At 42.3% G+C, this 72089-nt stretch overlaps 1 pseudogene across 1 annotated transcript; it reads left to right on the forward strand.

Annotated features, from left to right (window-relative positions):
• The first annotated feature begins 18195 nt into the window (after window positions 1–18195).
• On the forward strand, window positions 18196–27541 carry LOC144768717 (serine protease 27-like; annotated as a pseudogene). The gene is made up of 5 exons (XR_013598616.1): window positions 18196–18488; window positions 20166–20353; window positions 21863–22118; window positions 24389–24561; window positions 26933–27541. The product of XR_013598616.1 is annotated as a serine protease 27-like (transcript).
• The last annotated feature ends 44548 nt before the right edge of the window (window positions 27542–72089 follow it).

Genomic DNA, 72089 nt, shown 5'->3' on the forward strand with positions numbered 1-72089 from the left:
CATTTTAATCCTCTGTGGCCAAACCACTTAATTTCCACATCTTGTAAATTGAGGTTAGGTAAATTCCTGCTTTCAACGTACCTTTGAGCCCAGTGAATATAACTATGACCAACAATCCAGACAGAAAACATGGTGAGAGAAGGTTCTCCTGCAGTCAGATGAAGTGTGGCAATGAAATGGCAGTTGAAAAAATGTGAGTTTGAAATGAAAAAAACTGTGGAGTTTCTGTGTTCATGAAGTAGTAACAGTGATTGGTGGATTTTGATTGATGAAAACAGAAAGTTAGGGTGTAGAGATGTGTTCTTTGAAAGATGTATTTTGAGTGGTCAATAAAAAATCATATATATATATATATATATATATATATATATATGAGATCCAACTTGCCTCTTGAGTGCCTCGTGCAGACAGCAACAATAACAAAATCGCCAGAGTCAGACTTCTTCTTTATAGATGCTTTTATTTATGCATTAAGTGGTGCATATCGTCAGACGCGTTTCGGGCACGTCCGTGCCCTTGCTTACTGATGTCAAACGGTAGTTAGCCACTGTGATTTAAAATGATCCCCTGTTCGTTTCGCGCCAAAACGTAATCATGGATAGACACAGAAATAGGACTATATAACAAGCAAACCGGCTTATTATTGCTAAAGCGGGTGCCATTTGTAAAGTACATAGGACAGAAGGTTATGGCATATGTTGTGGACAATAGGTAATCATACTATGCATGCTATGGCTAACAATTGTATATATTGCTACATATTCGTTAAAGTGCTCATGTGCAATAAAAAAATACATGACCAGAAATGCATTAGAGTGTCAATCATTATTAATAAACCCCATTCGGGAAGCATACATCAGTGAACTGAGATGCAAGGTTCATTGTTAAAGGCCATTGTCCGTACAAATACATAAATGTTTAAAACAACCCATATGTGAGCCAAACGTGTAGTCATTTTGCCTCATCTTTGAGCTTTTATCGGCACCCACTGATGCTTTACAATGATTCATGTGCTCTTACTCGTGACACTATTTACATAAGTAATGCAAAATTAATGCCCATGGTAAAATATACATTTAAAAGTTTTGTAATTACTTTGTCATACATGCTATTTAATGCCATATATAATGCAAACATATCCATAGTGCCTTTCTTCATACCTAGTAAATAGATGATTTAAATAGTATGTGTCCACAACTTAGCCGGTCATCTATACCCAATTATCATATCATTTTTGGCCCCAATGCCCAATAATTCTATCCTACTCTCTCTATGTGTCGTACATCCACACCTATGTGGTGATCCTTATTGGGTGAACTCGGCATGATTATTCAGCTTGTGCATGGCGATAAGAGGGTGCTGATCCTATAATATTAATAAAGTGCTAAAACAGTGTGAGATTAGATGGAAGGGTGGCCTCGCGTCCACAGATAATGAAAAATTAGTGATAAAGTGCTCTGTGCAAGTGTAACAAAGTTTCTTAATTCTCATGTTCGCTGGGAAGGGATCTAGGGATACCCAATCAAGTACAATTACAGACTAGTTGCTGAGACCCCTCAGTCTTTCCTGTCATATCAAGCGGCCAATGGATTATCACTCCCTACCATAGCTAGCCTTGTAAGTCAATGCTATGTTACTGAATGGGGTGATGATGCTCATAAGAAGTTTCGTAGGTCCTCCCCCATATTAAGGCCCCCTGCTGGAGCCTTGCTGTTTAGTTGGACAATGTACCTGGACTCCAGTTGTCTTAGAATCTTCTCGTTGTCACTACCTTTCTTACTGTGGGTCACTGCATCAATCATGAAATACTTGAGGTGCGATACATCCTTACCATGCGTAGTTTGAAAATGTCGTGCTACTGGGTAGCTTTGGTCGGCATTTACTTTCGCTCGTAAGTGTTGCAAGATGCGTACATGGACTGCCAACTTAGTGCTGCCCACGTACACTAAGTTGCAACTGCACCGTAGTACATATACCGCCAGTTCAGTGCGGCATGTGAAATGTCCCTTTATGGCTAATGGGATTGCGTCAAACGGGGTGACATAGGTGGAAGTGTTCACCCCAAATTTGCATGCCCGACAGAAACTACAAGGGAAAAATCCTTACCGTGGGGACAGCCATTCATTTTTAGATGCAGTTTCTGGATTACTTGTAACCAGATCATTACGCATTGCGTGCAAATACCTCGAACCAGCACCTCCAGTAGTTCTCCCTCGAGAAGAATTCCACCTGAGACAAGAAACAAGAGCCGACCCAAGCTTAAGGTGAATAATGTATTTGTTCTTAGATTTTGCCACCAGCATAACGTTTCGGCCTACCCAGAGGCCTTGGTCACATGACGCTAATGAAGCAGCTGTTTCTTTGTAAAGTGCAAGTGTGCAAAAACCTGTTACATGATTGGTTGTAAACATAGCCAGAATTGTTAAACACAGAGAGAATACTGGGCAATTCATATTCAACGCTGTACTTTGGCGTTAAAAAATACCAAGGTTCAAAACTTCATAATGAAGTTGAAATATAATTCACAATATCTAACAGAAAATAAAACAGTTAGACACAATCAGTAACACCATTGGTAACAATAACCAACAATACTAAACATTGAAGTCTCATGGCATGGTAGACAGAAAGTCATTCGAGTTCCTTAATTTAGAAACAAAGTCAAATCCACAGGAGATTTTCACCAAATACAACCCAAGTGGGTGAAATCGACAGCCCATGCAAAGGATGTAGCCCCAGAATTTCTCAAGTCTGGCTAATAATTCATATATAATGCAGTTGTTTTGCTGAATAATCAATTCACAGCTTTAGGTTTTTCAAACATGATATAACCCCAGTGGGTACAATCCATCTTCCCCAAGAACAATTGGAAGTGTCCCTGGATAAACTGCCAACATTAATTATAAAACCAACTCATGTAACAAAAGTGAATTTCAGAAGTGCAAAGACCTGTGCAATAAAATCTCTTTTTTTCTATGTTTCCCTTTATGATAAAAAACATTCAATGTTTAAGAATACATTGGAATGTGCATGATGTTAAAAAAGTCACTGAATCACGTACAGAAAGGAGACCATGAACTAATAACACTCCCTAAATTACTCTCTCCGGGGCAGCTGTAAAAGCATAATTTTACCCTAGGGGAGAGCGGCTGTAGTGGAACTTTAAACTACAACTAACGGGGAGGCACAAAAGGAGGCCTGAGATAAGCAATTACAAACAAGTGTCGAAATCAACACTAGTATTGAGGCCCGATGGAGACTTACAGTCCAGGTCCAGTATATACCTGGTCTCAAGTGCTCTCAAAATTGCCTCCTGATTCCCTCCCCTGGGAAGGGGTGGGACCGTATCGATAACAAAGTATTTAAGTAGATGCCTTTGGTTATCGTTCAGATCCTTAAAATTATGTACAACAGGGTATATATATATATATATATATATATATATTACCTACTGGCGGTCGCCAGTAGGTATATATAGTTAGGATTTTTTCTCTATGGGTTTTTTGAAAATTCTATGTCTAATAACTTTGGCGTTTGTGGACGGAATCGGCTGAAATTTTCAGGAAAATGGCACATTTTGTTTCTGAGCAGCCCTTGAAAATTTGGGGGGGGTTCGTCCAGTGGGGGCCGAGAAAAAAGGGGGGTCCCTAAAACGTGTTTTTAACATTGAGTTTTCCATAGGGCGGTTGGCCTCACTTTTAGCCCGAACGGCTGAATGGATTTGCACGAAACTTGGCAAAATTGTAGGGACTGGTAGCCCGATGTGCCTTTTGTAGGTCTCAATATATGTGCTCCAGTGGATTTTGAGAAATTAACGTTTAAAAAAAGATATATATCTGTAACAGCGGACCGGTTAGCGCTCTGGTTCGCGGACTTTTCGCGCAACGGAGCTTTGTGAAGCGAAGCTGATTGGTTCTCCGGCGTCTGTCAACATTCCAAACAGTCCGTAGCGGCCGCCATCTTGTCTCTCGGTAGGATCGAGAGACAAGAGGAGGTCAAAACAAAGGGGGAAATAACTATAAGGGGGCATAGTAGATCCTCGCTGACCCCCTAGGTTTGATGTGGAGGTTTTAAAAGGGCCCCGCGGGGCAAAAAAAAACATAATAAAAATAATAATCGAACGGCTGAATGGATTTGCACGAAACTTGGCAAAATATTAGGGACTGGTAGCCCGATGTGCCTTTGCTAGGTCTCAATATATGTGCTCCAGTGGATTTTGAGAAATTAACGTTGAAAAAAAGATATATATCTGTAACAGCGCTCCGCTTCGCGTACTTTTCGCGTTACGGAGCTTTGCGAAGCTGATTGGTTCTCCGGCGTCTGTCAACATTCCAAACAGTCCGTAGCGGCCGGCATCTTGTCCCTCGGTAGGATTGAGAGACAAGAGGAGGCCAAAGCGAAGGGGGAAATGACCATAAGGGGGCATAGTAGATCCTTCCTGACCTCTTAGGTTTGATGTACCATTTTGCCAAGTTTGGTGTAATTCCGTTCAGCCATTCAGGCTGTAGACGTATGTAAATGTCCTATGGAAAATTGCATGGGGAAAACACATTTGAAAGTGTTGAAATTTAGAACCAATTAAAATGTTACTTTGGTTTTGTATTTGTGTGTGATGAAAGTTAATTGGTTATGTATATATGTCAAATGAGAGGAAACCACAGCCATTTTGTGATACTACTGTCTGAGGTACATTTGTGAGGAATTTTTGGTGGTGAATTTCTGGTGTTTGATTTACACAGTACTAACACTTCTGCTACTTTTAAAAAGGTGAGTTGTTAATTTGTATGGGGAACTATGTTGTACACTTGAAGATAATTTGAAAAATGTTTTCTGTTATTTATTTGCAGTCCTTCTGTTATACTAAATACTTGATAAAGTTAGTTTTATATTATGTATTACTAAAGACGATAAATGAAAGTGATTATTTTTTTCTGCAATTTACAGCAAGCAATTTCAAAATAAAATGGCTCACAATGAAGAGACCGTGGCAATTTCTTTTGAATTGTCCAACACATTGATTGAAATTGAGAGCACCAATAATGAAATATTGTCACAAGGAGGACATGACTTGTATGATTCCATTAGATTGATTGAAATGGACAGCACCAAGAATGAAATATTGTCACAAGGAGATGACTTGAATGATTCCACTACATTGATTGAAATTGAGAGCACCAATAATGAAATATTGTCACAAGGAGGAGATGGCTTGTATGATTCCATTAGATTGATTGAAATGGACAGCACCAATAATGAAATATTGTCACAAGGAGGAGATGACTTGAATGATTCCACTACATTGATTGAAATTGAGAGCACCAATAATGAAATATTGTCACGAGGAGATGACTTGAATGATTCCACTACATTGATTGAAATTGACAGCACCAATAATGAAATATTGTCAGAAGGAGGAGATGACTTGAATGATTTTTTTGATCAATCTCTTGATGGCGAATTTATCGAGTGTTTGGAGACCATAGAGTTACAAGAATCATCATTGCAGACTTTTAATGAGGAGATTCCAGATGAGATGATTGAAGAGGAAATTACTGATGAGGACATGTTACTAGTTCTTTCAAATTTAGAAAATTCTGAAGAATAAATTTATATTTAGAAATCAAAAATTGTTTGAGACATTATTCATTTTTATTTTTAATTTATGAGGTTGTAGCGAAGTGATTGTAGTATAAAATGAGACTTATAGTATAGAGTGCAACATTTTTATGTTACATGGTAAGTTTACTCATATTTACTTCCCTTCTGCCACTATATTATCTCCAATGTGTATTTGACATGTCTTCTTCATCTCCGGCCTCCTTTCTCTCACTGTGTGTCTCCGATGCATCTTATCGCTGGTATTTTGTGTAATTACAGAAGAGAGTAAAATAAAATAGTTTGGAACGTGAAAAGGGGGCAAAGTAGAGTACTCCTCACCCCCTAGGCCTTTTTAGGCGGTCCCAAAAGGATCAGTTTCTGCTTTCCTGAGAGATTATGGTATGAGTTCCATATACCACAATAACTTGCATTACAACATGCAAGATATCTATCTCCTATTACCAACTTTTGGAGATATTCGCGGTAAGCGCGAATATCTCCAAAAAGTAACACCTGCCCTGAGCAGTTCTTAGCCATGTTATCCAATGGGAGGTGGATAACATGGCTAAGAGTATTAGCTCGGTAATGCATGAATATCGCTGAGTTTTTAGCGATATTCATGCATTGCGGCCGTTTATTATCGCATTTGCGATAAACCTTGATAATAGTAAGGTTTATCTTCGATAATTTCTGACGATGCTTAGTGGTAAAAAATTGGTTGGTAAGCATCGTTAGCGATAAATATCGCTTAACTTTGGTAATATGCCCCAACGTCTGTTAACGTTCGATTCGAAGGAAATGAGGAAGTGTTGAAAAACATTGTCTGCGCCATCTTGCCTTTTTTGAAATGCCACACTTTTGTCGTGCACGGCAGCCATTTTAGATGTCTTGACCAGACCCACTCTCTGCACGCTGTCGATTCGTAGCATGGCTCCTCACCCTCGTAAGCATCTCCCCCAGGCACTGGTCACCACCGCTCTCTGTCTTATGCATGGGCAATAAACCTTCCCCCATCTGCGCTGCTCTTCCCTGAGAATCACACTCTGTGCCCGCCCGACACCTCCCTTTCGCCCTATTCACTACCGCACCCTCTGACACTCCTCTTCCTCTGTGTCCGAATGTCCAGGCCGGTCCTAGGCTATCAGCTAGCCCTGCAGATGTAGTTTATGGCCCCAGCTGTAAAGAATCACCCCTCTTCAAAGGAGTTATAGTAGATCAAGGCCCACACCCGATGTGATCCGTCACAGCACACGCGTTCCTACTATCTGAAAACCATCCTGTATTGTGATTGGGGAGGGGACCGAGCCTGAAGCGGAAGATTCCAGGAATGACTCTTTGTACATCAAAGTTTTTACAATTATGTGTCACATTAAAAATATATAGCACTCCAACAAAGTAGTAGGAATATAAAACTTTAATAACATATAAATATATACAAGAAAACAAAAACAGTAAAAACATTTAAACAACGAAGAGACCGTGGCAATTTCTATTTAATTATCCAATAGATTTATTGAAATTGACAGCACCAATAATGAAATATTCTTGTCAGTAGCGGTCTGTTGTGCGAATAGTTCCAAGGCAGCAGAACGCGCTGAAATCTAGATGGCACGAAAGTGATGTCTAGTAAGTTGCCGCCCAGCAAAAAACGGCGTGGGGCGCCGCGGGGGTGAGTGAGTCCAGTAGGCACCACAGCTATTCTTACCGGCATTGCAGAATTACTGCTGGGGACAATGCCTGTGCTGTAGCAGGGTCACAGCAGAAACAAAAAGGATTCTGTTGAAGATGTTGTTGGTTTTCAATTTGAAAACAGTTCTGGTGTCAACTGCTATGCTAATGTAGTGGTTAATGTTTTGTTTTCTCTAGAAAATGTAAAAGAGGGGGAGGCAGTCCAAAGTTCCGTTAAAAGGGCAAAGGAAAGGATCGGTGGTTTGAACTATCAGTCAAAAAGGGGAGGGGGTGCAATAATTTTTCCTACCGGGTCACACTGTGCTTTCACCGGAAGTAAGGTCTGCAGGATTGTAGTAATTCAAAGTGAGGCTGGCGCCAGCATGGGAGCGCCGACGTCCCGCGGATACAGTTTCGTCACTCCACGGGCGATCATGGCAGTCATTCCCCATCGGGGGTCGGAGACTCCCGCGGCTCCTCTAGAATCTTCAAGGTCGTGGAGGACTACGGTGGTGGAGTCAACCAGTGACCGGGCCATTTCTTTATGTTGGGCCCGCTCTTGCCAGGTCGACCGCCATTTTGAGAGTTCGGCAGCTACCGGCGATCGCGGGGTCACATGAGCGGACGGGCTCCACCCTGCCGGGCGAGACGTTGCAGCATGGCCACAGTGGAAGAACCGTTATCTAGGTCGTTCCGAAACTGTGCAGCACTGTAGTTGTTAGGATGCCACCGCCTGGAGCGCTGAGGGTGCAGCTGGGAAGCCTCCACCTGGGGAGGCGGGAGAGGCCTGTTCGCACCGTCTCTCCCTCCCAGTGCACCCCACGGCGTCTCGCTTGAGATTTGTTATGGCCGGACCAGGCGATGAGGACGAGGGGGGGGTCGGAGGCATGTGCAAGACATCCCCCTCCAGTGTTGTCGCAGCCATTATAAAAGAAAGAAGTGTCCCGTCCGTCTTCGGGCCGGGCTTCCGGTGGATGTCGGCCGGACGCCCCTGGCTCTGGCCCCATGAACGGGTTTCTTGGTTTATCGGCTGCAGCCGGATCCCGTCGGCCTCGGCCCCCCGACCGTTGGTGGTCGGACCGGAAGAGCATGTGGCGGGACTACCTGCAACTCTCAAGGGCCACCGCGGCCGGACTGGGAGAGAGAGGGGAGGGTCGAGGAGACATTCCCCCCCCCTGCAACTGTTCAGCGTTGTAAAGGCAATCCCCTGGCCGGGTCCCGCTGGTCTCGGCCTCTCCTCCGGCTACACCCTACGTTAGGATCTCCTGGCCGAGGCGTGGCAGCAGGACCTGCCTTATATGGGCTGCTCCCGGCTGGGCGTAGCCGGAACCCTGCCCCACCTTGGAAGTTTCCAGAGTGGGGGTGGATGTTCTACTGACTTGCATTTTCCCTAGTCTATCGATTTTTTTGGCGTGGCAGGCGGTGGGACAGCGAGGGGTGATTTGGTTTCTCTTACTGTTTTTCTGGTCTCTCACCACTGGCATATTTTAACGTTTTCTTGTTTCTAGGACATTAATAGGTTTTATCATTACGTTATGTTATCGTTTCTTTGTTCGTTGTTTAATAAAAGTTCATGTTCATCAGTGGCCTACTGATTTTCGTTTTCCTATTTTTTTCTTTCCAGGTTGTTTCATGGTAAAGTTTCTGTTAACAGGATACAGTGATCACTTCGTTATTATTGCATATGTCCTTTTCACTAGGGGTGCTCTCTGGTCGGGCCAGATGACGTATCTCTAGTAAATGGTCCGGGTGAAAAAGGTGCATCAATCAGTGGGGAGTAGATAGGCATGACAGATTACAACGGGGGAGAACGGTCCGCATTACGTACCCTTTCACTACTTGCAAAGATTTTCCTACGTTTATTTGCAAACAGGGAATACCTCCAAAAAGAACTAATTCCCAAACAGTCAATGTTCGGACAATCAATCAATCAATGAGGAATGAAATAGGTACGACGTGTTAAAGGCTTGCGTTACCTACCCTTCACTATCTGCAAAGGGAGATAGAATATTCCTATTCTTCCTCGTTTGCAGGTAGAGAAGATCGTTAAGAGAATTAACTTCGAACAATTCAATGCTCGATTGAAACAATCAACAAGGGGTACTGTGAACACAAATGAACGCCGCTTATATACATACGCATTGCTATTTTCAACAGGTTGTTCCTAATGTTTCTATTTTAGCGAGGTCAAAAGAGATCCCATTAGTGGCCTACTGATTTTGCTCGATTCCTTTTGTTTTTTTACACGATTTTTCGCTATCTGCAAAGACTAAACAGAGTATTGCGACTCTGTGCTTGTTTGTAAATAGAGAATGAACCAAAGAGAACAATCAATCAAATGGAGAGAGAAGCAGGCACGACGGATTACAAAGGGGGAAAGGGCTGCGTTAACTACCCTTCACTATCTGCAAAGAGAGAGTACTCCTAATAGAAATGAGGGGTGGGGGGCAGCAATCAAAGCAGATCAGTGTGCATAAACACGAAAAAAAAAAATTCTTACCACGTACTTGACATTCGACAGCTTATGATATTTGCTATTAAAAAACCATTGAAATTCACTGAAAAAACCATAGGTTATAGACCATATATAGTTAGGAATTAGCATTTACAAAACCTTGAAAATTCACTGAAAAAACCATAGGTTATAGACCATATATAGTTAGGAATTAGCATTTAAAAAACCTTATTTTACTCACACAAAACCATTGAAATTCCATATATAGTTAGTTGCACTAACTATATATTGCGCACCCGCAATCCACTGCTGATGTCACATATTACATCATTCATGACATGGTCAGTGACATCACTGATGACATCACTGATGACATCTCAAATGACATCACTGATGACATCTCACTTGACATCAATGATCACATCACTGATGATATCATTCATGTGACAATACAATGCATCTCCTCACATTTTAATATAACCTCTGTTTCACCCAGTGTTAAAAACAGAGTATAATTTTTGAAACCATTGACACACCAATACTAGTTACTACATACGTACTCACTGATTCCTACGTCTACACACACATTCACTCATTCACCCATACAATCATTCATACATACAATCACTCATCTTTACAACACAATCATATGCACTCATACACCTATACAGACACTCACACTCTGCCACTCATCCATGGAGTTACTCACACACCTAGTCAGTCCTGTAAAGAATCAATCACACTTCCATTTTCTACTCTATACAGTTAAACATAGAGCACCTTACGTTTTCAACCATATACTAACACATACTTACTCTCTTATACAATCATTGATACAAGTACACATTGATCTGTACAGAGTCACACACCTCCCATCCAGCCACACACACACTCAGTCTCCCATGCAAATACTTGGGCAATCAATCAATAACCCATATAGTTACTCATATAGCTACTGATCAACACATGCAGCAGTTTACAGAACAACAGACATAATGATGCACAAATTAAGACAGTTTAGTCACTAACCCATGCACTCAGTGAGACACATTTAATCACTCACTCATACATTCAGTCATGCACCTACTAAATCCTTCGTCCAGACACTTATACATCCACTCATTCTTCAATATGTAAGACATATTTTAACTTTACAGAAACATAGTCACTGGATGTTGTCATCAGTGATGTCATCAGTGATGTCATCAGTGATGTCACTGACCATGTCATGAATGATGTAATATGTGACATCATCAGCAGTGGATTGCGGGTGCGCAATATATAGTTAGTGCAACTAACTATATATGGAATTTCAATGGTTTTGTGTGAGTAAAATAAGGTTTTTTAAATGCTAATTCCTAACTATATATGGTCTATAACCTATGGTTTTTTCAGTGAATATATATATATATATATATATATATATATATATATAACTTCCATGTACTTATGTATTGATATTATGTATTACTTTTCTTCTAATTTAGCATATCCAGTGCACTAGCCTATTTCTCACCCTACACCGCTCTCAATATATCATTTAGTTAATCTCTCTGACTCATCTCGAAACTCACTCTACTACTCTCAGATGCACTACCCTATTTCTCACCCTAAACCTCTATCAATATACCCTCTACCTCCACTCTCTCATTCATCCTAAACCCCATACCACTACTATGATCCCCAAAATAACCCTTTCTAAACTATTCCCTACTCTACCACTTTACTATTCAGATCTCCCAAACAAGCCTTTCTAAACTCTTCCTTCAGACTGTTCCCGCTCCACCTCCCTTTTCCTCATCCCAAGCTTCCTCCTATTGCTGTGAGCTCCCAAAAAAATAATCAAAATTCTTCCCCCTTCACTCTACCAGACTAATGTGTCTATTACTCAATACTAATTTACCACTAATCCTTTATGGGTTCTAGAGTAGCGTGCTACTCGCCAAAAAAGCGCTTCAACACCTCATCAGGGGTAGCAAGCACTATATAAATGCAAACCTTTTCCCTTTTCGATCCTTCTCAATCCAAATAACTGACTAACATATCCACCTCTCATATTATCTTCATATTTCACTATACTAATTCACCATTAATCCTTTATGAGTTCCGGAGTACCGTGCTACTTGCCGAAAAGTGCTTCAATACCCCGTCAGGGGGTAGCAAGCGCTATATAAATGCAAACCTTTTCTCCCTCTTCTATCCCTCCTCTATCCTTCTGAAATCAAAAAACTGACTAACTTATCCACCACTCAAATTACTTTCATATTTCACTATACTAATTCAACACTAATCCTTTATGGGTCCCAGAGCAGTGTGCTAAATGCCAAAAAAGCGCTTTGACTCTTCATCAGGGGTAGTACTCGTTATGTAAATGCAATTACAATACAATAGGGATAGGGACTTGGGGACTTGAAGACTGGAAAAATACACAGCCTATCTTATTAACTGTTTTCAGTTTTAAACGTATGTGAAAAATGGTGTGACTCACCGGAGAGTTGGAGTTCCCGGAGTGGGGTACAACAAGCAGAAAACAAGATGTTCCGGTCTCACTAATTACATTGTTAGTCATTTGTTATCTGGTGTGCTGATTCTAGCTCTGGCGGGCACTTCTCCAAAAAGTATAGGTACATATTAGGGAGAGCGATAAAACCAAGTGAGCTGAATTTCTACTTCATCAGTAGCCTAGCAGCAGAAACAAGGAGCTGAGACACAAAAAACCTTATCCGAGGTCCAGTGTTGAATGTGTCTGTTGGGAACGTCAAGGTGTAGGACCTCTAATTACAACGGAGGTGATTGACACTATTTCAAACCAATGGTTGAGGTGGGCTCGCTCAGGGAAGCCAACGGTTTGCTGGGGGGATATTTCAAGCCCATTCACTGAATATTGAACATTAGAGGTTGGCTTCACCAGGCCTAAATAGTGCCCGAGATAAAGACAGGGAAATAGTTGGTTCTTCTACCATAGAAATATGGACAAAATAGGGACTATGTTCGTGAAATCAGCAGTGCAGCGGGTAGATTATATGATCCATGTAGCCGTATTGGCCAACTTTATATCTTACATCACATTTTCTGTGATTGTTTTATTTGGGGTTTTCATAATGCTCATACTCATATGACTGGCTTGTGAGGTTAGAATTCATATGTGCATTATGGCATAAGTGGGTCACAGTGGTGATGAACAGCTGAGTCCTCAGCTCTCTGCCAAAACCTCTGGAAGTCTTCTTTGCCCACGTGATGGGCTGGTTTGAATTCTAGTGTGGGGAGCCTTGAGTGTAATGAGGTCTCCCAATCTAGCCAGTTGTATGAGTGGTTACTTGGGCAGTTCTCTCTTAGACGTCTGATTGGCTCCCAGAGGCAAAGATCTGTGTGAGGTTGTCTGGTGCTTTGCAGTGCCTTATGAACTAGGCAAATAGTCTCGAAGTGGGATCCTTCTATGACTGGTAATCTACTTAAGCACATCTGGCTCTAGTTCTTTACTGGAAGATAGGCAATCTAAAGATGATGTGGGAGTACGAGGAAATTATTGAGCCTACAGAGTGTACAAGTGGTATTGATCTGGCGTTCAATGCAGATTAATGTGTTTTAATTGAATTTGGTGCCATTGTACCAGCGATGTTAGCAAGTTGCATTTTGGTACATGAGAACATAGGGGATGTTATGTAGGAATAAGATAATGATCTATGATTTAGAGGAGTTACAGTGGTCAAATGGTACTATACATTTGGAGCACACTTACAGGCTATACATTGGTGCGCATCCAGTTCGAGGAGCATGTTTGATACAAAGCTGGCCAGAGTCTATAGGGCAAAATGACTGGGTTGACCAAGTGATTATGTTTTCAAGATGTCTCTGGAGGGTTTTGAGGACAAGTGTGAACTCTGGAAGGGTGTGGGACGCTCAGAGTTAGAAGAAAGACCATTTGACACGAAGAGGTTGGGCAATTTGAAGATATAAAACTTTGATAAGGTTCTGTCCAGGCTAGTCAATAAATCCTCAAGGGTCAGTGTAATTGTATGACTTGTGTTAGTCACTGATGAATCCCATGTTTTTTCTGCAAAGGGTTGATGTAGCTTCTGGAGACAATTATGTCTTGTGAGATAATGTTAACTTCAGAATCCAACAGTGTGCTGGAGTTTTAGGCTTTTTCGGTGTGGTGTGGTTGAGAACATCCCATAGGTGGGAACCCAATGAACTGAAGGGTAGCGGGGTCAGAAAACACAATTTCCACTCTGGCAGCACAGTTTGGTCACATCATTCAGTATCTCTGTATCTTTGTAAACGCGACACCCTGGCGTACAACTTGAATTATCAAAAGTTGTGAGTCACATGCTGACTGCTTGATGTCACTGTTGAGTCAACGGAAGCTCAACCATGGGTTCTAGTACCTGTAGAAACTCTACCAGCTTTGAGTCCCGAGGCTACAGTATTCTCTGGCAGCACCACATGTACAACAACACAACGTGGCACGGTTAGTACAGGACGCGGGATCCAGCAAAAACTGAAACCGGTTTAACCACATTTTTCAAGAGTCTCCTTTGAGAAGGAAGTATAGCGTTGAATAGTTTGGGATTGCAACATCTGTGGTATTTTCCCTGCCTTCTTCAATGGACAGACAATATAAGATGCACTCTGCACGCAGTTCCAAACAAGAACATCGACAGCACAGATAAACATACAGTCACTGGGTGCAGAGACGAACAGGCAAGGCCAGACACAAGGAGGCAGAAGCCAACACTGATCCAGAAAATGGGACCAACCTCATTGTTTGCAGCTCTGTTCGTCCTCTTCCTAGGTAAGATTTTTTTTGTAACAAATGTAGCCCTATTTATTGTCTTCGCAATTTTGAAAATCCAAGGCCTGCTGGAGCCAAGCATGGAGACAGAAATTTCGGGAAACGTGATCCAATTATTTAACAGTAGGTATATTTTGAAAATATTTGGAATGAGTGTTCACTTTGATTTCCTACAAAGGCCAAAATCTCTACATTATTATTATGCCACCTAAATAGCCCAGAACTTTGGCCTGGGAGATTATAAGCTGTAGAGTCAGCCCAGAATCAGAAGATACATTTACGAGCTGCCTGGAAGGCCTGTTTGGTGCCTGTTGAAATCCTTTCAAAAGGAAAAGCAGGCGATCAGCCTGACTGCTAGGGTAATACCTTTCTTATTATCCTGCAAGCACCCAGGCACGTGTTCTGCATGTTGTGATCCTATGAGGTGGCTCCTGCAGCTAGCTCTCCATGACTTTCGCCTTGAAGCTTCCAAGGCAAGGAGCCTGTGTTGCATTTCATAACGAGATTTTGGAAGGATTTCTGAGTCCCTGTCCAGGGGAAGGTTGCATTTGACTAGGAATATGGCAAAGGTGGCCAAAAAGGCTGTGTATATGGTTGTGACCAACATAAATGATCTTTTGTACCGGCCAGACCAGATACCTTGAGGGACAGCAGACTTTCCTATGCTCATTCAATTTGGACTGATTACAGCAAACATATATCTTAGGGCGACTCGGGCCTTTATTTAGAGTTTGGCACATGGGATACTCAGACAAAACGTGACAGATACCCCATCCACCGTATTGCAAGTGTCATAGGATAAACTGCTCTTGTAATATGGCCATATAACACCAGGACCAGTGCTTGTCAATCGAACTTTGACGATGCCCCCTCGGCAGATACCATAACTGTTTGTACTTACCTCGGAGCCCGAGCAACCTTGGCCGATGCTCGGTGGAGCTGTCCTATGCAGCTATAGAGGAGTTTTGGCTCTGGTTAACCTCCTCGGCCGACACCTACCTAGCCGGACATTTGACATTGTTCTCCTTGTCGCCCCGTTGTTTCCTTCCCTCCCCCGCATCTTATGTTTTTGTTTTCTCCTATATCCTTACTTGAAACCTATAATTGATGTAACTATGTAATCTGTAACACTCTGATCCTCATGTAAAGCGCTCGGATACCTCCGGGTCTAGCCAGCGCTATATAAAACTACGCAAATAAATAAATAAAATAATATGGCAGACGGTACATCGAACACATTTGTGACGAAGTATCCCATCTGCCTAACTCTAAGCCTTCTGTCTACAGGAGGCCAATGAGTTTCCATGGTGGCCTATACGCTGCTGTCTGTGAATTTGGTTTTCTCATCAGTGCTTTTCATGGCATGTTTGTGATGTCCTAATTTTACACAGTCATTATTGTATGGTCTAGTTAGGTTTGTACGGCAATTGTATAATATAAATAATTTAGGTTTTTTTGTTGACTTTTTAGACTTTTTAGAGCTTGAAGGATTCTATATTTATTTATAAGGTTAGTTTGCTGCCATGTGTTGGGTTGTTGTGGCGATACAGACTTTTCTATAAATTATAGAGTTTCTGTTTGTATTTTGATTTAGTTGCAGCATTTTATGGCAATTTTAAGCTGTGAAGGAGTAAATTAAAGATAGCATTAACCCTCAGTGAATATGTAGAACAGTGATATGTTATCCACAACTTTCAAACATGTTATTTCACGCAACCTGACTCCACGTGTTCATATTACGACTTAACACATGAAGATAGGATTTCCTATTGAAAATGTGTTTTTGAAAACCACTAAGAATGAAAAATGTATAAAAACGATCAGTTAATCCCCATTTCGTGTGAAGCGACAACATCCCAGCATTGATATGACAAAACCTGAACACCACAGGGTGCATTCATAAAAAACTGCAGTATAATATATCATATCATATCGCATCATTTCATAGCAGATATATCACATTATATATCATATCATATCGTATAAGCATATCATATATATCATTTATGATGTACCATATCATATCATATAGCATATCAGCATAGCATACAAATTGAAACTGTAAAGGCTATAGAAAGGCAGAAGAGCGCAGTAGTGATATCTATAGCACGTTTAGCTGACAATCTAAACAGAGGACCCTTCGCGACCGTGACGTCACACATCGGGTTGTGATTCTTTTTTTTTTTCATTTAAAGAAGCGGCGGCTAGGGCCCATTTTAATGACCAGGCGTACGTTTCCAAATGGATCCCTTTAGGTTTTAGCAGAGATCCTGTTTTCAAGAACCATAAAAGAGAGAGAGCGAGCGTACCCCGAGCGACCATGAATTTTTTTGGTTCATAATCGTCCTAGTAGCGCTGTCAAAAAAGGTTGAATGAGCTGGCAATGGTGTGCACTCCGTATTTGCAATTGCAATAAATGTCGGGAAGAGCTGTCGGTTGCTTTGATCCTGATAGCTGAAAAAGGCTATACACACTTTATATTTCCCGCGCTGGATAGATGCCAATGCATGCTGTAACTGGAGAGCAGAACTCAGTGCACGCCGCACCTTCCTTGAACTCAGCTAGGAAGGAGCTACGCACTTACGTAACACGTGGGCCTGCAGCACCGTGCGCGTGACAGCATCTCGATTCCCTGAGTTGTGTCCTAGATTACTTAATTCTTCCGGGATGATTCGCCCTCACTCCTCACCAGGTACATTCCATCTACTTCCGGCCCTGACTCACTCCACTCTTCCCTCTCACCGACGCCTGCACGTTCATGGTTCACTCTTGTCAGTTTCATGTGTAGATCCTGTGCACGTGCCTTACCTTTGATCCAGATTCATTAGTAAGCACTTCCTGTGTTTTGGAAAGCTGCCGCTCATTTTTAAATGGCTGGTTACAGGTGCCCTGGCAATGCCCAGTAACAAGCACAGAACACAAACTATATCTTGTTACTTTTTATAATATTCTGAAAATAATTCCGGAAAGATTTGACTCAACTGTTCTGCGAACCAGAAAGAAGCAATAATCCCCAGAAGTTTTTAGCAGGTTTGGACTTGATTATAGGACAATCTAGCAGGACTGGTCTGTCAGATTAGAGTGTGGGACAATTTTTAGGCGTTTTTGGGCCTTACCTATGGTTTGGTGGACCACTTCTTACTGCTGATTGTATTCCTATAACCACAAACATGGCCTGCAGCAAGCACACATCCATGCAGTCTTCTATACCTGTAAAACACCTATTTATAGCTTATCTTTCCAAGTTCAAAACTGCCCCAGGTTGAAAATGTGGGTTACTGTTTAGCCATCCGATTCGCTAACGGGTGAGAATTCTAATTGGGTGCCTGGGCCTATTTCCTGACCCAGTACGACCCGGTGCACCAGGTATTGAGGAGACGTTTATTTTCGGTAATATCAAGTTTCAGAACTCTTAGGGACAAGAGTTGATGCCCTATAGTCCCCGGTGCAGTGAGGGGTAACATACAGGAATCGGTGTGTCTGCACTGGTTCTCACAAGTAAACCTGTATTTCCAGACATTTAATCATGGAAACAGTCCTCAATGTATGTTATGATCCGGGTGGATGGGCGGGGAGCGCTCATTTAAAAAAAACACCAGATATCCCAGGAGCAGTAACACCTCTCAATTTGTGTCTGTAGTGTTTTTTTTTTTTTGCTTTTTTTTGCCAAGGTGGGATTACTGGGCCATTGTTGAAGGACAAAGGTGGCATGTGAGTTGGAGACCCATTACCAGTGCGGGGCACCAAACATGGTGGTTCAGACACAGGACTGTTCTCTTGAAATGTGGATGTATCTTTAGTTGGTCTACGCGCATGTGATAAAGTAGATCCTACTGCCCACTTTTAACTGCTTCTCTTGTCATTATTCTGCAGGCAACAGCCATGCGAACTCGCTCCGCTCAGCGCCCAGCACCATGATCCCTGACATCATGACCTTTGACTCCAGTCCCAACAACGTGAACCGTAACAACGGTAAGTGCTGCTGCCCACCTATAATAAACAGAGGGCAGTTCAACGAAGGCAAAGAAGGTGGTAAGCGTTTACCTTTTGTGCTTATTGTACATGAAGGCCAGGAGCAATCAGGATAGATCTGAAAGTTCCCTCAACACAAGACAAAGGGCCTGATTTAGACTATGGAGTTTGTATTGCACTCATTTTGGGCAACAGAGTAAAATACTGTATCGCCCTGACAGAGTAACTATCCTACCTACTTAGAGTTAAGCCTTGACGGAAACTGCCGTCACAGCGGTTCCTGTAAATGAGGTAAAAATTTGACAGACTCTGACATCTATCCAATCTTTAAGAACTTTGATTTGGTCAATGGTTGCTACCATCCATTCTAATTGTGATCAAATTAGCTCCCAGCCTAATGCATCTAGTGCTGTGTTAAATATGGCAATGGCAGATCAAAATATATGTATCTAAAATGAAGCCTGAGCAAGGCATGCAGCGGTCATGCAGATATGTTTCAACCCAGCGTAGCACGATTCTCATCAAGACTGGTTTCTCCTACTTATCATACGCACCATCACATCTCTGATCTGTAACATTGTCTGCTGCAAACATTAATACGTTCAATATATGGTCACAGAATTTTTCAGATGGTTACACACTGTGCCTTTGATTTTACATTATGGCTTTGGTCTTGTTGTAAAGTAGTTCCTTGTTACAAACAGCAGCGCACATTTGTCAGCAGCAGCTTCTCAATTCCTGGGAGAGGCTTTACACTAGAGGCTCACAGCTCCATTAACTGCTCTCGCCACCAAAGTCCTACTGAAGACAGCACTACCTGACCCTCTGTCGAGCTCCTGACACAGTGCACACCAGCCACGTTGTCATTGCCAGTGCTTGTTAGTCCTTAGGCCTTTTCCCCGTTTTAGCACTGTCATTTGAACATCACTCAGTGTGTGGGGACAGAAGATTTCCCCAGGCACTAGGCCTTGCAGTGTTCCTACTCAGCTAAACTGACTATAAAACAGCAAATGATTTTAAACTACCATAATATAACAGCCTACTGCACAAGAGAGGCTAGCACCTACTCAAAATACCTACTCTTAACATAAAAAGGACATACATTTTCGTCTTTTTCTCATGACCACGACATTCCTGCTTCCTACAGTTCACTGTCCCCATCACAGCATTCCCTAACATATGAGGGACTATTAAACTTCTCTTGCCATTGGTCAGAATGTCCACCAATGCTTAATTTGTTAAAAATAGATCAGGGGTCCTCATTGTTTTCTCAAGAGCACGCCAAAGCTCGCTATCATTTACGCCACCTCTTGCCTCTTTCTTCCATCAACCTAGACTTGCTATCTCTTTATTTCACTCTTAATTACTCCCTTCGTCAAAGTTTTATTATATTTTGCTTCCTCCTTTCTGCTTTTCTCTTTCCAGCGCTGGCTCAAAGTCTGATGATAAAAAAATAAGTCTTGTTACTCAAAAAAATTGTGCTCGTGGCCACCACCTGTGTCTTCCAGCACAAATTGAAGAACTGATCACCGCACACACTCAAATGAGTGCAAAATGCTGTTATAGTAATAAGAAAGTAAATGTCTTGCTTATTAGTGGGCTGAAGAGACATTTTTTGTATGTGTCTGTAAATGTCACTTTAGACTCAATAACACATTTCCTTCTTCCTTTGTGTAGTCTGCGGCAGATCCAGAGGTCAGAGCCGGATCGTTGGAGGACAAGATGCCCGCAGCCGCGAGTGGCCCTGGCAAGTCAGCGTCCGCATGTCGGACCGTGATATTTGTGGAGGTGTCCTCATAGCGGATAAATGGGTGCTGTCCGCGGCTCACTGCCTCAGACGGTAAGTGTCCGTGCTCCCTCTTCATATCCTATCACGTTTAGAATCTCATGAAGGCAAAAAGGGGATTGGTGGTGTGGTCAGAAATTGTTGCGCCTAAGTCAACAACAGCTCCATATATGAACTTTGCAATGCCCATTAATGTTCCTATAGCTCTGTCTACTGTACTGAAGAGGCACATATGTGAGTAACTTTACTCCAAAGAAAATGCAAGTCTCATGTAAACACTCATGCCATTTACTGCATTTGACAGAATGTTCTCCCCTCAAGCACCATCCATAGAATTCAGGCAGCAGTACAATGCATTAGTCGTGGCAGCCATTGTTCACAATGTTACTTGGCTTTTAGCTGTTTGTAGCCACGGATGTTTCAACACAGAAAATCATGCCTTAACATTGGCCTTCTGCAGGTCCCATTTGAAAACAACTCCCAGCAATTTATGTACTGAGATTTAATTGTGCTGCACCAATTTAACATTGTCTGCATTGGTTTTGCGGTGGAAAGTGCATTCAACAGCAACGCATTGTGATTTCAATATGGTGTGAGAGTATTTTTTTAAAGGGGCCATACAGCATAGAGAAATAAATCGCTTTCCCCAATCCTACATTTCTAGACAAAAAAAATCGCTTTTCCCAAACCTACATTTCTAACAATCAGCAACAATAAGCATGCGAGAATGTTCCTTTGCTTGAGGATGTCCACTTTGATTTTGCGAACTATTGTGTCATCGTTCACAGAATGGTCCCTTTAACATAGGAGATAGCGTGCAGCATCAATGCCACAATTCAGGCCACCACTATTTAAAGTCAGTCCTTCCCTTTCTCAAGTTTCTGCTCTAAATGTTCCCGTTGCACGTTTTTTATGGTTTAATTTCTCATTGAAATATCATGCCATGAAATGTTTTGAATGGAAAACATAATACATCTATTTATAGACTATGATAAGCCTTAAATCTATGAATGGGAAATATTTGGCGTCAGTAAACCCCTAGGATCCATTCCAGAAGCAAACGCCGTCGGTCCAGTTAGTGGTACAGTACAACATATCGGCAAACGCACAGTTTTGTAAGAAGCTGCTATAAATGTTCTTATTCACACGACCTCCGAGGCATGCAAGGGTGCTCGACTCTGGGACACTCTAGAGGGGCCAGCCACCCTGCTCCATGGGCCTGCAAGGGCTTACTTTACACCCTTGCGAGACACCTGTGTGGGTGGGAGAAAGCATTGCAGCTTAGCTTCCTTCCCTCACTATGTTGGATTAGGTTATGAATTTCAGTGAAACTATGTGACCCATAATAGTAATTACTCATCTGCAGTGCTCTGTCTGGGTCAACACACCACAAAGGGAAGGGGTTGCTGGGGTGAGGACGCAGAGTTTATGCATCACAATGTTAGATAGGAAGGAGGTTCAGGAGAAAAGAAAAACAACAGTCGAAATAAACACAATAGTTTCCCAGCATTATTGATGAAGCCAAAAGTACAATTGTGATTAGAGTGTTTAACATATCTGTTGTTCTCTTTCAGGGCGCGTCCCGAACAAATCTGTGGTCCTCGGGACCTTGCAGCTATCCGGCAGCAATCCCCACGCTGTGATCTCGAAGGTGAAGACCATCAGACAGCACCCCAACTACGATTTCCAGAGTAGATCCCCTGGAGACCTTGCTCTCGTGGAGCTGCAGACCCCTGTGAACTTCACCGACTACATCATGCCCGTTTGCCTCCCTGACTCATCGGTCCACTTCCCCACTGGGATGGTCTGCTGGGTCACCGGCTGGGGGTACATCTCTTCTCAAGGTAAGGGGATCTGGCCATGGAAGACCCTCCAGAGCATGCACCATTGTTATCTCCTGTATTTTAGCAGAACCCTACTTTGCAGCTTCTCATGGCAAGTAAGGGAGGTGTATGATATTACCACGCCTTACTTCACAATGCACATCTTTACATCGCCAATTTTACAACGCATACCATTACAACGCATTTATTTTCACTCACATTAGATACACTTTCTCCACGCATTCCACTACCATGCATACTTTTACCATGCTTGCTGTTTCTGAAAAATCATCCTGTCACAGTATTACCCTGCCACCTAATGTTAAAAAAATTATACATTAATTGCCTTTGTTGTTTACAGGTTTGGTGCTTTTTGAACATTTTATAATGTTTGGGTGGGATGGGTGACCTCCCAAACCCCCTTTTTAAATTACCCTCAAATGGGTGGTTTTGTGGGTGGTTTTGTCTTGTGTCATAAAGACTTGCATGACAACAGTCTTTACGATGTAAAAAATTAGAGTAAAATGTAAGACGAAGTAAAAACTTTGTGGTGAAGGCTGTTTACCGCAAGGGGTAGGTTAGCAGTATCGTAAATAAATGTATGTCATGGCACCAAAAACTGTGACAGATAGGAGCCAGCGGCGGTCCCTCCTGAATAAAATCTCCACTGGTGCACACTTGGTTGTGTGATATGGTTGTCAGGCATGAAACCAGGAGACGTCGGGGCATATTTACAAGCCTCTAACACCATCGGAGTGTCACTTTTTCTAACGCTCTGGTGGTGCTGCACTCTACCTTGTGTTTACAAGGTGGCATTAGGCCACTTAACGTAGCTTCTAAATATGCTCCGTACTGCAGCAGTCCACTGCAGCTAAGGGGCGTGCAGTGGTGGTTGCTGTGGGTGTTCCACTGCAACACCCATTGCTTTTTAATGCTGCCCCAGATTTACAAGGCTTGGGCAGAGCCAAAAACTAAGGCCAGGTAAAATCTGGTTTTAGGATGGCGATACGAGGAGAAATTATTAATTTCATATTTTGCTCATAGAAAGAGCAAATTGCCTTTAAAGATTGTTTATGTGCAGGATGGTGTCCCTTCCTGCACATAAACAATAGCCCCTGCAGCGCAGGTACCGTTGTAACATGGCGCAAGGGTACCTGCACTGGCACTAGGCAGCATTTTTAGCTCCAGCGCTAGAGGAAGTTCAGGCGTGTGCTGATTTTTGTAAATACAACACATCCCTTCGTTTTGAAAATGTCAGAGCGCGGCTTTGCCAAATTTGGCATTACACCATGCACAACCATTTTCTTATAAATATGCCCCATGGTTTCTTATGCCTGTTTCCTCAACTCACCAAATTGTGTGATCCTGTAAAAATCTGGTAATCCACTTAAGGACAATTTTCCTCAACTGCCAGAATTATTGCTCAGAAACTGGTTACTCCTTAATATTAGGCATAGTAAAAAAATCTGTATGTAAATAAATGCACACCATATAAATTACTTAATTTCACGTGTGATCACAGTAGTCATCATACATTAAGATTTATATTTGACATTTGAACTAAAACTGCTGCCATTCCCGAAATTTACCGTCACTTTTTGAAACTGAACAGCCCTCAAAACTTCCTCCAAATTTGATTGCATCGTGTTTTGTGGGCTAACGGTGTATGTCAGTAATGTAATTTTAAATATGGAGCATACATTTCAAATTTGACGTTGATTCTATTAGTTGGGACAAAAATAGCATAATTTTCAAGTTTCTCCAGACAAAAAGGGTGGATTCTGGGGAAAACCTGGCCACAGCAAAAATGAAACAAACTAGCAGCATTTTGATAAACTTTTCTCTTCTCTCTAAATAATGCAGAAACACAATAACGTCATGCCAAATTCAGTATATATGAATTACTAGCATGATTCAGATACCCAAAACAAGGAAATCAATGACTATGCACAGCAGGGCTGGCAAAGGGGGAAGAATACTAAAAGCCAGCGTGACAATGGGGATGGTTAGAAGATGGCTGCTTAACCACTTCGGCGCTGATGACGAGCTCAGCTCGTCATGAGTTGCGCCGCTCGCACGCTGATGACGAGCTGAGCTCGTCATGTAAGGCACGTTTTTAAAAAACGCCGCGTACAGCGGGAAAAGCCGCCGCACGTATGCGGTTAAGAAAAAAAGTGAGGCGTGAAGGACATTTAGTGCAAAAGGAAAGGGGGTGAGTGAGACATGCAGAGCTTATTAAAGAGTAGCATTGTTGAGAGAAGCCTAACATTTGCCTATTTTGTACATTGCAGAGGCACTCCCTTCCCCTGGTATCCTGCAGAAGGCCAAGCTGCCCCTCATTGATGCCGAAACATGTGATGAGCTCTACCACATCAAGAATGACTTGTTGAATGAAAACACCAGTCTGGTGAAAGAGGATAAGATATGTGCCGGATATGTGGAAGGGGGTAAAGATGGCTGCAAGGTGAGTTAAATCATTAACTAAGCTTCCAGGTTGAACATTGAAAACTCCAATTTGCTTGCGTATTGTGTAACTGGTTTTATGGGATTTTTCTTGGATGAATCAGTTGGGAAGCTAGTTAGTGAGTTTCCAAGAACCACTACACTATATATTGCGCCTAGAGCAAATGTTTTCAACATTTCATGGGGCAAAAGCAATCACCACGAGTCTTTACCTTATTGTTTTCAATTTTTAGCTCCATGGGAGAAGACACTGTAATACACATTAGAATGATGTATCCAATCAGCTTTATTGGCCCCATTCTTTTTTACCCTCTTCATTGTGGCAGAAACCATGATTTATGGTTGTTCCACAATATTGACTACAATAATATCGACATTCAACAATGTTTATTTCACAGTATTACTGCCACTACATTATCAATGTAGATATAGAAAGGAACTGTAAATGTACATATTTTAACGCCACATTTAAGCACCTTAGTGATAAAACTTCAGATTATATGATAGGATATTTAAAATCTGTCACCTGCCTCTGAATTGAAGATGTATAGGTAGATATGTTTGAGGACCTTTTCTTCTCACTTTTGATTTTTATTATCCTTCAATGTTTGTGCTTTAAGGAGTGGGGTGTGTTGGTTGTTCTACAAAGAGATTTTGCTCTATTAAATGTGAAAACACCAAGAACATGTACTTTTTAAGTTGTGCATAGGTGGGTTTAAGAGTGAGGTTGTGTGAAACTCACTTGTAAACGCGTATATTGGGGGTACTTGGCAGTCCAAAGGGGGCATATTACCAAGCAATAGCGATAATTATCGCTATTGCTTGGTTAGAGACAAAAATTTACCGCTGAGCTGCGGCGATTTTTATCGCAGATAAACCTTGGTATTACCAAGGTTTATCGCAAATGCGATAAAAAACGGCCGCAATGCATGAATATCGCTGAAAAGTCAGCGATATTCATGCATTACTGAGCTAATGCTCTTAGCCAAGTTATCCACCTCCCATTGGATAACATGGCTAAGAACTGCTCAGGGCAGGTGCTAGCTTTTGGAGATATTCGCGCTTAGCGCGAATATCTCCAAAAGTTGGTAATAGGAGATAGCGATGTTAGCGACTGTTTCCAGTCGCTAACATCTTGGCACGCCCACTTTGCATGTCATTAGTGATAAATATCACTGACATGCAAAGTGGGGCCCAAGATGGTCGCTATCTGCTACTAGCTGTCGCTAACTGGTGTTAGCGACAGCTAGGTAATAGGGAGATAATTTTATCTCCGCTTTCTTGGCTTTTAAAGCCAAAAAAGCGGATATAAACCCCCTTGATAATATGCCCCATGGTTTCCTATGATTTTCGCATCATATGACCTCTTGATCGCTGGTTTAGATGCAACAAATCCTTTATGAAGCATGAATTGTTGAAAAATTGATAGCAATCCCCCTGACTGGAATTATGAGTCCCACAGGAGGTGTTCTTATGTCTTTGACCGCCAGAGCCATCACCACTGAAGGTTTCTTGAAAGTCTATACATAAATACAAATTGCTTGTTGGATGTGGTGTCTGCCCTCCTGACACGAGTAGAGCCCAACTGGCAGGGCACTGTGGCAAGAAGCTTTAAATGACTATCAGTAATTTGCCTTCTCTGTAGAACAGCTGATGTCTGCTGAGTGTCACTTGGCCCTCAGAGTTCCCCAGCAGTAGAACATAGGATGGGGTGACTTTGGATTGAAAACTAAATTACATGGGCAATTCTCACATTAATCTCTCAATGAGTTGAACCTCATTGTTGACATATGTCAGCTTACGCAGGTCATGGTTCAAGTCTCAGCATGGCCAGCTCTTTTTTACATTAGTCTGTGATTGGTAAACCGAGTATCGTTACAATGGGTAGTAGTCACACCTGATATTTAGAACTCTTAGAAAAAGTGGACAGGTAGTAAGTGCAGCTGTGAAAACACGTTCAAATTATTACAAATTAATTTGAACTTTGCGGAGGCATCCTGCATTTTATGTGCAAAGCTAATGAAGAAATTAAATTGTTGTTGTAAAACTAAGGCTCCCGACCAAAACGCTAACCACTCCCTAAAACACATTGGCACTGTAAAAATGATGATGCCATATAAGCTAAATTCAAAATCCATACTCTGAATCATGGACCTAACAGTCCATCTCATTGTACATCAGTTATTTCGTCAGTTATGACATCATGGAGAACAACAGATTTATCAGCTGAGACTTTCCATGTGTGCCTTGGATGTGAAACATGTTGATTTGAGTTGTGTCCTTGTGGTTGTAATTACAGAGGGACTTGGGGCGGGCATATCTGCAAACGTAAAGTTCTGAAGCAATAGCATGATTTCCTTTATCCTTTTCAGGGGGACTCTGGTGGTCCACTGGTCTGCCAACAGGATGGGACCTGGCTGCTGGCAGGAATCTCGAGCTTCGGGGATGGCTGTGCATTGGCAAACCGCCCAGGCGTATACACCAGGATCCCTGCTTACATCGACTGGATCAAGCAGATGGTGCCGGAGATCAATAGCACCACGCTGAACGTCAAAATCACAGCCACTAGCCTGGTGCATCAGAATTTTGGAAGAGCTGCCAAAGTGAGCTCTGATTCCCACCTCCCCACCGTCAGCCTGACCCTGGTTACCATAGCCAGTATCCTCCTGAGAAAACTTAGTGACATTTAAAATGTCAACTTATCATCCATAACCAACAACAACTCCGCCCAATCCCGCCTGATAAATGAGCTAATAAAGGGGCGATCCTCTTAGTATAAACCGATTGTACATTCACAGGCTATAACACAATGAAGGAACCCTACCACTGTGAATGAGAAGAAACAGACATACATGTATGTATGATGGACTCCAGGCCAATGTTACATGAAGAATGTGGTATAAAGTATGGGGCGCTCTTCAGAACGTTCCTCTTACGTGTATATTGTGTGGGACACTATTTGAACTGTGAAATAGAGTGATATTTATTTAATATTACATTATTTATTCTTATGATTATTTGCACACCGCAGGATCTCAGTGTAGACACTAGATTACCCCAGGACACTTCAGTAAGAAGATCCAAAAATATGATGATAATATGGAAAAAAGGAGCTGCTTCCAAGTATGAAATTACTGTGGGTAGACTCCATAGCAGACAGCTGGCAGAGGGCCAACATGGCCCCATATGGCTCCTACGGATTAGAGATGTAGAGACACTCAGACCGGAGACATATCCTTGTTATAGGAGTTAAAACCAGAACTCCTACACTCCTTTCTAGATTAGAACTAGTTTCTCTTGCAAATTTACGTTTAATTGAAACACCCTACTTTTTTTGAAACGTTGAGTAGAATCTATAGAAATTCTATGAACACCCCATTGTAACAGCCCACTGCTCACTTCTTTTCCAAAACATATTTGCTGTGAAATCTGTGCAAAAATGCAATATAACCTATATGTCTGTAATGTCTGGCCTCTGGGTCAGTTCATGTTATTTAAAATATTTATTTTGTAAATTTTTCTAGGGTGCTTCTGAGAATGAAATAAACCCATCATGTTATTTACTATATGCTGTTAATAATAAAATACTTTGATGACAATACGCATGTTACAGTACATCTGGCAAAGTGTTTTATTTTTCGGGGGAAGGGATGAGTTAAGATACATTCTGCATGCAGTGTAATGAGAAACATTGATTTCTGGCTGAGATAAAAAATAAAATTATACAAAAACTGTCCGCGGTCCTAAAAGCGAGACTGGACAGGACTTGCTCTGTTTTGAGTAGCTGATCTTAATGTATTTATTGGTTAACTGGTTGTGTATATATTATATATAGTGATAAAACGTGAAATCCTAATACTTAAAAATGCTGAATCAAACCATAAATTGAAATATCCGGTTAGAAAAATGAAAATGGAACTTTAAAATATTGAAGGATTTTATTTCCCATCACTCTATTGGAAACATAACAGTCACGCGTAAATTATGCCAATGGTAGGATTTTAAATTGAGCATCTTTTGCACTAAATAATTTTAGTGGCCACACAGAACAACATTTTTTTAAATGATACTTCAACTAAGCGTGGAATATAGTTAATCTATGGTTCCCTTGAACCAATGTTGCTTCTTTTTAAACATATTTATTGGTACATTGGCGGTGCTGGAAGCAAAAGAAACAAGCAATGGCCTTGGCCTTGCATTGGCGCCTGAACTTGGGCTGGCAGAGAGGGGAAGTATGTATTGCGCAGATGTGCACACTGCAAGAGCAGAACGTTGTCACTCACACTCTTGTAATCCAATGGCTGACGTGGGCTGACCCTGGACCCCTTGCTTTATGCTGTGGTGGGTGAAAGCAAAAATTGAATGATACCACAGCAGACCGATGCATTAAGGGCCAGACTTAAAGTCCCTGCATTTATGTAAGTTTAGTATATACATTGTTTATCAAAAACAAAAGCCATAAAGGCCCTGCATATGACTTTGTATAGTATATGTAATTTGTTTCATCAAAAAACAAAAGCCTTAAAGCCCCTTCATGTAATATTATATACTTGTGTTATAAAAAACAAAAGGCCTTTGTTGATGCCAGACTAACAGTAATGAAGTTCCATCGGTATTACGTGAGAGGCTCATGTGCTGCCCAAAACCCTTATTTCTACTCCTGCACTGTGTCGGGATTATTACTCCCATATCAATAATGGAAATTATGCAGTAGAGACTGAGGAATCAGGATATGAAGATGGAGGCTATGGGTTTACTGCCTAATGACCTTATCTCATGTCAATATAATGACTTTGGTGTCCAACCTTTTCTTCTCCCCCTATTCTTTATCTGTTATTGACTTTCCTGCAATTATTTTGACATCCTCTTTACTTTGACTGCCATTATTGAGTGACATAATCACTTTCCCAACAATTTAAGGAAAATGATTTCTGAAAGAATTATACTTTGGTGTTAGGGTTAAGGAAATCACTACATTAATAATAAAAATAGCTTTATTTAAATTATATTTGAATTTCTCTTAAGTGTAATACAAAATCGAATTAAATAGCTGAATTAAATTTAAGTGAAATCCATATTTGCAGTTGAAGATGGTATAAAATAAGTGCGTTAAATTAAATTAAAATTAAATGTTTGAATAAATATATATCCATGATCAAAAATAGGGTTACAATTAGGTTCTTCGATTTTATTTTAGTACACTTTAATTTAGGTTTAAGCCAAGAATTAATTTGATTCAATATAGGTAGTTTAATTTGATTTGAATTCTATAAATGAACTAAATGATAGGATGAGAGTTAGCTCTAGTATTATAATAGGATAATTAACTTATTATTTGTAGTTAAATGTAATCTAAAATAGGATTATGGGTAGAATTGGTGTTTATTTTAGTGCAATAAAATGTTTATATTGTCTTAATTTCATTTATGTTTGGTGTTAGGTTTAGTGTTAGAAATTGCCAATTTATTACTTTAATTAAATACTAAAATATTATTTAATTCAGTTTAGGGTTAGGGTAAAGGTTAGTATTGCTTACCAATCAATGTAATTGAAGTCCATGAAAAACAGATTAATGAAAGATCATTTCTCTAGGATTTAGGTTTAGACAGAGGATGGAGTGAAGCTGTCACAAAGTAATCGAGCAAGTAAATGTAATTTCAATCCTATAATACGTGGAGAAAATAAAGATTGGTTGAAATAAAGGTCGGGATTTAATAATATGGAGATGTAAACACACTAGACAACATACTACCGACTGTGAACATTGTATTGAAAATATTGAAAAGTACAGTGTTCAGTTGACTATGATTGGCCATCACTTGGGAGACGACCCAAGTGAGATACACTACATTGGTACCACAAGTCTTTCTCAAATGAGGGAGGCAATGAGGAGACAGTGGTGAAGTGGTGCACCTCCAGCATCCGGAAGTTTATTGCAGCAGGCATTGTGGAGGGAGACAGAGAGAAAGGTGAAGCGAGAGGACAGGAGGAAGGGAGAGACAGAAGGGAACTGGCTGGCTTGAACATTTTTTTCCAAACAATTCAGAAAGATCGGGATGCATACCATTTTTTATGTAATCATTTTTCACAGTTTTTATCCATCATTGATAAGAATGCGTGCAGCTTGACATCGAGCCTTGCCCTGTGGCCTTCTAATTTAGACAATAGGGTAATTTAGACAGCCACGAAGGCTTCTATTTGCACAGCAAATAGAAGCCTTCCTGGCTGTTCACTAGTTAGTCCATCATGTAATCCTCTGTAACCATTTCTACCAGTGTTTAATGCTGTTTTTTAAACCTTATGTTCTCTCCAGTTTATTCAGTACTCCACACACGGGATCAGTTGCCAATTTTCCAAGTTTCTCATGCATAAACTGTGCCCATCCGGACCTCTTGCTTAAACACGACAGTTGCAAAGGTTCGTTCCACGCAGTGTTTATTTAAAACCCAATGCATTTCGGGGCTGAAAGCCCCTTCGTCAGGGGACACTATAAAGTAACAACAATGAACACATGTCACTATTACAGAACTCCACACTCTTATAACATTGATGAAGAAATATAAAACAGTATACCATGTACATAAACGCTATTGTCTTAATAAAATCCATCATCTGCGAGTTGCTGATTGACCACAAGTGAATGATTTAAATAAACATTAGCTCCCTGTTCACTGGGCGCACCCTTCATTATACTACTAGGGAATATTTTTACTAAATATAGCACTCAACCTAAACAGAGAATACGAATCAACCCGCCCCTCGCGGTACCCCACACGATTTATGACCACATTTAAATGTAACCTCTAGTCTCTGCCGTAATTAGCCAGGTGTTCACATTGCACTTGAATCTTACATTACCTTCACGGTTCACCCAAATATTTACATAGTGCTCTAACTACGTGTTCCAAAATGTGCAGAACGCACTTACCCCTCATTTTATTCCTCCCTCCCTATCTCATAAACAGCATAAGAGTCCCTTCAAGAACCCCATTATTCCGTGTAGGAACATCTGTTAAACTTAACGGACATTCACGTACCTGCTAAAGAAGAATAAACTTCGTAATCCTCTCATTTCACATGGTGTGACTGTTCGGCGTTTCTAGTGCTTTTAAACCTTACCCTACCAACAAACTCTTCCCTGATTGGTGCTGCTCTCATTATGTTTCCACCATATTTTTAATGAAACACTACTACACGGATGTCAAAAAACTCTAAAACCCACAATGCATTGCAACAGTACATTTGTAAAATTTGAATAGGCGCTATTTTAACCTCCATCAATACACATTTCACAGTTATAGTGTTGGTTCATTCCAAAGTAACATGTTACAAAAGTTAATTCCTTGACGTTAGAACAACGCTGTATTTCCCGAACCTGGATATTCACTCCGTCCTTGTGGAATCTGTGGTTTCGTCCCTTTACTCTTTCTAGTACGTTAATCTTATAGCGGGTGCTTTCCCGTTTAGGGCAATTTGTGACAAACAATTCAGAAAGATCGGGATGCACACCATTTTTTATGTAATCATTTTTCACAGTTTTTATCCATCATTGATAAGAATGCGTGCAGCTTGACATTGAGCCTTGCCCTGTGGCCCTCTAATTTAGACAATAGGGTAAGATGAGGCGACCTCTTGCCCCACGTCAAATGCACAGCAAATAGAAGCCTTTGTGGCTGTTCACTAGTTAGTCCATCATGTAATCCTCTGTAACCATTTCTACCAGTATTTAATACTGTTTTTTAAACGTTATGTTCTCTCCAGTTTATTCAGTACTCCATACACGGGATCAGTTGCCAATTTTCCAAGTTTCTCATGCATAAACTGTGCCCATCCGGACCTCTTGCTTAAACACGACAGTTGCAAAGGTTCATTCCACGCAGTGTTTATTTAAAACCCAATGCATTTCGGGGCTGAAAGCCCCTTCGTCAGGGGACACTATAAAGTAACAACAATGAACACATGTCACTATTACATAACTCCACACTCTTATAACATTGATGAAGAAATATAAAACAGTATACCATGTACATAAACGCTATTGTCTTAATAAAATCCATCATCTGCGAGTTGCTGATTGACAACAAGTGAATGATTTAAATAAACATTAGCTCCCTGTTCACTGGGCACGCTCTTCATTATACTACTAGGGAATATTTTTACTAAATATAGCACTCAACCTAAACAGAGAATACGAATCAACCCGCCCCTCACGGTACCCCACACGATTTATGACCACATTTAAATGTAACCTCTAGTCTCTGCCGTAATTAGCCAGGTGTTCACATTGCACTTGAATCTTACATTACCTTCACGGTTCACCCAAATATTTACATAGTGCTCTAACTACGTGTTCCAAAATGTGCAGAACGCAGTTACCCCTCATTCTATTCCTCCCTCCCTATCTCGTAAACGGCGTAAGAGTCCCTTCATGAACCCCATTATTCCGTGTAGGAGCATCTGTTAAACTTAACGGACATTCACGTACCTGCTAAAGAAGAATAAACTTCGTACTCCTCTCATTTCACATGGTGTGACTGTTCGGCGTTTTTAGTGCTTTTAAACCTTACCCTACCAACAAACTCTTCCCTGATTGGTGCTGCTCTCATTATGTTTCCACCATATTTTTTATGAAACACTACTGCCTTTTTCCTGCTCTTCCTGCAAACTGCTCTGGGCAAAAGTACAATCTTGCAAGCACATCGGGCTGTCACCAGCGAGGGCACAGAACACCAAGCTGCTCCGTAGTCCTCCCGCCGCCGCACCTGCAATCTGCGGCCGCCGAGCGGAGGACTACGTTTTCCTACTGACATCGCGGCAGGAGCCGCCACCGCCCGACCTCGCCCCCGGACGCGCTACTAAAGCGCGCGCCAGCGGTCGAGCGGGTGTCTGCCTTTTTCCTGCTCTTCCTGCAAACTGCTCTGGGCAAAAGTACAATCTTGCAAGCACATCGGGCTGTCACCAGCGAGGGCACAGAACACCGAGCTGCTCCGTAGTCCTCCCGCTGCCGCACCTGCAATCTGCGGCCGCCGAGCGGAGGACTACGTTTCCCTACTGACATCGCGGCAGGAGCCGCCACCGCCAGACCTCGCCCCCGGACGCGCTACTAAAGCGCGCGCCACCCGCCTCGTAAGACGCGAGCGGGATGCCGGGCGAAGCACGGGCCAAGGGCGGGCCCGTTTAAGCCCGTTCAATACCGGGTAAGACTGGACTGGGCCACCCCATTGACATTTGTAAAACCGTTTTTAATATTTTGCCATATTTTCATTGCTTTAGCTTTCGTCATTGTGCACAACCCCTTATTTGGGTTCCACTACCTTGAACTATGTCACCTAGAGGGACCAGGAGTAATAAGGCGCTCCGTGCTGCCCAAACAACTGGCCCAATCGACCAGTTTATTGCCAGAGCAAACGACGCCATTAATCAAGGCGTACTTTTACTAGAACGGAGGGTCTCACAGGATTTGACTGCCGCTAAACGCTCTTCGTTGGGCTTACTGGCGGCAGCCAAAACCCCCCAGCGCCCTCCAGAACCTGGTACTTTACTGGAAGATCATGTCGACCCTCATACAGTCCCAGGTACTGTGGATCTGTCAGTCTCATTAGAGCTATCAGCCCTCCAGACGTCACAGCTATCTTTGTCTCTGGAGAAGACTCCGTCTCTCTTCATTAGCCCGAGTAGGGACGACTCCACTATAACTACAATTCGGGGTATAAGGGAGGGAGCAATAAAAAGAATAAAAAGAACCCTCTGCATAATAGGAATCCTCAGCAAAACAATAATTCTCACAAACAGATCCAAAAAACGACGCACCTCAACCCCCAATCCCTTCCTATCAACCAATCCCCCAATCAAGTTGCTCCTCCCTTGTATGAGGAGAACCCTATTCCCTCTGACACAATAAACCTCTCCACTACATCAGCTAATCTCAGCGATAACAGCAATGTGGGTAGCAATAGTGAACTTTGCGGTTTAAATAACCAACTATTGGATAGGTTAGGGGCATTAATTAAATCTTACACCCAACCAATCGAACTTACCCTTATAAAAATAGAAAAGCAGTTAGAAGAGTTATCCTCAACCCTAAAAACTAACAAAGGGTCTGCCCCCGGCCACATAACGGCCCATACAACGGCTCAAAAACCAAAAACAAAAAATCCTAACGATGGGGTGACAGTAACTAAATCATCTACCACTGTAACGGCCGCACACCATAAATCCTCACTTCCACGGGCGACTAACACCCCTATCTTACCCAAAGCCCCTGCCCCTCTACCTACTCAGCCCACTATTTTGCCGCTTATGCAAACTAAGATACCAGGGATCCAAAATTCCATCTACAAGAACAGGAGGAAGGGCGTCACTCTATTCACCTTCCCCCAGAAGCCGCCCCCTACGTTGTCATTATGACTGGGGTCCCCGAGCTGAACCCTAACTCGGAGGAACCGGGCTGGTCCCTTAGAAACAAGGTACTTCATTGGCTATCTGCCAATAGGCCCCTTCCCCCCTATTCTGACAACAGAGTTACCACGGTTCGCAGAGTCCCCTGGATAGGAAAAGAGCTAAAATCTATCCAGGGTGACTGCGTCATCGTCAACTTCGAGGACCCCCATACTGTAGAGCATATCTGCTCCTGGGGTTCACAATTTACATCCGATGGGATTGGTACTAAAAGACTCTCCTTCTTCTATCCTCCAGTCCAACATTATAACACCGGCCCAGAATGGAACTGGACTCAAGTTGGAAACTGGAACAGAAGACGTGATTGGGCTGATTGGCCGAGTACTGGGGGTAGAGATGTAGCTCCAACCTTTGGATGGAAAGGTGTGCCACTGACCAACAGAAATGACTGCCTGGAAATGGTGGACTGACCATTATCCGACAGTCATCAGGAAAGAACTGATCCACCCTCCCCTAGCTTTAATTCGCTAGAACAATCGTATCACTCTTTGACCTCTCTTCCCACAGCTAGTACTCCATTTATTCCAGAAGCACCAATTCCAGGACCACCAATTTTATTACCCATATCAATACAACTTTCTGCTTCTAAGAAAGATGTTCACATCGCAACACACTCTGTTGCTACACTAATACATACTTCTCCTAGCCCAGGAATTTTGTCCTCTGACCCCATGTCGATCAGCAGAAAGTCAAATCCCTCTACCCATCAGCTTTCTGTTCTATTTTGGAATGTAGCGGGTCTTCGTTCAAAGTTAAACCTTAAACCATGGTTGGACACAGTAAACACTCATCAAATAGTTTGCCTACAGGAAACTTGGGCTATAGACCCCATATACATTCAGGGATATAAAACGTTCCACTCCCCAGCTGGCATTACCACTCATGGCAGATCTATGGGAGGTTTAGTGGTGTATATCTCAAACAATTTACCCTCAAAGAAATCATCTGTTTTATATACCACCGCGAACTTTCAAATTATCATGGTTGTATTTAGTAATTGTATGTTACATCTTTTTATTAATTTCTACAACAACCTTTGCCCCGCTGAGTGTGTTAAGTCTGTAAATGAAATCTCCTTTATCATAAACGAACAATGTAACAAGCACCCATCATACGTATGCTATGTGATTTGGGGGGGGGATTTCAATGTTTCGTTGTGTGCCAACCACAAGAAAGGTATCTGTGGTCTGTTAGATGAACACGACTGTCCACTAACTCATTTCACGCACACGCCCCTAGGCAATGCTTTGAATGATAGTCTTTTTACACTGGAACTAGATTATGCCAATGATTTAGTGGACCCTCCGGTCGAATTTAGCCCCACTTTTCATGGTAGGGGCCTGTTTAGCACTATTGATTTTATTTTATGTTCGCTAGCGCTGAAAGGCAAACTCCAACGGTTTATCACTGGTACTGATATCTCAAGCGACCATTATCCCAATAGCATCACTTTGTCCATAGATACTGGTGTTTCTCATCCCACTAGGACCAGCCAATTAAACCATCAATCATTGGCCATGGACAAAGTTAATGGATTTTCGGTGAAATTGTCAAAATCGACTCCGTAGTTATCAGTGGCAATGTTATATCCAAAACCCTCCCCTGGATAAACATTTGCCTGGCAGAGGACTCCCCACCTCAGTCGATCTTAACTAGTTTCTCGGAGATTTTATCAGTAATGCGGTCTGAGCTATTCCATAAACCTGGTATTCAAGAATCCTTAAGATGGTTTGATACAGCTTGTCGAAAAGCTCTTTCTGCCCTAAAAAAGGCTTTACACAATCCAAACAGAAACACGATTGAGATAGCTAAATTAAGAAAGGACTACAAAATGGCTCAACAAAACTGTAAAAAGGAACTAAAGAAAAACTTATGGGCTCAACTGCATGAGAGCTGTCTAAGTAAAGACAACTCCCAGTTTTGGCGCGTCGTTAAATCACCCTTTCTAATTGATGCTAAAACCCCTCAGCACCTCGAAGTGGCTGTGCCCGCTGACGTGTGGGTGACCCACTTCTCAAAAATATTTGGGGGGTCCCCAGTTGACATCTCAAAAACGGTCAAGCCAGCTGATGACCCTGCTAAGGCACAAGTTTATCCCATCGAACTTTATTTTAGCCTTAGCGAGATCATTTATGCACTAACATCTTCCAAAACTGGCAAGGCGCCTGGCCCCGACGGAGTCCCGCTAGATATTTTTGTAAATAATATCCAATTGTGGTCTCCTGTAGTCACCCAGGTGATGGCGGCAGTCTCCAAAACTGGCCTAATAGATTCTTGGTCCTCCTCCATTTTACTCCCCATCTTTAAAAAGGGGGACCGTAACAACCCAGCCTGCTATAGGCCCATTTCTCTCCTGGACTCCCTGGGGAAAGTTGCCGGGCGTCTGATCCTGGAACGTCTCCAGGACTGGGCGTCGGGGAATAACATCCTGACCGACCTCCAGTACGGATTCCAGGAGGGACTTGGCACAGTCGAACAGGCATTAAATTTAACCCTTTTAATAGGTAAATATGCTGGGGCTAAGTGCGGCAACCTATATATAGTGTATGTCGACCTTAGCTCCGCTTTCGACTGTGTGATACATTCTAAGTTGTGGTCCATTCTTAGTGAACTCGGGGTTGACCCTCCCCTCATTAAATTCCTTTGTGAGCTCTATTCTGACACCACAGCGTGCGTGAGATACGGGATATGCGGAGAATTAACACCCTTATTTACAATCAATAGAGGAGTAAGGCAAGGGTGCGTCCTGGCCCCTTTTCTGTTCAACCTCTACACTAATGGGGTTGAGACGGCCATGCTGGAAGGAAGCCAGGACCTACCATCTATCAATCACCGCCCAATTCCCACTTTATTATACGCGGATGATTCCGTCATTTTAGCAAGGACATTAATTCAGTTGCAAAAACAATTAGACAAGTATTGCCAGTTCATGCTCTCCTTGGGGCTAAAAGTTAACAAAAGTAAGACCTATGTCATGCACTTTGGTCCTAAGGCAAAGAACTCTAAACCCATCTTTATAGAACAGGTTAGATTGGAGCATGCTAGGGAATATCCCTATTTAGGCATTTTAATGGACGACCAGTTAACTTGGAAACAAGCGGTGGCAAGTAAAAAAATGCTCTTTCAGAGAGCAACCTCAGCTCTTGTTTCCTTTTCAAGAAAACTGGGTAAACCGGCCCCAAAAGAGTTGCTTAAAATTTACCACGCAAAATGCCACAGCATAGCAAACTACGGTGCTGGCGTCTGGGGCTATGCTCCCGTAGACGGTTTACAATTTGTCCAAAATCGGTTTCTAAAATATATTCTGGCACTTCCTCAAAGTGCTCCAATATACGGTTCCCATATCGAGCTGGGTATCGATTATATAACTGATAACATCAGATGCCAGCCGATTCTTTTATGGCACCGTACATGGACTAAACCCCAATGCCATTTAAACCGGTCCCTTTTACAAGACTGTCTATCCTTGGAGAATTGGAAAAAAATACCTTGGCTTGTATATGTTTCCAACTTCCTAACGGATTTGAATTGTGCATCTTACTTTATTGAACCATCTTCATTATTAGACATCAGTAGAAAGCCGTTGAAAGCTCTCTGTCTAAATCATCTGAGAGACCTCCGCCTTCTAAATGAAGTAACAAAGCCAACAAACGCGCATATTCTTATGGTTCAAACCTCCCCTGATATTCAGCCTTACTTAACATTCTTTCTATCTAACCACGAAAAATGTGTTCTAACTAGGTTTCGTTTTAATTCCTTCTTTCGCCTTGTTACCTTCCCAAATGAGCTAAACTGGTCACATGACCTGGCAAAATGTCCGTGTGATGGTGTATCATCACAATCGACCATCCACCTCACTTTGTTCTGTCGCTACTATGAACAATCTCGCAAGCGCTGGATCATCCCACTTCTTCGAACAATGGGGTTGAGAACATGTCAGCCAGCTTTTCTGGCACTCCAGATGTTAGACTCACCATACGTAGCCAAATGTGTAGCTCTTTTTTTAAAATCATGTTTGAGAACACGTTGTAACATAGGGCTCCTTTCTCCCTGATTTGTTGTAAATTGCTGTCTTACTGATCAACTTATAAACACTGGTTTTTAATCATGTTTTAAATATTACCATGTTTTTATCTGTATTATAATTCTGTGTTTTTAATTATTCATTCGATTTTTATGATGTACTTTTTATGATTCAACTGAATGTTAATCGAATAAAAGTTTTTGAAATGAAATGGAAGACCTTAAGGCGGATATTTTTCAGACAGGACAGACTAACAAAGATTCACCAAGATTACCTGTTACGTTAATATATTGGGTAAGCATGAAACATGCCCAAGAATTAAAGTCTAATTGATTTAGTTATAGCCAAGATGATTCAAACTCTGTAAGACATGTAAAGCAAGGTTGAAGCCTCATCCCATCCCTGTTAGTTGGAAACAAACAAAAAGAGCCCACTTCACAAAGGTAACTTTGCCTGTGGAGGAGTAGCTCTCCACATTTGAGTTAATTACTATTTCTGAGAAAATATTTGCACTTATTGTGGACTCACAAGTCTCCATGCACCTCCTCCAGTGAGGTGGTCGTGCTGGCTATGACTTAATTTCAAATGTAAAAGTACAAGTAACTTTTTCACCATATTTTACATTTCGTCTCGTTGGTGGAGCTGCCTGCCACTTAGGTGGACATGTCCCCTGCCTAGGTGGCAACATCTGCAAACTAGATGGAGCAGCCGAGGTCCATGCAGGTAACTGTGGTGACGCTGGGTAAGGGGGGATTTTGAGGGACGATGAAGAGGGAAACATAATTATTTATTTCATTTTCCCTCAGCATCGTCCCTCAAAATCACCCCTTACCCGGCCCCACCTCTGTTACCTGCACGGACCGCGACTGAGGTGGAGACCTACAGATGGAAGGGAATTGCAAATACTGTACACATGACCCAAATCACACACCTAAGAGCCATTCATTTTTATGCACATACATACAGCCTGCATTCCAGGCTTTGCCCTATTCACTTTGCACTACATGACCCTGTAGTCAACACTTAAGAGGAAGTGAAACTTTACTGAGTAGGATGCAGCCCTTGTTGTTAAATTAAATTCATCATCAAGGATTGCAAGCAACTACCATGCTTGCCTCCATACAACTACAGTGGAACATTGAAGGCTGCCTTGTGGCAGGAGGTAACAAATTCTATAAAAGTAGGTGGGTGAAGGAGATGTTCTCTAGGATTCAGTGAGTGAAGGCTATTCCTGTAGTCAGACCTTGACTGTGTCTTTGTCTCACCAGCCTCAAGCAGGGTGCCTTCTCCACAATGCATTTTGAACTGCTATATGGCCTGCCTGTTGCAGACAACCCTAATGTAAGGCCAGGTGGGACCTAAACCCCTCTTTCAAGTTATACTACAACCAATCAGGCAACTCTATTCTTCCCCACTCTACACTGTTATGCAACCATCCCACAAATATCTTGCTTGGTTGTCGAGCTCGAGCACATATGGGGTGTGGCAGACACCGAACCCACTACTCACCTTCTTACACAGACACTTTTCACATTTGGCAGTCAAAGCCGGCTCAAATGTATTATCCGGGCCATTTGAGACATAACTGCTGCTCCCCTGGCCACCCGGCAACAGCAATGAGAGCGAGATTTGGGGGAGCCCCTGACTGCCACGGAGTGGCAAAGGATGCTTGTCTACCCATGTAAGGTCTCCCGAAATGCCCAATTCCAATGCATACAACATAACCTCCAAAGGGGCCTATCTGACACCAACTAGGATCCATAGAATGTACCCAACAACATCACCTGCATGCACCCGATGCCCAACTCCTCAGTATAACATTCTCTTTTTTTTTTTTTTTTTTAAAGAATTTTTTATTGAGCGGAACAGAAACCAGGTACTGGACGGATAAAAACCAATCTTTAAAATAATGGAGAGAAATCACAAGAAAAATACAGCTTCTTCTAAAAACTACAAACAGTCAAGCAGTCAATGTAGCTATTACTTCATAGAAAAAAAGTGCAAAGTCCATATTTTGCTTTTCCAATCTAAAGTGCAAGTATACAAACCATTAATACATTTTTCATTTTCTAAAGTGCAAGTATAATACAGTACGATACAGTCGATCCAATAGAAGCAAGTTGCAGGATGAGTAAAAAACAGCCTCCTTTTAAAACCAAGAGCAATCAATATAGCTGTTAATTCACATACAAAACATATATGCACAATCCATATTTTACTTTTCGATTCTAAAGTGCATGTGCAAAGACCATTCATTCATTTTCAATTTCTACAGTGCTAATGCAATACAATACAGTACAGACCGTCAAATTAAACTAAACCTCTACTATTTTAAACTGCAAATGTAATACAGTACTATACTAATTTAGCAGTCCTAAAGTGCTAATGCTGAAGACCCCTAAAGTGCTTAATACCCCAAAGTGCTAGTGCATACCCACCCATTATATTCAGCTTGCCCCAACCTCGAGACTATTTAATACTCCTGGTTTATGTTCGCAATTTAGACCCCCTTGCTTCCTCCAAATTCTCCAAATAGTGCCAGTTCCTTTCAAATCTCCTAATAGCCCCTACTCGGCTTGAATATGCTTCCTCAAAATGTTGTGCCCTTCTCATTTTATTAAGCCATTTCAGGTGTGATGGGGCTTCTTTAGATTTCCAATTTTGTAGGAGTAATGATCGTGCAACTGTGCAAGAAATAAATATGAAGGTTTCCTCATCATCCTTAAACCACCCTCTATTATGACAAATCCCAAAAAGGGCCGTTTTCGGCTGAGGGCAAAAGTGCTTTCCCCAACACTGCCTCAATGTCTATAAAGACTGTCTCCCAGAAATGATTCAAGTGGGGGCAGGTGTAAAAAATATGGAGCCAACCACCCTGACCGTCAGCTAGACATCTAAAACACTTATTCCCTAACTCCGGAAACCTCTTTCCCAACGCCTCCGGAGTCCAATATGCTAGCCAACGAGACAGAAAGGACATTCTCTTAAAATTAGCGGCACGCAATGACCTATTACCCAGCAGACTAATCGTTACCCAATCTTTACGTGTTAGGTTGCATTGTGTTAGGTCATTAATTTTAACTAAATGGCTATCTATAATTGGGAGTTGTCCTTCACATGAAAGCTTCTTGTACCAGTTTCCTATCCCACAACTTTTGGCTTCATACAACAATTTCATCATCCCATTTATGAAATCTAAATGATCACCTATATTATTCCGTAAAAAATGTGCAATTTGTAGATATTCGAGAAGCAGCGAAAACCCGGGAGTACTTGCTCTACCCAGAACTTCTTGCCATGTAATTATTCTATCCTGGACAAAGAAGTGCCTTATCTCCCGAAATCCCATTCTTTCCCAGTTCATTATGTGGCTACTGCTAATTTGAAGGCCCAAACCGCCACATTCTCGAATGCTTAAAAACTGAGAAGCTGTGGAGCTAAGATTTTTTTTTAAAAAAAGACTGTAGTCTAAATACATAATCTTTAATAGTCTTGTATCTTGTCCTTTTCGGTAACTTTGCCACCTTTAAAAATACCTGGACTTGTGAGTCAGCCTCCTGTACCATTTTTTCCAAAAAGAAGCTATCATGATTATTCTATATCAAGAAAGGCCGCTTCATAGTATGTTTTTATATGCGGAAGAGCAAGACCCCCCTGTTCGGCTGATAGTTGAATTACAGATAATTTGACCCTCGATGCTTTCCCACCCCAGATGAAACTCCGAATCAATGATTCAATTTCTTTTAAAAAAGCGGGAATTAAGTTTAATTGGAACGTTACTAAACAAAAATATTAATAAGGGTAAAATTGACATTTTTATCAGTGAGACTGTACACGTAGCCAAGATGGAAGAGAACTAAGGCTGGTATTCAGAGCAAGAACCTCTATTTTCTTGGCATTTATTTTATACCCTCCTATTTGTTCATAGGCTTTAAAGTCCCCCAGAATATTTTCTATGTTTCCTTTATCCGGTTTCAAATATAGGATGATATCATCTGCGAAAAGTTTGAGTTTCGCCATCCCTGGAATGGGGGGGATAATAACAGGGTTGTTTCTAATCTTGATCACAAGGGGTTCAATAAAAAAAGTTAAAAGTAACGGAGACAGCGGGCAGCCCTGCCTAGTCCCGCAATTAATTTTGATTGAGCCTGCCTTACTTGAGTTTATTATTACCTGTGCTGAGGCATTTTGATAGATATTCTGCAACATTATAATTACCTGTTCCGGAAACCCGAACATAGCCAAGGAGTGGAACAGCGTTGCCCAGTTGACAAGGTTGAACGCTTTTTCCGTGTCAACCATTAAAATACATGCTGGGGTTGAATTTATGTTAAAATAATCCAAAGCCTGAATCAAAAATTCCGTATTAGAAGCCATTGAGCGGCCTGCTATAAATCCTGACTGGTCGTTGTGAATAACTTCTTGTGCGGCGCACACAAAACGAAGAGCCTAGATTTTCATAAGGACTTTATAGTCCAAATTTAGCAGGCTAATCGGTCGGTAGGAATTAATGCCCTCAGGATTTTTATGTTTTTTGACAAAGGATATTACTGTGGCTTCTTTGAATGCTGAGGGTACAAATCCTCCTAGTTTTATATGATCGTATAAATTCTTTAAGGGAGTTAAGAGATCTTTTAGAAACAATTTATAAAATTCGATTGGAAACCCGTCTTGCCCACAGGCTTTCGCCCCAGCCATTGAATTAATAGCCACTGCAATTTCCTCTATAGTAATTTCGCATCCCAGTTGCTCTACCCGATTAGCTGAAATCTTTGGAATTTCTATATCCTCAAAGTACTCATGTATTTCATCTAGCCCTGAAAGATATTCAGTGGAGTATATTCGTTTATAGTGCTCCAAAAAGGCCCTTTGAATTAAATCGCTCTTTACAATTTCTTGGCCATTTAGGGAAACTTTTATTTTAATTATTGAGGCAGATTCCTGACGTTTTCTTACGGAATTTGCCAAGAGCTTCCCAACCAATTGGCTGTCCTCATAGACCTTTTGTTGATAAGTTATGGAGCTATTAATTTCCTCAAGAAGAAAGAAATCCCTTAGTTCCGCCTTTGCTTGGACCAAATGATTCGGGCATAACTGTAGTTGTAAAACATATTCTTTGTCAACCGCCCTTTGCAATGTTGTTATTTTCTGTCTCCTCTCCTTGGCCACGACAGAGATATAGGATATTATTTGGCCTCGAGCTGCCGCCTTTAATCCTTCCCAGACTGAGAAAGGTTCTGCCGTACCCTCATTGATTTTAAAATAGTCCGTAATCCACTCTCTAAAAACTGTTACCCAGTTTTGATTCTGGAGCAGGGTACGGTCCAGCTGCCACCTAGACTGATCCCTGCTCGCTACTCCCAAGCCCACCACAAGTTCTATCTTCCCATGGTCTGAGAAGGGGTTTCCTCTTATCAAAGAGGCCAAAATCTGGATGGATCTTGAAATAAAAAAAAAGTCGATCCTGGATGCTGTTTGGAAGCGATGTGAAAAGCAAGTGTATACTTCGCTTTCTGGATTCAAAATACGCCACGGATCTATTAGTTGGTATTCAGAAATAAAGGAGCCCAGGGCCTTTTTAGTATTAGGTTTTAACTGTTTTTTGTTCTTATTGGAGGTGTTTTTTTTATGTCTTGTATATAATTAAAGTCACCTCCCATAATGATCTGCCCGGGAGCCCCCCTCAAAAAGTCATTGATTTCAAGAATACTAGATACCTCATCCACAACCTGACCATAGTAGTTCACAAAGTTCAAAACGTTTGACTGAATTTTAACACAAACCCAGAGCCACCTCCCCCTGGGATCCCTTCTAATCTTCAATTCTTCCCAAGGGATTCTTTTCGACAAGAAGATAGCGACACCTCTCTGTGCTACTCCAGCTGATGCAAAAAATGCGTGAGAGAAATATCTTGGGAGGAATAAATTAGGGGTATGGGACTTTAGGTGGGTCTCTTGGAGCAATAATACATGTGGATTTTGGGATACTGCCCACTTAAGGAGAGCACCATATTTCTGTTTATTCAAAACCCCATTGGCATTCACTGACAGGATACTACATTTAATCATTTCGAAAAAGACATTTTTCGCCATTTCATTTTACTCCAAAATCAATTTTTTATTTCCGTCCCTGCCTAGCACTTCCGCTCTTTTTTACTGCATTTCCCCCCCCCCCCAACTCCCCCCTAACCCCACCTACCCCAAGGAACCCCTCCCCTGAAATGTGGATCTTCCCTTCCTTCCCACGCAGACCACATCCCCCCTCCCTCCTTGTGACCTGGGTGTCTTCTCATCACACCCTGCATGACCCTGTGTAACCCCCCCATCAGCAAATCAGTTAGTACGGTTCATTCATGAAATGCAATTTTATATAACACCTCCCTAGACAAAGCCTTCTTGATGCTAGCAAAAGCCCTAGCTTATATCCAGATCTCATAGATTGCTATACTTGCAATGTTTCGGACACTGGTTAATCCCCTGTTACCGGCTGCTATTCCTTAAGCTCTAGCAGTTGCCTGTGATAAGATCTCTTTGAGGAGGGATTGAGCTTCCTCGACGTCCGAGAACATATAGAATTTTCCTTTCACAAGGACTTTAAGTTTGGATTGTTGCGCGATTGACGCTTGAGCGCCATTTGACTTAAAGAGATGAAGAATTTTCACTAATTCTTTTCTGCGGTGCGCCGCTCTGGCTGTCATGTCGGAAAAAATTCTACATTTTGTTGTCTCTGTAACCGAGAATTGCCTCTGTTGAAATGCTTTTGTAAGAATTTTTTCTTTGATTATAAAGTCCGCGAAATTCATTAGAATAGTTCTCGGGAATGCTGAATTTACAAATCTCTGTGCCGGAACTCGGTGGGCTCTCATAATAGTTAAGTCCCCTTCAAATTCGGGAAGGACATTTCGATGGATGAACGAGTTGACCCATTGCAGCATGTCACCCTCTTCGAGACCCTCGGGGACACCTACTATCCTTAAGATCGATCTTCGTGAGTGATTCTCAAGTTTCTCAAGCTTATTTTCCAACTTTTTCTCCAGGTGGCTTTTTTACTTGCTGTTTCTTTGGCCTCTATATTTGCTCGATTTGTTTGATCCTCAAGAGCTGATATTCTCTCCTCCGCCTCTTTTAATCTAATAGGAAGACCCAACATTGACTCTTCAAATTTTTCCAATCTGGAGTGCAGGGCGGCTATCTCGGCTTGTTGATTCACCTTAATCTCGCGGATCTCATCAAGAATTAAATTCAGCATCTTGCAGATATCCATTTGATAGCTCCTACCCTTATCCAGATTGTCCATACTCCCTTTCTGAGGTGGAGGTAATGGAGTTGCAAATGCTAACTTTGAAAGAGCAGGGCCCCCTAAAACATCTTCTTGCAGTGGAGTTGAAGGAGACTGATTGAATACTGCTTCTGACCTTAGCTCCTCCCTCAAACTTACCTCTGCCTCTGCCTCATTCCCAGGAATTCCATTACTTTGATCGAGCCTGAATAAGTAACAGAGATCGGGGATGGCTCCGGTGCTCCACGCCTCCTGATAGCCGTCAGGACCATATTGAACCACCATTATATAGAATTTGTAACTGATGGAGGAATATAGAACAAACAAGCTGCTTTAGGATTAAAGGGGCACATGTCATCAATAGAAGAGGGTGGCTCAGCACGATCTAACAGTGGGAAGTAACGCGAATAGGCATGGGTTCGAAGCTGAGGTTGATTTTATCGGTTTACCTGTGTAGATTAATTAAGGCATACTGAGATCACTTTTTTATAATAACAAGAGATAAATGGTGCTGCATATGGTTTGACATTGTAAAACGTGAATACTGGTGCGAACAGTATTGTAATTAGGTTGTATTATCATTACTTACAGCAACCCCCGAAGAAGGGCGTGAAGCCCAAAATGCATTGGGTTATGTGATATGAATAAACACTGCTTGGACTGAATTTACGTCTCGATAATGTTCTTGGTAAAAGTCCTTAGCGACAACAGTTGAACAGCAGAAACATGAAAATTACGTGTACACGGGGTGCGTGTTCCCGTCTTCAGAAGATTTGGAATACTAATGACAAAGGGTTATGGATTACTTCGTATAAAAGTGGAATTAAAATGGTTCTAAAAGGTACAGCCAAAAGTGGCGTTATGCTGTGCATTTCTGGGGACTGGAGACAGTCCCACTCTGAATGATGTTAGTACCCCTGTGCACATGGGCATGGCACTACAGTAAATTTCACGCACCTAAGGATTAATATGGATAAAATGGTTAAAAATCGAGAAGAAAGGTGTGCGTCCTTCTCTCATTTAAAAGCATCATAACTATAGCTCAACCATCAGGACAGCACCCACAAAAAGAAGAATGGAATGTCTAATGACTACACGAGTCCATGCACAGAACAACAACGTGGTTCAGCACAAGGGCAGAAAAGGAACTGAGCAATTACAAGACTGTTTGAGATGAGCAAAACACTAGAACGTTTTGAAGAAGTATAGACAGACCATGGACAATTTGGTTTCGCAACAACAGGCGGTTTCAGTATAGTCAGCTACACATGGGACAAGTGGATGTTGGGAGATGGAGTTCTTTAGTATAAGACCTTGAGTGAAATTAACAGTTAGGATGGGGAGAGCGGGAACTTCTCTAATTTTGCACCAATCGGATCACATGATATGCATTCAAAAGGGAGAGGGATTGTGGGATGTACGAGGGTTGTTGGAGCCAGAAGCGAGGCAATGTGACCTTTAACTTTGTAACGGCAGATATGTGTTACTCAGGGGACGAGATCATATGATTATTGCAGGAATATGCGCGGCATTATTTTAAAATGTAAGAGATGCAGTAGGGGTTATTTAGGTTTTTTACCGCTAGTCAAAATGTGCTTGATACAATGCGCAACTGCATATAATTTCCGTCAGAGTCGATGTCTGATTAGATGAACACATGATACATAGTTTTTATTGAACCACCATTATATAGAATTTGTAACTGATGGAGGAATATAGAACAAACAAGCTGCTTTAGGATTAAAGGGGCGCATGTCATCAATAGAAGAGGGTGGCTCAGCACGATCTAACAGTGGGAAGTAACGCGAATAGGCATGGGTTCGAAGCTGAGGTTGATTTTATCGGTTTACCTGTGTAGATTAATTAAGGCATACTGAGATCACTTTTTTATAATAACAAGAGATAAATGGTGCTGCACATTGTAAAACGTGAATACTGGTGCGAACAGTATTGTAATTATGTTGTATTATCATTACTTACAGCCACCCCCGAAGAAGGGCGTGAAGCCCGAAATGCATTGGGTTATGTGATATGAATAAACACTGCTTGGACTGAATTTACGTCTCGATTATGTTCTTGGTAAAAGTCCCTAGCGACACCAGTTGAACAGCAGAAACTTGAAAATTACTTGTACACGGGGTGCGTGTTCCCGTCTTCAGAAGATTTGGAATACTAATGACAAAGGGTTATGGATTACTTCGTATAAAAGTGGAATTAAAATGGTTCTAAAAGGTACAGCCAAAAGTGGCGTTATGCTGTGCATTTCTGGGGACTGGAGACAGTCCCACTCTGAATGAGGCTGAACTATTAGAAATGCCAATAATGACACCCTAAACGCGATAAAGCACAGAAACTCCTGTGAGTGTGCTGGAGAGGCTATCTGCAGCAGTCTGCGGACATAAGAGAATCTCAACATGAGGCAGGACTGGGAGACGGCTGAACTGTCCAATATTGCTCTGATGGCCTAATGAGTGCCTCTTTGAGCAGCTATTCATCCCTTATCTTCCTGACAACAAACCTGTCAGCCATGACAAGATGGTTGGAACATGGCAAGTGGGACTTTGGAGACACTGCTCAGTCACAACAGCCCCTGCCTGAACACAGCAATAGTTACGCACCTGGAGCCACCTCCCAGGTCCTGGGAGGTTTTAGATGGAGTTTCACTGTGCAAAGCACTTGCACCTGTGCTGAGAACCTATTCTATGAAAGGGTCTCCAATACATCTGTGATGGTGCCGCGTCATGATGAAACCACGTCACACGGCGAGACCGCGTAAGTTGGCAGACCAACTACAATGCGCAATGTGAAAGTGCTACCTTTGTGAGGGTTGTAACGCAAGGTATGCAAGTATCATGCTTCAAGAATTAATGTTATAGGGTGCATAGTGTTATTGTGGTTTCCATTAGGGATTGTCTAAAACGTCTTCGTGAAATGCATTTTGTTGCCATGCATTTGCTGTGAAAGCCTGTCCTAATCAGTATCGCTGCATTGCCTGACTGTAGAAAATCATAATTTTCAAATTGGGTCAGTAGATCTTTCTCATGCCTCACATCATAAACACAAACCTAATGTATTGAGTTCAATATGTACACTCGATATTTATATTCCAGACAACCTAATTTCTGGACCCAAATACATAAAACTACAGAAAAACACACTCCTATTGAGAGTTTGATGTAGCTCCTCATGTGGTCATGGGTACATATCACCAGAGCGAGTTCCTTGCTTGCGGTGGCATTGTATCCAAGCTTTACCTAACTGAAGCAATGTCAGTACAGATGAGCCTTTGTCTGGAGAGGCACAGTGGGCGAAAAGGATTTGGTTTGAAACTTTTAGCGTTCTGCCCCTGAGGAATCAGAGGGCGCATTGTTGTGGCTCTCTGTGTGTGTGGGGCGGTGTGTGTGTGAGTAGGGCTCTGTGTATGTGGGTAGGGCTCTGTGTGTGTGGGTAGGGCTCTGTGTGTGTCTGGGTGGCTCTCTGTGTGGGTGGCTTTCTGTGTGTGTGGCTCTGTGCCCGCGAATAATCTCTACTACTCTCTAATGCTCACCTATTGCCATTGTAAATGACAATACCATTTATTTACGTTTAAAAAAAAATGAAAAAAAATGTCATGAGCAATGCGAATAGCTCTACCTTTAATAATGCCGAGACCATTGCATTGTAAATGCTTGTGTATTAGTGCAACTAAAAAATGTGGAACTATTTAAAATACAATTTCAATTCACAATTAGTTTAGTTTGATTTCTAACTATTCATACAAATGCATAAAATAGTCGATAAAGAATATTCAAGTGGACATTAAAAATTGTAATATCACAAACAATCCTAAATTATTCTAATACAAAAAAGCTCACCAAATAATTCATGAGTAACATTGAAAACATTATTGCTTCGTTTTTATCACAAACCACGCATTGAAGGGCTGTGTAGTAATTCCTTTAAGCCACACTACGATTTCTATCAAACCATTTTCCTGATCTGATAGGAAACTGTCTCTGCCTAAGTACTGTTAGAGTTTTAACAACAGACCCAGAAATTGATCTATGAATTGCCAAACTATCATTAAATCCTGGCAATTCCTCTAAACATTTTCTTTAACACGTAGTCAGGATCAATACACTCCCAGCGTAATCTGGGATCTCCAGTTATCACAGTTTCTTTCATAGAGAAACAGATTACATAAAATGCTAAAGATCAAAAATCATTCTAATGTGATTGTGACCACTTAAGGGACTGGCTAACACACTCTATCCAACTAGTCTTCGTGGCAGATGTCCAGAGACCAAAAAATTGTTAATATTCTAAGATATTTTTTTACCTGAAAAGCTGGGAGGATGAGGTCAAGTCAGCAGAAAATCATTTTTAAAGACCTGTCCCATGTTAGTCAGTATGACATCACGACAACAGAATGTAGGTTGTGGCATGTGCCAGCAGTGAATTGGAATGGTGGGGAAGGGGAGTTCAGAAGAACGACAGTTGGGGGCTGTGAGCAGAGGCGGAGGGAGCGCTGCTCTTCCTCTTCCAAGTAGTAAATAAACCCATCCATAACCACTCCAGAGGGTCGGAGTTTTATTACATCAATGGTGACGATCGGGTCAGAGCCCTTTTTCCTCTTTCACTGTGCCTCAGCACATTACTTTGCTGCACCTTGAAAGCATCATCCTCTTCACCTCTACACATGATAAGATCATGTTGGATTATTTCCAATAACAACTACCATCACTTCCCATCCTGCACCCTCCACACTTATCCTCAACAACCCTGTCAGACTTAAGTCTCTTATTTTTGCACACTGCCGCCAGACATAGGTTCACTACCTTTCCATCCTCTAATTGGACCCTACTTCTCAATACTTTACCAATGTTTAACGGTTCTCAACTACGACGTTTCCTCTCCTCAACAAATCTTGGCTTTTGTATACAGACATACTGACCTTCTACTGCCATAGGAACATCATTACCATGAAGTTCCCTCATTTCATTATCCCCTACATTTCCATTTTTCCTACAGTTCTTCTCCATTAACCACCAAACTGCTAAGCTGGTGGCCCGTTTCCTTACTCTCAAAAGGCATTGTTCCTGTAACCAAATTAGGTAATATCCTCCTAAATGACAAAAGTATACTCTGCTGTGATTTGTTCCACGGAATTCCAGATTTCAAAGCTATTTGAATGGCTTCTTTAATGACCCCGTTGAATCTTTCAATGGGACCATTTGCAGGGGGATGATACAATGCTACCCTGAAATGTTTAATACCATGGTTACTCAAAAATAATTCAATCTTTTCAGATTTTAGTTGCTCCCCTTTATCTGATACCAACACTTCAGGCACTCCTTCCCTCACAAACATGTCCTCCAAAAATTCGATTGCCACATCCGTAGTAATCTTCCCAACCATTGAAACTTAGTCTGTATATTGAATTTAAAATAGTATAGAAAAAGTAGGCAATGTTAGTAGAGAAATGTTATTTATTACAGCGATAAAGGAATATTCGATTTAGAATGGTGTAGTAAGGTAGGCAATGTTCGAACATAATTGCTATGCATTAGAGCAGTAAATGTGGTTTTAAATGTCATGTATTATTAAGGGTAAAATGTGTAATGTGTACCTGTCTAGTTTCATGTGAGTATGTTATATGAGTAGAACTGTTATAGGTAACTGTAAAAAAACTAAATGTGTTGTTATCAAAAAAGGGAAAGATGTGTGGCACTTCCACAAAATAATGTAGAATGCAGATGGTGGCATGCACCAGCACTGAATTGGAGTAGTAGGGTAGGGAAGTTCCAGAGAACAACAGTTGGTGGCTGTGAGCGGGGGCAGAGGGAGCACTGGTCTTCTTCTGGCATGTACCAATAAAGTCACTCTTAAACACTACCAAGGGTTGGAGTTTTATTACAACAGTCAGTTTTAAGGCCCTAATGAAAAATTGCACGTCACTCGAGAAACAGTGGCATTATGACTTGGGAACCTGTTATCCTGGTCATAAAAACCACACTACATTCGCCATTCCATGGGATTTTATAGTATCTGCTTTGAGCCGATAGTAAATGTACATACAGGCCTGTGGGTTGGGTGAAAGATAAGGGAAGGTTGGGGGAGTAGGGCACCAAATGGGAAGCTTTTTTTCTAGCAGGGTGAGCATCGTATTTGCATTCCTCTGTTAGAAAGAAAAAAACAGGAGGAGGCTTGGCTGCGGATGCAGCCAAAGCCTGATACAATTTTTATGGGTTGTGAAAATCAAGTATGTTTCTCTAACATCCAGTAAAGCCGGCTGTGGACAAATCTACCAAATATACAGTGAAACATTTATCCAGTGAATCCACTGCATATTATAAACCTCACACCATGCAACAAAATCAACAAGATGGCCTCTGTTAATCTTAATTTGTCACCGCCTTATTCATCTCATCAGCTGGTCGCTGCAACAAAATCTACATATCTCTATTTTGCCCCACTCTGATACCACAGTGGCCATGCTTAGCATGATTCACTGGATACACATTTCACTGTGAGGAGTCACCACAATTGAGGCACACTGTAATAGAGATGCTTAATTATTTTAGAAGCCCCCCTGAAGAAGGACCACATGGTCTGAAAGCATCGGGCAAAACACGGAGTTTACCCTATATGTTAAAATACATTTATTTTCATAGATGAGCATTACATGTTGATTTTTGGGTGTACATTTTGCATTGTCACACAATGATGAGCTGAAAACCAAGCTTGTGTTGTCTGGACAAACAAGATTGATAAATTGAAATGCTGAAGTATTTATAAAATAATATTTAGTTTTGAGATTAATATGAAGTAGAGTACTACATGGCTTTGAACAGAAATATAGCTTGTACTGATCTGGCATTGAGGAGAACAAATGTACACCATGGACCTACTCCCAGCGTTTTGCAGTTTCCACTAATCAATAGGAACTGCACATTTGTGGACAGCATAAACATTGGGATGGTGCCAGACTGATTCCGAGCACCTTGTCCTTAGAGACCAGCTAGCTCACAAGGCCATTGTAAATCCCCCTAAACTCAGACAGGGAGCAAAGAGTTCTGACACCCACTGAACATGACAACCCTGATACCGCAGTAGTTGTGGTAACAGATCTAGAACCTGTTACTCAGTCACTCGTGTTCTTATTTGCTCAGCTAAAAATGCAAGAAATACACAGTGATGATTTCCATATTTATTGAACCAGTGTGATTCTTGTATAAGATATATGCGCTGCAATGTTCAATAGACAGAAGAAGATGAAAGTTATTAAAAGCATCAGGATAGTGAACAGAATATACAGTTCCACCATTGTGCTGAAACAATGTATATATGCAAGCTCATGAAACAATATAACAATATAACAATCTGTCGTACTCCTATTATGCATCCCTAACCTAAGTGTCTAGGGTGCACAAATGTGTTCTGCCAAGAATCCCTGTACTGGAAGATCCAACCCCATTACTTGATGGGAAAGAGTGTAGGAGCCATCTTTATCATAAGCTGGACACCCCTTGAGGAGATATCAGTCAGCTGCTGGGCAAAAGCATCAGCGTTTAGGAACCTGGCAATGACAGCAGAAGGGCTTCTCTACTAACATCCGGAAATAGTCTGAGATCTTCATCATGCTGCCATTGTTTGTGTGTTATAGATAGCTATGTCACCATATGTACGAAAACAACAAGCACATTAGCACTACATGTGTATAAACCTTGTACATGGTGTAAAGGCAATAGGATAGTGTTCTTGCAAAGTTGCCTCTGTAAGCAAGGTTAGTGTTTTCAAGAAAGTAATCCAAAATGTCATTAATGCAAATGTGTGTCAAAAGTCGAAGTGTAAAAGACCTGTGTACGAGTAAAATGACTATGTTTCCATCTAGGCTCAAGTGAGACAAATGCCACCAGTATAAAGAGCAGCTATTCAGAGTTGAATCAAAGTTTGCACTTAGACTTCCAGAAATAACATTGCTTGTTCTGTGATTATGGTAACAAACGATTTGAGAACTTTAAGGGTGCACAAAAGCTATGAAAGTGATAATCTCACAAAACAACAACAAGAGGCAATATATTCCCAGGGTGACGACAGTCATTAACCCCTTAATTGCTGCCGTCGGCCAACGGTCGTCACGGCCACTACCTCCCCAGTGCTGCGCACGACCGTTGGACGTCCATTCAGCACTAGTTCCAATGGACAGCGCAGCACTGGGGAGGTTTATTTACAAGCTCTAAAGGGGTTAAATCCTCCTGAGAAGGAAGGCAATGCTTTTGTCCTCGCTAAGGAACATTTTGACAGAGTAAGACTTAAAAAACTGTGGGTTCCAAATTGCTATGTAAAGATACCCAAGGAGGTCTACATTGAACTCCCAAACAATTATTTGAAAAACTGGTTGAAGAGCCAACATTATTTTGAAAGCAATGAATATTGTTTTTTTTTTTAAATGAAACTCCTATTACCTCTAACATATCTTTTGCCAAACATACACAAAGATCATGAGAACCCCCCAGAAAGATTGATCATTTTATCCAAAGCAAGTTGTTTGGAAATAAATTGGTTTATGTCAACCACTTTCTTGTCACTTTCGTGCATTCTTTGTCATTGAAACTCACAAATACAATTTAGGATATCATGTGAGAGGAGGGGTATACCGTGGGCATCATGGATGTGAATTTGTTTGTATTCTAGTATTAGATATTCATATGGTCTGAAAGCCTGTGCCCATTTTCTGAGGGGAGTCAATCAGCTCCAGCACACATACATGCTTTTAGAATACTCTTAATATGTCTAACTGAAAATATATTTGTTTTCAATAACTGTTAGACTTGGCATCTTTTGGCGTGTTTCCCTGAGTTTTTGCTGTCTGACTTCTCGGTTTCGACTCTGTTTTTGCTGGTGTAACGTTTCTGCATGCTTTTCGCACTGTTGATCAGTGGTAAAAAAGTGCTGGTGTGCCTGTGGTGAATTGTGTTATGATGTGGTGTTTCCATGATTGGATGCTTGATTTACTTGTCAGTCCCCAGTAAAGGGCACTGCGGGTGCCAGGGCTTGTGAATCAACTGCTACTCGTGGGCCTGCAGCACGGATTGTGCCACCCATGTACGTAGCCTGAAAAAGGTATCTCAGACCTGCCATCACAGGGTCTGTGCGCACTTGCGGCTTCCACGTTGACGCAGCCCGTGCTCACACTGGCCAGCGACGCAACCTACCCTTTTCTTGCATCTCAGGTGCCCCTAAGGTAGGCCCAAGGTACCCCTATGGGCAAGGTGCATTTTATGTGAAAGGCAGGAAATGCCCAGGTGTGTTGGGCATGCCCTGATAATGAATACAGCCAAATTTGCACTTCACTATTGCAAGGTCACCCCTTCCCTGTAGAATGGATCGGGCAAGTGGGTTTATAACATCTTATAAGCCCAGCAGGCCCGGGAAAGGAGGTAAAGGAATGAAGTTTAGTATGCCTGAACTCGGAATCCAAAGACGCAGCTTGTAGCGAAGGTGCCCTTTTCATTCTGAGTTCATAAAGGCCACTTTTAGAAAGTGGGCATTATTTTGCTTGGTCATCCAGTGTGCCTCTGCTGGAATGTGGATTGCCTGTCTGGGTTTTGGATGACAGAGGCTGGGGAGCGTTGTGGCTCCAGATAGTCTAGGTAGGTCAGGAAACGTCTGAATAGATCTGGGCTGCGATGGGGGAAGAGGGTGGATGTTTCCCTGCACTTCAAAGGGCCTGGTCTGCCTCTGACAAAGCTGTCTCCACCTACTGCCAGGAAATCACACCAGAGAAGGCCGAACTGATTCTGGCGGGGCAGAGACACCCTCTGCCTGAAAGATCAAAGGATTTTCATATACAAATACTAGGGTCCCGACCCCTGAACTTTAGAACTCATCTGGATCAAGAAGACTGCCAAGACGAAGAGCCGGAGAAGCTGTGAAAAGGAACGACTGCTTTGCTGGATGCTTTGCTGGGCTGACCTGCAGTGGCGTCTTTTTGTCTTCGGCAGTGAAAGGCCTGGACTGGACTTTCTGTGACCTAACTTACGAGTCTCTCCATGGGCTTAAGGTGGAGCTTGCCCCCTGTTCACGAAGTCTCAGGAACAGCAAAGACTTCACGTTCTTCGACCCTCAGCACTGGGGACTGCGTGTTTTGTGCTGCAACCCAAAGAACACCAACTTGATAGCATCTATGATGACCCTGCGACCCCGTGTTCTGAAGGCACTGCCGAGGGCACCACCGCAAAGCCTCACCGCGACCCTGGTCTCACCGACGATGCCTACTGATGCCATCACCGAGCCGCAGCTTGCACCGTCACCTGTGGGCACAGCACTCCGCACCGCCTTGCTTCACGTCAAAGCTTTGGCACTGCAGAGGGCACTGCCGCACTGCAGCAACACGACCTGGGTCTCACCGACGATGTCTGCTGACGTCCTCACCGAGCCGCTGCTCGTACCGTGACCTGTGGGCACTGCACTCTGCACCGCCTCGCTACACGACGACGCAGTGGCCTTCCTGACAACACGCCATTTCCTGCCGAAATCGACGCCGCTGCTTGCACCGTGGTTCGGGGGCACCGCTTTTAAGTCACACAACGCACCAACCCCATCCGACACTGCAGCCTTGGTTCATCGATGCCGGTGCCATCGACTCCCGTTTGTCAGCCGATTACAGCTCTTCAGCAACGACAATGCTGCTGCTTGCACTGTGACCTGCTAGCACCGTGACAGGCACCGCCTTCATCTCGCACCGCGACCTTGGTCTCACCGAAGACGTCATCTGACCTGCGGGTATCGCACGCCACACCACTGCACTTCACACCGCAGCACCCGATGCCTGTTGGCGCCAGCGCTTCTGATCTCATCTGAAAGGAGCTCGACCTGTAACGTGAGTGGCTTCAAGTACCCCATCGCCCTGCATCTCTGAAAGGTACTGTTTGCGGTTCCTCCCGACACCGCAGCTGGTCCGCAATCTGCGACCCACCAGTACTATTTTGGATTTGTTTGCACACGACCCCGAGATAGCCCCGGACGGAGCTATCGACTTCAAGGAACTTTGTTGGAATCTTAATTTGATAATTGAAGACTTTCTTTGAAATAGTATTGTGGATTTTTATCGTCTTTGGTCTTGTTTATAAAATGATTAGTTATTTTTCTAAAACTGGTGTGATGTCCTTTTGTAGTGCATACACTGTATAATTGTTGGTTGGGTATAAGCCTGACTGCTCGTGCCATGCTACCAAGGGGGTCAGCAGGAGTTATTTTCGTAGTGTAACTCCCTTATCCTGACTAGAGTGGTGGTTTCTGCCTGGCTGTGTCACGTGCCCTAGCCCGCCAGAAATCCCATTTCTAACAATAGCCAACAAAAAAGACATATGCAGGAAACTGCCATGGGTACCAGCTTCACCCCGATTACACAAACTTGTTCCTAGGCTGATTGCAGGAGGGGAAAGGCTGGGCGGGGCGATGGAAACATATCCAAACAAAATTGAAGTATGGATGAGATATGTAGATGATCTATTTCTGATATGGAAGAGATCTTGGAAAAAACCTTTTTGAGTGTTTTATCATTCTCAATAACAATGATCTCAATCTAAAGCTGACTCGAAATACTGGTAGTGCGGAAATACAATTCCTGGATCTAAAGGTTTATATCAAGAGGGGAAAAATGGAAACAAGTCTGTTCAGAAAGCCCACTGCAGGCAATTCCATTCTGCAGACCCATAGTAACCATTCACCTGATTTCTGATAAAAAAAACTCCCTATAGAGTTTATATGTGTCAAACAAACTTGCAGTACAGATGCAAGGTATATAATGACTAGTGAGAAAATGACAAAAAGATGCCAGCAGAGATGTCACCCAAAGAAAGTGTTGCAGAGAGATGGAGAGAAAGCAGGCAGGAAAGATCGTAATGACAGGCAACAGAACAAAAAGTCAACTGGTATAAATTTAATTACAATTTTCGGTATAATATCAATTGAGATACGTAAAAACCGAAGTAAACCACGAGAGGTTTTGAGGAATTAGGACACACTGAAAGTTGTTGTGGGACCAGATAATCTCATTACATACAGAAAGAGTCCATCACTCAAAGTTAGGTTATTGCACATTCTCCTACAAAATAAGAAACCGCCTAAATAGGTACCACAGAAACAGGTTTTTTTTGCTGTAGGCACTGTAAGGCTTGAAAATATAGAAATGATTTCTCTGAATTAGTGGAAAATAGAAAATATAAGATGTACAAACACATCACCTATCAAACTGAATACATAGTGAATAGGATCTTCTGTCCCTACTGCAAATTGTATGTAGACAGCGCTGTTTTTGCAGTCAAGAGAATTTAGAGCATATTAGGGCAATCAATAATGCAGACATCAACTATAGCACACGAAAACATTTCAGAGAGAGGATATTGGAAATTGGGTTACCGCTTGAGGGGGGTGAAACCTTACTCAAGCAGGAACCACAATTTCTATCAGGGTTAAGTCACAAGCAAACCCCAAATTAAACCTCTGTTTAATCCTCTGGTAGCTTGGCATAAAGCAATCAGGCTTAACCGAGAGGCAATGTATAAAGTATTTATGCAGCACTTCAAACAGGATTAGAATTAAAACACAACACATGAAAAATGGCACACATTTTAGAAAAGATTAGTAAAATGTAATAAATATTTTGAGAACAAAATGGCAAAACTCCAGTCAGTGGCACTGGAGCTATAAAATATTGAAGACTTAAGTGCAAATAGCACTAAAATGCACAAAGCGCCAACTGTGGTTCTCTGGTTGTGTGTGGACCGGGACAAAGACACAAGTTCAGGCTGATGGTGATGAATCAAGTGCCAGCTACAGGGATGTGGTTAGGCCTGCTGAACAAGGCTACTGTAAATCCTGGTTGCAGAATGATGTTCCGTTCTTGCATTGAGCTGCACTGGCCGGCGTTGAGAACCCGTCAATATGGAGCTTGTGATGCAAAGTACTGCACTAGGATGCATTGAGTAGCGAAGTGAGTGACTGGAGCTTGTGATGCAAGATCCTGTACAGTTGTCGAGGATGCTGCTGTGACTTGTGAAGTCTTGCATAGTGATGTGTCTGCGCTGAGGTGCAGGTGCATCACTGGGCTGGTGCAGCCTCTGGGGCTTGGGAGGACGTGAGCAGACAAAGTGATAGGTGGTCCTGCATCTGAGCTATGTGAGCTGGGCTAATTGGCATGTCCAGATGCATGGTGCTGGATCAGGCTTGCTGAACCGTCAAGACAATGCATTGTCTTGCGTTACAGATGCATGGCACAGATAGGAAGAAGGAGTTAAAAGAACAAGCCTGGGACGCTTTGCAACAGGCAAGTATTTTGAAAGACAGTACACATTTTTGGTCAGTTGTTAATAGTCCATTCCTCGCTGAAACTCCAAATTCAAACATTGACTGCCTGGGTCCAGCTGATAAGTGGGTATCACACTTTGGAAACATTTTCAGTGATGCAAATCTGACAATAATAGAGGAGCTAAGGGAGGGTGGGCAAATTAACATACCACTTTCATTTAAGGTAGAAGAGGTTTATGAGGCTATTGTAACTACAGCTGGTGGTAAGGCCCCAGGCCCCGACTGGGTACCGGCTGATTTATATAAAGCTGATGGAAATGTATGGGCAAGCATCTTAAATAACGTTTTTAATGCTGGGTGCCTGCAGGGATATCCAATGTCTTGGGGGCAAGCAGTTATTGTTCCCATTTTTAAAAAGGGTGCTAGGGATGATCCTATATGTTATAGGCCAATTACTCTTTTAGATTCGGCAGCCAAAATTATGGGTAAAGTCATAGTAAATCGTATAATGACATGGCTGGATGATCGAAATGTCATCTCTGACCTGCAATATGGCTTTAGGCCTGGCAAAGGGACTCTGGACCAATGCTTAAATTTACATCTTGTGATAAGCAAATATACTATCGCAAAAAAAGGGACAATCCATTTGGCATTTATGGATTTAACGCAAGCATTTGACTGTGTTAACAGATCAAAGGTGTGGTCGATCCTGAGGGATATGGGCCTTGAACCAGAGCTGGTGGACTTTTTATATGCTATCCATAAAAACAATTCTGCAGATGCTCGGTATAATGGTAATGGGGATCTAATATCGACTCGGGATGTTAAAAGAGGGGTACTCCAAGGTTGTATCCTGGCCCCTCTCTTATTCACGTTATATATAAATAAATTGGGAGACTCATTAATAGCTAACTGCAGAGATATTCCTAGATTTGGAAATAAGAGGGTTCCTGCACTTTTATATGCAGATGATACTGATATTTTAGCAAGAACAGCAATGGGCCTCCAATCACTTTTAAATGCTTTTATAGTTCTTATGGATTCTCTAGGGCCTGAGGGAGGAAGAGGAGCTGCAAAAACCATCTGTAAGGCGGTATGCCACATTATCTTTTAATAACCAACTCCAACCCTATTTATTAAGTGTTGGTAAACCTCTCCATTGTTTTATCTTAACAAGATTCCGTCTGCAGATGGCACATTGGCTCCCATCTGTCCCTCTGGGTTTCTTGAAATCCGGCACCTTGAAACCTTGTTAGTGCGATGATTTCTCAGAACAGGTGATTATGCCCCCCTACGTAATAAATTTGTTCTATCACTACGTAGAAACTGTAATTTTGCACAAGTCAGGCCAGCCCAAGTGTATCTGCAGATGCTAGCGTCGCCTATGGTTTGTTTTGGAATGGCTAGTTTCTTAATTGGGGCCATTAAACTGATTATATGGTGTTTAGTATGTTTTTTAGGAGGCCCAAAATGTGTTTAAATCCTATAGATCATCTTAGCTCTTGAAGCATTCCTACGGCATCCAGTATTTTTATAAAATGCTTCTACTTGTAGGGAGAAGTAGGCTTTGGCATCTTATATGGTTGTTGAAAACAATATGTTTACAGTTCTCCTCGTTTTGGAGTATATTGGGGACGAGTTTTTTAGTATTATGTTTTACTATATTTGCTTGCTCATCTGTATTTTATATTTTTTAATCGTAGGGATGAAGATGTGTTATCTAAATATATGAGCTAACCTGATCACATTTTGCACTTTATATAAAGTGTGTACTCTATGTATAGCAAAGTTTTCATGTACTTTAAATTTGTAATACTGCTTGTATACTTGCACTTTGTATCCCGTCCACAAAGTTTCTCTCTTTGATTGGATTCCTATGAGTTGGTCACTAAATTAATACTATGATAGGCTTCTTTTTAAAATGAAATGTAGTTTTGAATGCAATGTTTTCTTTTATGACATTAAGTTGCCGAATAAAGTATTCTTGATGATGTATGGCACAGATAAGCCTGTTGTGTCCTTGTGACTTCGAGAACAGGAAGTCAGCCGACCGACCCTTGGAGATCTTGGAGCTTTGGGACACGCAGGCAGTCTAGAAAAAGTCCTGAAAAGTCCAGCAGTCCTGAAGTGACCTTCAGAGTCGGGGCCTGAAGTTCACTATTTCAACCTGGTGCTCAGGTTGGAGTAGAAGAAGTTTCTAGAGGTTTCCACCCCCTGAGGTGTCAGGCATCCCATCCTCCCTGCTCTTGCCCCAGCTTGCCTGGGTCCACAAAAGACTACTGAGAAACACTTTGTGAGAGTGCTCAGGAGGAGCCTTTGTGATGTGTAAGTGTGCCAGGTGACAGCTCCTACCCATTTGTAACTTCCCTTCATCTCACTGTCTGGGAACAATACACAAAGACCAACTGTGAGAAGCTGGCCAGGTATATGATGTCCACTAATGTAAGTGGGCACCATGCACCTTTGTAGTGTAGTTCCTATATTCCCAATAGGCTCTGCGCATTGGAATAACATAAAAGATAGTTTAGACGTAGGACTGACGTCGATTAGGTCTCTACTGAATATGTTAGACTTAATTATGAATGCCAGCTAGCTCAGAGGTTACTCGAAACTTTCCCGAGTAAACAAGAAGGTGTTAACTTACCTGAATAGACAAGAAGGGAGTAGTTTCTGACAGCCGCATAAACATGACAACTTTGCTCCCTCCAGAATAAGGAGTATATCTCCAGAGCCGCGGAAACAATAGACAGCTATTTCACTCAGTCAATCGTGCATGCTTAGTTTCACCAGGAGTGCAGAGAAATAGAGAGACGGGCGTTTTCATTAAAAGTGGTTATTTATTGAGCAGTCTTCTTTCTCATGCAAGAGAAGTGAATTGCCACAATTGCAATACTTGTCATAAAGTAAAGTGCGTACAGTAAAACGAGTATTATGAAATAATACTGTAAAAGCATTTATATGGTTTCTAAGCCATAAGACACTTAAAACGGATAAAATACATACAATGATAAAAGTTGACTAAACGTACTCAACTGGTGTTTCTAAAATACGCCTTCCCCGGTATACCTAACCTAAGCCTAGTACGTGGGAAGGAGTAAGTGAGATATAGTTTGAGTTAAGATAGTTTTTGCAAAGAATCTGAATCAAGAATTCTCTAAGGGTCTAATCAGCTCCGTACCTTGGTTATAGAATGAAGGAGGTCTTGTATCTCTCTCTCAGGACTCGATCTACCAGCAACCCGCAAGGGTGACTGGAAACACTGGAGCTGGATTTCTCGGCAGGAGAAAAGACAGCGTCTCTCTCAGTGCGTCAATGGGAGGGTCGGCTTCCTTCAGCACTCGTTTCAGTAGGGCGTCGGGTAAGTAGATAGCCGATCTGCTCCAAACCACCGTGTGTTTGCTAGGGCAGCTGTTGGTATATTTATACCTGGAAGGTGCCGAGTTTGACATAAGGTTGGACATAGGACGTCACTAAGAACTCGCAGTTCTTTCAGGACTCCAGGAGTTCTTGGACAAATCAAAACAGAAGCAGGGGGAATTCCCGGGCTGCTGGAGGCTTGGTTTGTTTTAAGAACGCGTAGTAATTTCTAGGAGTCTATAGGAGTAGCCTTGCCGTATTTGGACTGCATTGGCTATGACTAAATATGGATATGATTCTTATGCCTTTATAGGGATATGATTTGTTATAACCACATAAGGGCATCAATCGGGAATATTTAAATAGGGTCCTAGATACGTTCACAACACCCACTCCACGTATAATGTCCATCATTACTAAATACTAAGCAATACTAAACATATAACGATGCATGTGTTTTCCAACCCACCCCAAAATACATAAAATGCATTTGAAATGGTCTATACACAAAAAATGAGTATTATACTGTACGTTTTCAAACAGTGGTATCATTCCAATAATGCATATATAGTACGATAACATTTTTGCTGAATGAATTTGCGAAAATTACATTGATGAAATGGCTCTTAATACAGAAGAGAAGGTCGAGACCATTTCATCACATATTTATACCAGACTGTACATGTGCTAGAGGCTAAGTCAAAATATTGTCTCTAGAGTTTCCTAAAAATAGAAATTCTGTTCTCTAAGAATAGTTCTACTTCAAGCAGAGTATCATGTGCCAAAAAAGTAAATATTTTGGGAACGGAAAAATAATTTCGCTTTCATGGAAGAAAATTAGTTCAAATGATTTCAGAAGTGCTGTTTATCAAAAACTGAAGGCCGAATTCAGAGTTCAGGGAACGCTATGTGCTCATGTTTTGTTTTAAAAGTTATTCTCATTGTTAGGGAAGAACATAAGATCAGATAGGCTGGCAAAGAATTCGTATACAACAGTAGGTGAAAGTTGGACCAAGTCCGAAAAAGTAGAAATAGTGCAAATGTGAGATTCATTGCCATCATCGATGCCTGGATCAGCGATTTTCACAGAAGATTGTACCTGTGTGCCGCTTTCATCTCGTACCTTACCGCCACCTTATCATAATGGTGAGGTCTCAACGAATGCCGTTATCAGAATAGGTAGCCGCTGGGGACAACATGTTGCATGAGCCTTTACCGAACCAAGTAAAGTATCGATATCCATAGGTACTGCTGATGGTAGTGTAAGACAGATGTCCAACACGCATTCTTCTCCGCATAGCAGGCATCGTAGAACAGGTAAGATGCAATCTTGCCAGATTGGTCTGAATGAAAGAAACCAGGTAGTATTCAGATCTCTTAGCCGAGCCAAGCCAAGGACCTTAGCAATCCGTTCTCAGTATCGCATTGCTAGGATCGTGTCTTCCATTGTTGCCTGGGTTTTGTCTGTGACTTGACTTGCCATATCGGAGCAGAAGGAACAAAAATAAAATTCCTGCTACGAGTCCTAAGAGGAGAGGCAGGCCGCCGAACACAGTGTGCACGAAATTCTGGAAAATGCTCAGGACTGCTTCAAAGGGTGCTAATAGTCCCGAAAAAATTGTCTTAAATACATGTGCGATGCCACTGGTATCTGACATGTTTAAGATTTGGCTTAACTTTTCTACGAAATGCACGGGGCAATTTGTCGATAATAGTGTAGGTATCTCTGCCGCTGTCCTTGCAACTTGCAGATCATACGTCTCTTTGGACGAGGTCAAAGGCACAGTTGTCTGTAAAAGAATAGACTTCATTCTGCTTAAAGTATCAATTCGAATAGAAGAGATATTCAGAGAAGGCCATATTGCTGCCTCCTTGTCTGGTTTGCTGTTTGGATACAATACTTGCATACAGCAAATGACCCTGGAAGTAACGCTCACGAGATAGGCTATTCCTGGCACCATGCCACAACAGCTGTGGTCACTTATTATAACATAGCTGCTGTTGAACAGCTGTCTGAAAAAAGGCTCTATCTGTGTTGCAGGGGTGCCGTGCAGGTGACATGAAAGGTTGTTTGATGAACCTTCGCAGGCTCCATGCAAGTTAATACCTCGACACAGAAGTGTACCGCTCAGTGAATTTTTACAGTTGTTTCCACTAAGGAATACCTCTTTTTCCCTTCACTATAACATCTATGTGTATAAGGTAAATTCCAGGCTGACTTGATGTTCCCTTTACCCATCCTTTCATACAGGCCTGCTGGTATATACTTTTGGCAATATTGAAACTGAAAAGTCGTTATTGTAGTTGTAATTGTACCATGTATTATCCATTCAATGACAGGTCGTTCTCACATTGTCAATGGTAATTTTTATAGTTTTTCAATGCTCAGCACCGTATAGTCTGCTCCTTTTTGTGCCAAAGAGATTTGTTTATCTGTAAGGTTAAAGATAGAAAATAATGATGTTGTGTTGATTAGACGCCATGGCACGTAGCCTGAGCGCAGATTTTGTAACGTCGAGCCTAACTGTACAATAGAAAGTAATTGGGACTGGCCATGTTGTAACATTAGCATATCCTGTTCTATCATATCAATAGCAGATGATACAATGCTGTCCAGTGAATAAATTCTGGAGGACAGAGTCGTTAACCCTTTGTCCACTACAGACAGTGATTTTTCCAAATGAATACGATCAATTTCTCGTATTTTTTCAGCAGTTTCAATTTGCGTTACTTTCCAAGCTTCGTTGTAAGCCGCGTATATACCAGCGTATATGAAACGTTTTTGACGCTGTTCGCGAGGTCCCAATATGAAATCTCGCAAGTCTGCACCTTCTTTAAGTAAAGTCAAGTGTTGCTTAATTTCAGGTATTGTGGATTTCTGTAGCCACTCGAGGCATAGTTTTCCTACACTGTATGTTGTAATTATCCCTGGATGTTGTCTCTGGGAATATCTTGGGTCTGGCCTGTTCTGTTTGAACCCCTGTATTTTGTTCAGGAATCTATCTTGACAGTTATTAGTGTCTGTGGGCCAGATCAACCATTTTTCCAATCAGGATCTGTTCTGTTTTGGTGTAAAATATGGGATACGTCTATCTCCACATCTGTAGTGCTATTGCTATCAGGTATGGGCTTTGGAATAGACGGTTTGTTTAAGTCTTTTATCTTGGCTAGGCCAAGACAGGTTGTTTGTTGAATGGTGTCATTCAGGAATATTATCAGTTCTGGGATCATGCAGGCTCTAAATAATGATTCTAAACCTTTTACCTGCCAGTCTTTTGTACCCCAGATGGTTTTTGTCTCAATGTTGTTTTTCCAAAATTCAAAAACAAATGTATACATTTTTTCATAACATTTTTCAGAATAAATCAATTTAGTATTTGTCAACATGTTTTTCATTCCTGTCTTATTTAACATTTTGAAATAAAACATTTCTGGGTCAGTGTTATTAAACCCTGAGAAGTATGGGAATTTCTCACAAAAGGTTTTCGAACTGCCTTTTGGCGGTGTTGGACAATGTTCCCATTGATTATAAGTAAAAACATTTCTAGGATTAGCAGATTTATGCAAATAGTGATGACCATAATGATTAAAACAGTACATTCCTCATAATTTGATGAACCCTGAAAATAATCATGTTCTGTGAATTTTGCTGACATTTCTAAATCTGACATCATATTATTAATATTTTCAAAGTCCCAATCATCAGAGAAAGTACTAGGTGATACAAAGTCAATTAAAGAAACCTTGAATTGGTGTGGATATTTCAAGAGCTCAATCGGGCCATAGATTTCGTAATCTGTTGTGTCCCATGCTACACCACAAAGTATAGGAATGGCTGTGATGTTCACTGATGACAGTTCTCTTTTTTCGATTTGAGATGATCTGTGTGGCTTTAGAACCAAGTTGATGTTCTGACTTGCTGTGTCCATTGTACTATATTCTCCATCAATAAATCTACCCAAACTTAAAACCAAGATGAGCCACAGAAGCAGGAAAAGTACACCTAACACAATCCATAATTCAATCCATGGTGAAATCAGATATGTTTCTTTGAGTTGATGAAAGAGTTTGGTCATTTTTTCTTTGAAAGTTTTAGTTGCTGGCGTTTCTTCATGTTCACTTGCATCATCAGAAAAGTCATCGAAATTGATGAAGTAGCCAGATGCAGTTCTGTCAATTCTTGGAATTGCTTCCGGATTTTCATTTATCTTTGGATATGTATGTTCAGAGGCTACATCATTGTAGACAGGTGTTTCTTGACGAACTGTTTTAATTTGAGTTTCAAGAGGCACAAGTTCCATGGCTTTGTTGCATAGTCCTTCTTTATTCACTGCAGGTTTATCAAAAGTGATTAGTCTTTCAGTTTGAACCTCTTGGATTGTAGCAAGGTTTGGTCTTCTGCTACTTCTTGGGAGTCCACTGGGCCTACTACTTATTATTGGCCACATGATTGTGGTTTTACCAGGTCGATTGATACAACTCTGTTCTCCTTTTTACCAGCAAGGGGCGGTAGTACTACTGATCTTGTTCCGCTGACAGCTAATACAGGTACTGCTTTTCTGTAAGAAAGCCCAAATTCCTTCTTCACCGCGATCTTTTCTCTGACCAGATCCCCAATCTTTGGAATCCAGACAGGTCTTGCTGGGACATGTGGTTTTTCTTCAGTGGCCGTTGGCTTTAGCTTTGTGTTACTTAGACTTCTTCTTGTTTCATTTAAGTCCTGTAAAACAGCCAAACGATCTTTGATATCAAAAGTTTTTTGTTTTACCACTGAAGTCTGACAATCGAGGTCATGAATGATCATTCTAGTACCAAACAAAAGTTCGTACGGAGTGATACCTCCTAGAGAATTTCTTGGCAGATTATTAAGACAACATTGGACACTTATTAGATGTTTGACCCACCCGTCACCCGAACCTAATACCCTCGCTGTTATAGATTGCTTTATGTCACGTTTTTTTCTCTCCACTACCGCATTTCCCTCGGGATGGAATGGACTAGAGTACCGCAATGCAATGCCCAAGCTGGCCATGGCCTCCTTGTAAGCTCGAGAGCTAAACGCATGACCCTGGTCAGAATGTAGCATGCCAATTGCGTATGTGCCGATAAAGACTCGCAAATTGTTTATAACAGTTCTGCCGTCAGCCGAGCACTGGGGCCTCATCTAAATGAATCTCGCCTTAATAATTATGGGATCGCATTTTTCCATCTGGATGTCTGCGTATAGATAGCCTAATGCTGTCTAATAGAGGTGTCCGGGCAGGTGTCTGGTCCGGTTCACAACTGCAATCTCTATTGCAGTTCTGACAATTTATTGCGGTTCCTGTTTCGAATTACTCTATCCCCCACTCCAGGGATTTGAGCAAAAGGAACGGAGTTTGCATCAATTATGTATGTATTGGGGGGCGTGGCTAGCGTCCAACCACGATGGCCGCAGCCTAAGGGACCTCCGTGACCCGTGAAGATATCCCACGAACTCCGTACATTTATCCTGGCCGACGATCGCTCTGCTGCAGCGGCTTTGAAACCGGAGCTTTCCCGCTACCGGACTACCCTACCAGCGTCGCGGAGCTCCCTGGCCCGCCCGAGTTACATCACCGTGCAGATCGCGGCCTACCGGGACTGCCAGAGCCGGGGACTAGATTTCAGCAGAGACCCGGAGGCCGGAGCGTCGGGAAAGGCGCCAAAGCTCCCTGGGCAGTTTCGGGGCCAGCGCCACCTGCCGGACCTGAGCGGACATCGGGCCCTGCGGGGGAGCGAGCGCTCTTACAGCGGAAACGGACGCGAGTGGGCCCAGGAGCAGTTGGAGAGGTAAGCGGGGGCCCAAACATTGCCCCGCGTCGCACTGGCTGCAAATAACGAGCAGCTCACCCGGCAGCGATCCTCAGAGTTCCCCGGCACCTGAAACAGCCCAGAAACAGCCCAAAAGGAACCCCGGCACAGATATCTGACACTAGGTACAGACTGGCTGCGTAACGTGGCAGAATACAGAGGAAAGCATTGACCACAGGGGCCCAACAGAGAGGGACGTGGAAGGCGAAGGCCGGATAAGGGAGTGCAGGACTCTGGTCCTAGGACGGCGCTGAAGTGTTAAGGACTGCGAAAAGTACCAAGTGGCAGGCTCAGCCCCAGGTGGAATAACTCCAGGTGCGCTGCGGCAGGCAACAATGAGTGGCAAGGGGATACGGGCGCAGCAGGCGCAGCGACTGGAGAAATATGCCTACAATATGGACAGCGTGGACTCGACGAAAGTAAACGCGCCGCAGCCACCCACCCAAGCACCCCACAGCCCGGGCGCCACCGGTGAAATCACCCTCAAAGATGTAATGGCGACATTGCAGACGATGCAAACCTCCATGGGCACCATCTCCACGGACATTTCCTTTATGAGAGCCGACCTAGCTAAAGTATCGGACCGCTTGGGAGAAGTGGAGAAAACAGCGACGGGGCTTTTGGCGGACACGGCAGACTTGCAGATCAGAGTGCGCACGCTGGAGCAGGACAACACCATGCTGAAGGCTAAGCTGGATGAGCAAGAAGGTAGATCCCGACGCAATAATGTACGCCTGGTTGGCGTGCCGGAGACGGCCAGGGGGCCGGCCCTGGACCTCTTTGTGGAGGACTTAGTCCAGAACCAGCTTCAACCCAGGGGTCTCTCTAAATATTTTTCGGTGGAGCGAGCTCATCGTGTACCGGGTGGAAAACCGCGCTCAGGTAATCCGCCGCGTCCGATTTTGGCGCGCATTTTCAACTTTCGGGATCGGGACGCTATATTGCAAGCTGCTCGGATAGCCCCACCGATCAAAATTGAGAACTCGGAGGTCACATTTTACCCAGATTACACGGCAGCGGTGGCACAGCAGCGGAGGAGCTTCACCGAGGTGAAGAAGGAACTCCGCGCCCGAGAAATCAAATACTCCATGATATTCCCAGCGAGGCTACGTGTAGAATCTGAAGGGAAGGCGTGGTTTCTGGAATCCCCTGAGGAGGCGAGAGAATGGCTGGAGGGCTGGCGACCAGCGCGAAGACCCAGGCATCGAGGGAACGCTCGCAACGATTCAGACGGCGGAGGGCAGAGCACAGAAAATGGACACTAGGGAGTGGCCGGCGCAGTCAAACCCTCACAGGCTACGGACGGACATTGGTAACCGGAGTCATGGAGGAACAGTCGTTCCCAAGGACCGCGACCCATAAGTGGGCTCTACGGAGGGAGGCGGGGGGGGGTCATGGCTGATCACTACGGAGACATGTGGCGGGGGCTGCCGGTTGGCAGATGAAGACTGCTGCAGGTAGGAACTTTCAAACCTAAATGCACTGACGGGACTGACCTCCTATACGGGGACTTCATAAGGGTTACGGGGACTACCCCCCACTTGTTATGACACTCACTAGGGTTAAAAAAGCACTCTGCTCAGTTGGGGTGGTGGATAGTTGTGGATCCGCCGGGCAGGGAGGCAGGGTGGGGGGCAGGGGTTTTCAGAATTGTTCAGTTTATGCGACTTTCTTGACAGGTTATAGTTCTACAGTCACTCCTCATCACGATAAAGACGAATACACAGGCACTAGGGACAGGCGCAGGCCAGGGGGCCGCATGGCCATATACACCTCAGGACCACCATGTTGAATAGCGAAGCAATGGGCCCTGAACCCCACACTCCACGAATGGTTGCCCCTCTCCTGTCCATTATATCCTGGAATGTGAACGGGTTGGGACATAAAATAAAACGGGGACTGGTCCTGCAATATCTAAAGAGGAAAGGCCCGACGGTGGTAATGCTTCAGGAAACTCATTTGACAGGGCTGGCCTGTAAGGCACTGAACCGCTGGGGATTTAAGATGGCCGTTCATGCAGAATTCTCCACCGGATCCAGAGGGGTGGGTATACTGATTCATAAAAGCTCCCCACTGGTGATTAAGAAAACCTGGGCGGATGATCAGGGGCGTTTTGCCGCTCTCACGTGTCAGTGGGAGGGACTCCTCTACAATATGGTCTCTGTATACATCCCACCGACACTTCACCAGTCAGCATTCCACGACCTTGGGAAACTCTTTTTTTTAAAATATTTTTTATTATTTTCTGGCAGAGGTAATACATACAAGGATATAACAAAATGAGGAAACCATCATAATGCTTTACAGAAAAAAAAAAAAAACGATCATCATACAATTTAAATCCAATTATCAATTGGTAACCATAATTTACGACCAAAAGTCTTCTTTTTGACGCCTTTCAATTTGTAAACTGCTTTATCCATTCTATAAACATTTAGCAGCTTTCCCAACCATAACTCAAAAGTTGGTGGATCTACATCCAACCATCTAGAAGTAATACAGGCTCGATAAATAGACATTCCCACAAACATAAAATGTTCTTGATCTATAGTTAGATTCCGAGGGGGAAAATAAACACCAAAAATAATAATAGTGGGATGGAGCGTAATCCCCACATGTAACAAATTAGTCAAAAACTTTTCAATCTTCGCTATATATACAGCCAATTTAGAACATTTATAAAACATATGAATTGAGTCTGCTGCTAAGGTACCACATCGACTACAGTTAATACCTTTTTGAGCTTTCCATTTTGCCAGTTTTGCAGGTGTATAATAAAGATCTAAGGTGGACATGAAATGTTGACTCTTAAGAGAGCTATTAATTAGTGTCTTATTGCTCATCTCAAACACTTTAACCAGATCAATCCCTACAATACCGAGCTTTCGCTGCCATTTCAAGGTATGATGATCAAGATCGTTCTGAACCCTGTTATTCATTAATTGGTAGATAATACCAATACGACTATTCTTCCTAGAACTTTCTAAAATATCGACAGTTTCCATAATATCCGTGAGTAAGACATTTTTTTTTTCCAAGAAACTACGAATCTGTAGATATTTTAAAAAAATCGTTCCTGGATAAACCAAATGTCTCTTGCAGTTTAGAAAAGGACATAAGGGACCCATTTTGATACAGTTGGCCAAGTAAATAAATCTGTTTCGTATGCCACCGATAGATTACCATATCTTGAAAAATTGCAGGTAAAGACTTATTATCAAACAAAGGTGTATAATAATTCAATTTTGGGATTATACGTAAGGTTTTGTTCATTTGTCTCCAAATTG

Source organism: Lissotriton helveticus, chromosome 7, assembly GCF_964261635.1.
Source record: "Lissotriton helveticus chromosome 7, aLisHel1.1, whole genome shotgun sequence".
Lineage (NCBI taxonomy): Eukaryota > Metazoa > Chordata > Amphibia > Caudata > Salamandridae > Lissotriton > Lissotriton helveticus.